The following is a 72,089-nucleotide window of genomic DNA, read 5'->3' as shown; positions in this document are numbered from 1 at the left end:
TTTCCAGAAATGCTAGAGTATTTCATGACCTCACATTTGGGCCAGATGTATGAAGAAACCACTTTGCGATTCTCTAATAGCGATTTTTAAGAAATCGCTGTTTCTGATTCGCAAAAAGGTATGTATCATATTTGCGATTCGGTAATAGCGATTTCTTAAAAATCGTAAATGCTATTACCGAATCGCAAATAGCGATTCTGAACCCATTTGCACCTATGGGCCTGTTGGTCCATATTTGTGAATTTTATGCATTTCCGAAATTGCGAATTCCTAACTGTAATTCGCAATTTAGGAAATGTAAAACCCGAGAGTGCTGGGGGCCTAACGCCCCTTCTGCTTCACCCCAAAAAATGTTTCAGGACATGTAAGGCTCACACATGCCAAAGGGGCATGTGGGCATTACATGTCAATTTTTAAAATGCATTTTTAATGCATTTTTTAAATTTGCACATGGGTGCCACCAAGCTTTACTTGGTAGTAATTGTGATTCCTTAATGCCCAATTCACATTAAGGAAAAGCTTGATACATGTGCTTAAGAAATCGCAAATAAGGATTCCTTATTTGCGATCTCTTATTTAGAGAATCACAATTTGTGTTCGCAATTTTGAGGAATTGCTATGTTAGCGTTTTCTTAAAATTGCATAGCGAATGCCTTTCATATATAATGGAAGGCATTTTTGCATTCGCAAACGGCCATCCGCACCGTTTGCGAATGCAAAAATGCTTGATACATCTGGCCCTTAGTTATCTGTAAGTCTAAAACTTTTGGGTCCGTATTTATACTTTTTTTGCACGGCATTTGCGTCATTTTATGATGCAAAAGCGGTCAAACTTGTAAAATACAATTGTATTTTGTAAGTTTGCGCAGTTTTTGTGTCAAAAAGAGGCACAAATGCGGCGCTAAAAAAGTATAAATATGGGCCTTCGTTTAAGCCAATCTTTTTTAAATTTGTGCTGTAAAATGCACTTCTTTTCCCCATTTTTTGAAATCTCCTAAGGGTGGGAGGAGAGAGGAATGCTCCAAAGCATTGCGTGGGGGAAAAAGAACATGTACATGTAATTTGCAAGGGGACTCGTATAGGTCGATGAACCTTTTGAATCGCATTGAGTATCCTAATCATACAGTGATTACTGAACCAATAATCATCATCAATAGATCAACATTAACACTTAAGGAATCAAAAGAAAAAACATGTTAATCAGAAACAACCATCACTCATGGGAAAAGTTAATAATTTTTATTCCCTATTGATTACAATTCTAATCAAATGATAATTTTGCCTTTATTAATCAATCTTTATTAATTCATCAAAGAAAAAAATGTTCTCCAAATAAATCATAAGCAACAATGCAAATCATAAGTCAGTGATTATCAGCATAAATGGAGTAATTCAGCAATTCAATTCGTAAGTCTTTTGTCTCCGTCAACGTCTCCCCTGTCAGCCTTCCTAACCAAGATTAGCATAAGCATGTGGGTCTTCATGTGAAAACAATTTAGGTAAAACATTAGTTTGGAAAAATCTATCTAAAGAGAGAAAATCTATTCAGGAACAGCGCAGTTGACAACTAGAAGAAAAGGCACAATATTGTCAGTCACATTTTTATAGCTACCTATCCAGGATGGATCAGCAACGAGCCAGTTCCACTAACTGCTAATTGGTCTGTCTGTCAGAAGTTATGACTCTATCCTATAGTTTTCGTTTACCAAATCTGTATTTTTGCATTGGCTTCATGTCCCATAAAAGTGATTGGTCCTTCTTGTGATGGGAACATAATCTGGCTCTTCAGGTAACACAATTGCTGCATACAAGTCTTTAGTCAGTGCCTTTATTGTTCAAGTCCTGGGAAATAACATTTAGCCTACACTACACATAATTGTAGCATATTGTCTTCATCATCTCCTGTCTGCTGCTACATTGCAGAATGTTCTAGCTGAGCCGTCTGAACTCTAAACAGTTCAATGTCCCTTCTTCCAGTTACCAGTCCTCACAAAGCTTTTCAGAGTCTCCACGTTATGAGCAAGCAAGGCCTAGTGAAACCAGGCCTTTAGTCTGGCTAATTTAAGAATATGAATTAACATAAAACATAGGTTATACACCTAGTTATGATATTATTAATACGTTTCATATTGTTTTTTCCATTGATTAGCATCTGTTAATACACATGGTGACCACTCTCCGTGGGCACATTTTCGATTATATACATTATTTTCTAATATTAATTTCTCTATGCATTTTTCCGAAGACACTGATAATATAACTTGGAGCTACTGACAGAGTGCTTCAAAGCTTTATCAATTGCAAAGAATGCTAGACAAATACATCAGAATATAGAGTAAGATAACATTGTCTGAAAAGCAGGACTTAAATAATAGCCAATACCTGTGGTTTATGCTTGCCAAACAATTGCAAAGCCCAGCCATCTACGTCTTGATGGTTCTCTCTAGCAAAAATGTAAGTTCAATTCATAGATCTCATATGGCTTTTGTGGCTAGTTAAAACTATGACAAGTCACTGGAAGCATTGCACAAGACGACTAAATGTAAGTGACAGAACCAGTTCTAAAGGCAACTCCACAAAAAAACTAAGCCATATTGGAATTCAAGAAAAAAGAAAATCATATTTGTTCTTGAAACAATTATTTCTCCTATCACACTGATCTGGCCCCCTTCAAACCAGCTATACATTTTACTTAAATTGTGCTGTTGCTTGGCTCATGACTATTCCATTGCACATACAAAAAGATTTGAATCAGTTCTTCTGTATGGAATTGTAGGTCTAGTTCTTACATTTGATAATGAAGTTGGAGAGTTTAGATATTACACAATAGCTATGCGCATTCTCATGCTTCTACAATACAGTCCAAACAGGCTAGCTCAATGAATATTAAATTAGGGATTTAGTGCAGTGGCCTCTGTGCTTTTCATTGATTAAGTGCAATATATGATTAATATTTGCCAGGTTCTCATTGTTGACTTAACATTGGATTCCTACATTTGTTTCTCAAACACAATTTTATGTAAAATGCAGTAAATCGTTTACCTGAAACTTCAGCTGCAATCAACAAAAACAGACTAGAAAAATTGCATTATATGGATTGGAACAAATTGCTTGAAAGAAGCAAAGGATTCTTTCAACTATCCAAATCCTTCAATCTGTCCATCTGTATGTCACATCCACAGATTCATAAATTCATTGGGGAAGTGTCTAATTATCAGGCCACTGCCCACATAGTACATTGTCTCTGCAATTTGTGTGGCGGCCAGAAAAATAGTACATAATCCTTGCTGTTTAGCTGGCCATACACTAAATCATAGAGAGGATGTACAATTTGACTGGTGGCCAGACAAATAGTGTAATGAAGGTCTTTAATTTAGCTAGCCAATTTAGAAAAATGGGCATCAGGAAATGGTGTGGTGGTGGCTATCTTGTAATGGGAAAGCAACATGTGTTAGGCATTTTAATGTAAATGCATGTACAAATATACAATTGTTAGTACAAAAATAAGTGCATGTATTACAGCTAAAAAAAATTATGTTATTTTAATATTCAAATAGGAAATGTAGAAATCAAACTTGATTTCATTTAATTGTAATCTTTATTTTGGCTACATGCCATAAAAGTACAATAAAACAAAATTAAATTGTTAAAATATTAAGATCATACTGACATACACAAAAGAAAAACCCAATAAAACCTATATAAAACGAGCACCATAAAAAATAATAGATAAAACAATGTAGCAAAAGCATTTCATAAGCCAAATGAATAAGGTCCAAGATTACAAAAATACAAAATTGGAACAAGTTCTCAAATTGCTGATGCATATGGGAGAACATGGTAGCCAGGGGCACCCTGTGCTTTTGTGGTTAACAGACACAGACTTAAACCACAACCTTTTGCTTTTGTGGTGTCAGATCCCGCAGTGAGTTTGAACAACCTGTGCCTAGTCCTCACCATAATCAAGAGATATCAAGAGACAGCAAAGACAATGCTTTGTCTCATGTCATATCTCAGAATACGAAGGGCCTCAACATGTTTCCTCACCTCCTAAAGTCCAGCATATTGGCAGTATCCATTTTTTCCTCCCCTCACATAAGCGGGACAGAAGAACAGTGCATGCTCAACAGTTTCCTTATTATCACCACAAAAAGGGCATTCCCACCTGCACCGTTCATGTGATCGACCCCAAACTGAGGTGAAGGAAAGCAAGGGAAGGGAGCCATAACTGAACTGAAGGTACAGTTTTGTAGCTGTTGGAGGTTCAATTTCATCAAGGAACCGCCCAACATTAAGTTTGTCCTTTGCCACAAGAAAAGCGTCGGATAGGGGCCCAAAGGTAGATTGTGACTGCATTAGATTAGTTATACTGGCCATAATTGGCTTTGATGGTGTTCTTACTAATGGTCCCATGGTGTCATTGAGTCATCCCACAAAATCCCATTCCCCGTCTTTCCAGGCACCTCTTTGATATACTTTATCCACAGGATTTTACCAGAGACTGGCAGACCCAAACTTTCTTCCACTCCCTGGTGCTATGTTATAAGTTTGTGGGTAGCCCAGAGCCTCCTCCAATAAAGGATAGGTCTCAGCCCTATTTCTTCTGTGATTGACCAAAAACCCATGTGAAACCAGAGTGAAAGCAAAGGGGTCCTAACCGGAAGGCTTGTCAGGTGGCACAGGAATAAGTTTTCCACTATAGCAAGGACTGTTGCAGCGTTGTGACCCCAAAGCTCCACCCCATAGAGCAGTGGACTCCAAACCTTTTAATGCTGCACCGCCCCCAGTTGAAAAATAAAAATCATTCAGCCCCCCTCAGAATTATTCACAATTATTTTATAAAGATAGTAATGCTTAAATATATCTATAGACCTATTTAAACATTGCAGGTAAGTATTGTTACCTTTTTAAAAATGCAATAACATGACTGCTTAAAAAAAAGCCCTGTTATCTGTATAATGCTTCTTTTAGTCAGAGCCTGGCACCCTTGGGATAACTTGAGGCTCTCCCTAGGGGTTCCACCCCCCCAGTTTGAAGACCTCTGCTATAAATGAAAGGCCCCATTGCCTGTTATTTATAAATTTGAAACACCAGTAAAATTGGGTGAAATTTGGAGCCACTCTGCACTTTTATCAACCCCGACGTATATTGCTCAAGTTTAAGTCTACACCTGTCAATATTACGATGTCAGCCAAACCACTCAGTGAGGATCAATCCTAGATACTCAAAAGAATGTGCGTGCTCCAGTAAGAAGCCTTTAAGCTGCAAATTGTGTCTAGAGGTGTGACAAGGGCCTCCTTATGCCAGGGAGGCTTCGGGGATTTCCCTCACTACCATTCAAGTGGTCAATCAAATCATTAAATAAGTTGTAAAGACAGTGGGGGCTACTCATCTAACCCCTCTTGTATCAGGGAAGTAGTCCACATCTCACCTGGGCCTATGTGTGCTCATGAAGTCTTATGATGTTGGCCAATAAATATTTAGGAACACCCAAATCAGCCAATACCTACCAAAGCATATGCCTTGGGACCAGGTCAAACGCAGAGCAGCGATCTACAAGCACTACATACAACCTCCCACCTCCCAAATCCACTGTCTTCCAAAAAAGTATTTGGAGGCAGAAGACCTCATTCAGTGTAATGGTGCTATTCCTAAAACCAGTCTGCAGAGATGTAAGCACTTCATCAAAAGCTAGCCATTCTTCTAGAATTATTCTAAGGAATAGCTTCTGGGAGCATTCAATGAGGCTAATGGGCCTATAATTAGATAGAAGTGATGGACATCCTTTTTTGTGAAATAGGATAATTTCTGCCCCAACCAGGTGGGTGGGATGGAAGCCCTGTTCATTCCAACATTAAAATAAGCTGTAAAGTATGAGCCCCAAACATCCATCTCACTACAATAAAGGTCACCCAGGAGTTTATCAGGACCTGGGGCCAAATGTATGAAGCATTGCAGAATTGCAATGCTTTTTTTCTATGTACCAAAGCAAAACGTGACTCGGTTTGTTTACCGAAGCGCATATTGATTTTGCAATTCGTTATTAGGAAGGGGCGTTTTAAGGGAATCCTTTCCTAATACCAAATCACACTGGCATGTAGGAATGTTTTGCGATAGTGAATGAGGTCACAAAACAGTTTCAGTTACCATCCACGTCAAGTTAGTGGTAATCCATTCACAAACTGGAAGAGGTCCCATGGGTCCTCTTCCCCTTTGAGAGAGGAAACAAAAACATTTTTTTATAAGCAAGCACTGTGTACTCTTAAAAAATTAAAAGAAAACTTAAAATTTTTCTTTTTTAAATGTATCTCATTTTTCTTTAGGTAAAATGGGTTGCATTTAAAAAAAAAAAGATTGCTTTATTTAAAAGCAATCAGCATGGTGGTCTGCTGCCCTCAGCAGGCCACCATCCTTGTGATTGTGACCATTCCCAAAAGGGTCACAAACTGCGACCTGCCTCATGAATATTAATGAGGCAGGTCTCTTGCGACACATTTGGGAATAGCAAGCAGTGTTAAACACACTGTTGTATATCTCATTTTGTGATTTCCTAATAGCGAATCACAAGGATTTGTTATTAAGAAATCGCAAACCATTTTTTTTATACATCTGGTCACATGTCTCCCAGAATAAGCAGAGGTCATTCAAGTCAGTAAACTGGACCAAATCAGAGCAATCCATTAGAAGCAAGCCGGACAATATTCCAGGAGAGTAGTTCAAAAGTTTAAAAGAGGGGACGGTACTAGGTAAGACTAATACATCAGCTGTGCTAGGCCCTTCCTCCCACCTCTGTCCATGGAGGGACTAGTGCAGGTAGTTACACTAGAAAATGGGTCTGGCTTACACTGACACAATTGGTCATAGATTGAGACAATGGCATTTTGGCTCTGGGAGGGTAATTAGATCAGTCCCCTGGGGGTTTGGGTGGCTCAATAGTTGACTCTTGCTTGGACAGGGCCCTCTGCCTGTGACATTTTAATAATACAGGAGATCTCATGACTGGAGAATCACCACGTACAGACATCTTAAGTAGCCCAGTCATAGTAAAGTTGAGAAATCTGCTCCCTAGTATGGAAGTATCACTCCAGGGCGGTCTAGAAAAGCCCATCGGTGCATTCACAATGTCCATACTCCTCACATTTATTGTCTCATATGAAATATAAATGTGAGAGCCAACTATGAGCCATTGGAGATCCAAACAATGTGGGGTTGCTTTCATGTGTAGGTTAGGTAAGGGGGCTTGTACAAATGGCCCAATAGAAGCAAGTCAGTACTTGAGGAGCCCACCCGTCTGCTGAGATGACCCAATAATAAACATTCAACCAGATGAGGAGACCTAAAATTGATGACCACATATTCTCCCAAATGGTCAGACATGCCAGGACCCAACCACCTCACCCTACGGGTTAGGGAAAGGGGAACGTTTCTGTGTCTCACCAGTCAATCCAATACTTTACTAGTAAGCTCACCCAAGGCCTTCCTCTGTCCCTTACACAACTATGTAACTCCTACAAGAACCACTATATAGGGGCAGGAGGCTGGTGGTCCATCAATCACTGGATGACTCTGAAATGGGGTACGGGCTGTAGCCAAGGGAGATTGAGAATTAAGCACATTACACTTGCTACCCATGGTAAGCTCTTGGGGCCCAAGTTCCTGCTTAAACTAGGGGAGGTAAAGAAGCTGCAGGCTGTAAGTTATATGTGGAAGAATGGACAGATAGGGAACTATTCACTGTCGCACTTTTGATGCAACAAGAGCCACAGGGGCTACAGAAGTGGACTGGCCAGACACAGCCCCCCTGGTTGTCCCTAGGGACAGTGCTAGAGGCCTGAGAGGCATGAGGGTGACCTAACTTAAGATTCCTCAACCCTTTTTCAATCGCTAGCAATCAATGAAAACTGGGAGAAAGTTCAGCCATAAGTACATTTTTAAACTCTGTAATACAGTCCTTTTTTAATTGAAAAATGCGGAGAGTGGGACAGTGGCTAAACCTTCAACTGCAGGGGAATTTCCAGGCTGCTTCTAGGCAGCTGTAGGACCTGGAATAGGTCAGAGTGCCCCATTGTTAGTAGATGGCAAATGATGACACTTGACTTGCCTCCTCCGGTGTTTAGCTGCTACAAAAGGGTGGGGACTTGCTTCAGTGAACCCTTCATAGAACAAATGGGTGAAGATGGATTAGGAAGAGGAGTCCCTCTTAAAATGATCCAGAGGTACAACCAGATTGTCAGCTGTGGATGCATTACTGTTGGAAAGGGAAGAAGATTTCACATCCTGCACCAAAGCTTGTGAGGGTCCAGATCCCAAAGACAATCTCTTCTCAGGAAGTGCTATTTCCATGGAGATAACTCCCTTGCACGCTGCAACATCCTGTCAATAGTGGTAAACTTAGGAGAGAGATTGATTGTAGGGACACCCCCACGGCTTTCCTTTTGCCCATCGTTTGCAGTGTTCAAAGTCAAGAGTGAAATTAATAACTTAAGACTCAAAGCAGGAACCAAAAGTGTGACAACCAGTAAAACTCTGTCAGCTCAGAAAGTGGAAAAAGTCACTTGAATGTCCAAAGCTGTAAAGTCAATGAAGGTACAAACAACAGAGGGGAATTCAGCCACACAGCCAAACTTTGCAGGAATATAAGTGCAAACCCCCAGAGCCAGGAATTAGAGGGGTGGACTGGCCATGCCAAGTCTGCCCACAGACGGGCGCAGATGGGCCCGGTCTTGGCTTGGATGCAAGCCCAGGCACAGACTGCACTGCAGGATCAGACAACATGCTTTATGGTGCTATGGCCACCTCAGGTGGGGGACATTAACAGGGCCACCTCCTTGGGCCCATGCTCACTGGTACTTGTAGTCCTCCCTTTGACCTTGGCACATCAGTACAGCAACCGATGATGCAGGATCAATTGACACGCTTAATAACAATGTGGCAACCCCAGGTGGGGGAGATTCACAGGACTGCCCCCTTGGGCCCCATGCTCACTGGTACTTGTAGTCCTCCCCTTGGCTGTGGCACAGCAGTACAGCAACCCATGTTACAGGATTGAACAACATGCTTTATAGAGGTAGGTCAATCTCAGGTGGGGGAGATTAACAGGGTCATCTCCTGGGGCCCATGCTCGCTGGTAATTGTAGTCCTTCCCTTGGCCATGGCAGGCAGTACAGAAACCCTTCCTGCAGGATTGGATGTCATGCTTTATAGTGCTATGGTGACCTCAGATGGGAGAGATTAAGAGGGCTGCCTCTTGGGTCCCTGTGCTCGCTGGTACTCGTAGTCCTCCCTTTTTCTGTGGCAAAACGGTACAGCAACCCACTATTCTAAATCAGGAGGCTCAGGATATGGCACACAGATATTTTTCACTGCAGTCCAGGAGTATTTGACCGTCTGCAAAGAATAATGAGTATGGTTTTAAAGCATGCTACCTAAATGTTTTATTTACTCACAAGAATACATTGATTTTTTAATATTCATGATCCTCCTTTTGATTGTTTTTGAGCGATGGGATCTTTTCAGGCTTCCTACGGGCGGCCTTGTGCTATAATTAGGCTTCTTTTTAAGATGGGTTGTCCTTTCTTAGTATTTCAAACCGGGCAATCTAGCAGCAGCCAACAAGCAGCAGCAAACAGGGAATGCAGGCTGATAATGGGTGCCTTGGCCCCAGAGAAAGGAACACGTACAACAGGCAATTATTGCTTGGGGAGTAGTGCTTTGGGTCAGTTGCAGGAGGTAAATTGAGTAATGAGGATTCTGTGGATTGATGCGGTGAAAGCAAGAGACAGAAAAATAGTAATGTATCTGGATAATTCACTGGAGCAGTTCACTCTGCTGCCTGTGAATGAACATACTTTTTTAAAGTATTCACCAAGCAGAGTGGATTACAGGCATAGCTGCTTATTGGCCCCCACTCTTGATTGGCCCATTCAGCTATGCTGATATTTTAGTCACCTGCACAATGTATCTTGGGAATGGTAGTTTTGATTTTTAACATGATAAGCAGTGATTAAAGTGGGTAAGGGCCGTTCTCTACTGAACCCTCATTTCTGTTTTTGTGATCTCAACCAAAGAAATCTTTAAGCCCAAAAAAAAAAAGTCTGAATGTCCAGATTGGAAGCTTTAACTAACTAAAACCTTAGTGGAGGGGATCATGAAAATGAAGGAGGCAGACCAGTAGGACTAGGATGATGACAAGTAGGAGAATAAGGCAGAAGGTGGACAACCAGGAGGGTTAAAATCACCAGAGCCACAGGACCTAGACAAAAACACGTAGGCCCATGGATACCTAATCTACGAGGACATATGTTACCAATCCCAGAGGGGGCCAGGAACAAATAGACAATAATGAACAGGACAATGAAAAACAGGACTAGGGTGAGAAGGATCCGCAGGGCCAAGAGAATTTGGAACAGGGATCTCAAGCTGGTGGATGAGGACCCAAAGGAATTGAAACACCAATGTTAGAAGGATTAGAAGGCCAGGGATCATAATTTAGAGGAGGGCTAGGAGGGTCGGGGAGCACCAACCATGACCAGTTAAATGAGGATGACCAGGGCCAGGAGCAGCAGCCCCTGGTAGACAGACCAAAGAGGACCAGTACCAGGAGACAAATAAAAAGAGGGACCAGAGACAGGAGGGCCTATGCCACAAGGACCAAATCAAGGAGGACCAAGGGGCCAGAAGCCAATGGACTAGTATCAGGAAAACTATGACTAGAATGGACCTGGCTCGCAGGACCTGGAGGCCCTGGATTAGAAAGTCTTGGCCAGTGGAACCAGGATCAGAAGGTCCATGGTGGTTTGACTCAGGGAGATCCTGTACAAGGATGACAAAAACTACATGTAGCAGGGTGACCAGGGTCAGATTGTCTATAACAAGGTGGAACAGGCAACCAGGACAGCAGGAGGACTAGGATGGGGCAGGAAAACTGGGGGACTGAGAGAAATGGGGAATCCTAGGTGAGCTGGAACAGCACCAGAAGTCCTGATACATGTGGAACAGATAAAGGAGTACCAGAACTAAGACCAAGACTATATGAACTATGAGAACTAGAAGCAGAATGAGTAGTAACATGCAAACCAGGGAACTATATGAACCAGGGAAGCAGAACCAGTTGGACTGACGAATGAAAATTAGGGAGGGAGGGGTGAAAAGTCCAGTATTGGGAGCCTCTGAAATAGAACACATGGGATACAAAGGACCAGATGCAGGAGTGAATGGGAAGGATGACCAGACAAACCAGGAAGTACTGTTATAATGAATATATCTTCCAGTGCAGAAAAACCTTTTCATTTCAGTTTGAAGACATTTTTTTTTTTTAATGTAACAAGTGATCACTTGCTATTACATCCAATGTGCATTTCTGGCATGTGCTTTTATTCTGAAAATGTACAAGATCAATCAAAAACACATTCAGTGATAATTTAATGACTATTTAGATTAGAAATTAATCCAGGAATGTCATACATGTTATGAATGTTTCCCTTCATAATTCTCTTATTTTTATCTATTTATTCACTTGTTTTAGGCTTCCTTTTTTAGTTTTAGGTTCCTAAACACATACAAGACATGTTATATTTTAGCTAGAGTCTCCATTTTAGTTAACCTGCCCAGCATGTTTACCTTTGTCCTAGATACTTCATGTCATTATGATGTAAAGACTCTAAGGCCCAACTCTATTTTAAGTAAGCTGAAGCTCAATTTTTCTGTATTTCGGCAGAAATACAATATGTCTGCCTTTGACGCAGGTGTCTGCGCCTATTTTTCCAAGAATGGTGAGTGTCTAGTCATTTAGGTATGGACATCAACAAATCCCTCAGTGCAGCATCAGTCTGGAATAGGTGCCTTTTTCGAGGTCAAATAACCACCATAATCCAAACAATGTAGTCTGTATTGACATATTTTTACACCCACTGATATACATGATTATGTCAGAACATTCCGAAGGTAACTGTGCAAATTCCATCTTGGATTAGATAAAGATATAAGGACTGCAAGTTGACCACTTAGTTAGGTGGTGAAACTTCACCCAGGTCACAGATGCTGAACCCAGATCCAGGGGGCACCAGATTTCATCTCAACTGAAAAAAGCCTCCAGCAAGACTTTCTGAGGCTCTGTGAAGCATTCCATTCTACCTTCAAAGACTTGTGTCAGAATTTTGCTTTCACACAGACTCAATCTACTAGCTCTTGGCATTGTGCTAAAAATAGATGACAAGCTATTCCAAATAGACAACAAACCCACGGACCCAGTCTCTTAAGCTCTTGGCCTTGTGTTTGAAATAGCTGACAGACTATTTCAAACAGACAACATCTCAGTTGTCCATGTTTATGCAGCACCTCCAAAATGTATGCCTATTATTTATTCATCCGCTAGAACTAGCACAATGCTTAGAGGTAACACAATTGGGTGTTAAGGGCTATAAATTGTGATGTTATGATTTTTCCTTGTTTCAACTGTCATTGAAAAAGTTAGCTTCTTCCAACTTCCACCTGGAGAATAACAACGATACCAACACCACAAACCTAATCGCCAACCTCGCCAACCTCGGCCTCAAGCAACTCGTCACTTCACCGACCCACTCTGCAGGCTACACACTCGATACCATCTTCTCAACCAGCAACCACGTCTCCTTCAGCCACATCACCGAACTCTACTGGACAGACCACCGATGCATCCATTTCTCCTACCAGAAACCAGTTACTCACCACCACCGCACACAACCTCCCCGACGCAACTGGAGCAAAATATCCACGGACGAACTGATTTCCACCCTCACCCAGACCCCCCCGGGACCTCAGACCCCAACAAAGCCGCCACCAACCTGCACCACTGGATAGAAGACTGCGCCAACACCTTCGTACCACTCAAAAAACACCCAAACGCCCCGCACATGATCAAGGCCAGGTGGTTCACCCCAGATCTACAGGAATCCATATGACGATGCCCAGAATGGAAAAACGCTGGCGCCGTGACCCTACCATTTCCAATCGCATCGCCTTCAAGGAGGCCCTACGCAGACATCTCCAAATGATCTGCACCGCGAAAAGGACCCACTTCAAAAACCTCATTGACACCAACGCTCACAACAGCAAAGAACTCTTCTGCATCATCAAAGAGCTCTCCACCCCCAGGGCCTGCTCCAGTGAACCCCCGCCATCACAGGAGCTCTGCAACTCACTCGCATCCAACTTCTGTCAAAAGATAGAAGAAATCCACAACAGATACCAAAGGCAGACCCTGACGACCCCAAGAACTACCGACCAATCTCCCTCCCCCCATTCCCAGCCAAGGTCATCGAAAAAATTGTGAACAATCAACTATCCAGGTTCTTGGAAGACAGCAAGGCACTTGACACCTCCCAATCCGGATTCCGCAAAAACCACAGCACTGAGACTGCACTCATTGCTGCCACAGACGACATCAGGACCATGCTCGACAAAGGAGATACAGCAGCACTAATCCTCCTGGACCTCTCCGTAGCTTTCGACACAGTATGTAATCACACTCTCCTCACACGCCTCCAAAATGCTGGAATCCGCGACAAAGCCCTGGACTGGATCTTGTCATTTCTCACGGACAGGACCCAGACAGTCCGCCTCCCACCGTTCCTATCAGAAGCCTCCGGAATCACCTGTGACGTCCCTCAAGGATCTTCGCTCAGCCTCACACTTTTCAACATGTACATGGCCCCCCTCGGCAACATCGCACAAACATAGCACATCAACATAGTCTCCTGCGCTGACGACACTGAGATCATTATCTCCCTCACGAAAGACCCCACTACTGCATAGGACAACCTCCACAATGGACTCCCCGCCATCGCCAGCTGGATCGAATCAAGCCACCTCAGGTTAAATGCAGACAAGGCAGAATTACTCATCTTCGGCACCAACCCCTCAGCTTGGAAGGACTCCTGGTGGCCCACCTCTCTATGGTCTGCACCCTCACCCACCACCCATGCACGCAGCTTGGGCTTCATCTTGGATTCCACTCTCAGCATGACTCAGCAGGTCAATGCCATCTCCTCTTCCTACTACAACACCCTCTGCCTGCTCCGCAAAATCTTCAAATGGATTCCCATCAAAACCATGAAAACCGTCACCCACGCCTTGGTCAGTAGCTGATTGGATAACGGAAACACCCTATATGCAGGAATAACAAACAAACTCCAAACAAAGCTGCAAAGAATCCAGAACGCATCCGCCCACATCATTCTGGACATCCAACACTGCGACCACATCTCACCCCACCTCAGAGACTTACACTGGCTACCAGTATCAAAAAGGATCACTTTCAAAATCCTCATCCATGCACACAAGGCCCCCCACAACACAGGTCCGCCTACCTCAACGTCAGACTCACCTTTCACACCCCCACCCGCAACCTTCGCTCCGCCAACCTTGCCCTCGCCTACGTTCCTCGCATCCATCGCACGACTGCCGGAGGAAGATCCTTCTCTCACCTTGCCGCAAAGACCTGGAACTCCATACCACTCCACCTCTGCCTGACCCAAGACCTTCTATCATTCAGGAAACACCTCAAGACTTGGCTTTTCGACTAGTAGCTCTTCCCCCCTAGCGCCTTGAGACCTTACCGGGGGAGTACTGCGCACTATAAATCCCTGATTGATTGATTTTTATCTTCTGTGACTACCAATATTATATGCACTAGATCCTGGCATATTAAAATAACTATTTAACATAAATATGCTGCAGTACATATTCCACTGTGAATGGTGAAACATTCTTAGATAACCCCTGCTTATCCCTTTGGTAGCTTGACACAAGCAGTCAGGCTTATCACAGGAGCAATGTGTAAAGTATTTGTACCAAACACACAGTAATACAGTGAAAACACTACAAAATGGACACCACAACTTCTTAGAAAAATATTGAATATTTATCTAAATCAAACAAGACCAAAACTGTAGTGTACCTAGCTTGGATCAAAAATAAAGACACACTGGCGAGCGTGCATTGGAAAAGTCAGCGTTGCATCAATTCTTTACTCACAAGGATGTGCATCATTTCTTCTCCGGTACGGTAGGTAATGCGTTGTTTTTCTCCCTTGCAAGAGAGAGATGTGTCGATTTCCAGACAGGGCACCTCAGATTTGCATCGATTCACAATGACTTTGATGCTCAGGGATGATGCGTGAGAAATACTGTCACACGGTGTTAGAAAACTGCACTGCTTGGGGTTTGCATTGTTATCAGCAGCCGTAGGTGGGTGTTGCCTCGTTTCTCCAGCTGCAATGCATTGATCTCCCTGCCACATTGCAGGTAGAGCATCGATTGTAGCCACAAAGCGGGTGGTGTGTCATTTTTCAGCTGTGTTGCAGGTGGTGCTTTGAAAATTTCCCCACACGGTGTTCTGTGCGTGGATTTCAAACCTGGGTTTGCCATCTTCACTTTTCAAGGGCCCAGGGATTGGATGGGGGCACCACTTGGCAAGGCAGGAGTCTCAGCAGAGAGTCCAGGTGCTGGCAGAGGAAGTCTTTGATGGCCCTGAGACTTCAAACCAGAAGGCAAGCTCAGTCCAAGCCCTTGGAGGTTCTTCTTAAGCAGGAATGCACAACAAAGTCCAGTCTTTGTACCCTTTCATAGGCAGAAGCAGCAACTGCAGAATAGCCCAACAAAGCACAGGCAACACCTTTCCTCAGCTCTTCAGCTCATTTCCGTGGCAGAGGTTCTTCTTGGTTCCAGAAGTGATCTAATGTCTGGGGTTTGGGTCCAATACTTATACCCCTTTCTGCCTTTGAAATAGGCACACTTCAAAGGGGAGTCTCTGTTATTGATAGGATCCTGCCTTGCCCAGACCAGGCCTCAGACACACACCAGGGGGTTGGAGAATGCATTGTGTGAGGACAGGCATAGCCCACTCAGGTGTAAGTGACCACTCCTCCCTCCACTCTAGCCCTGATGGCTCATCAGGATATGCAGACTACACCCCAGCTCCATTTGTGTCACTGTCTAGAGGAGATTCACAAACAGCCCAACTGTCAGTCTGTCCCAGACATGGAATCCACAAACAGGCAGAGTCACGGAATGGTTAAAGCAATGAAATGCCCACTTTTCAAAAGTGGCATTTTTAAACTAAGGCCCTTATTTATACTTTTTTAGCGCCGCATTTGCACCGCGTTTTGACGCAAAAACAGCGCAAACTTACAAAATACAATTGTATTTTGTAAGTTTGCGCCACTTTTGTGTCAACAAATGACGCAAATGTGGCGCTAAAATAGTATAAATATGGGCCTAACAATCTAAAAACAACTTCACTAAAATATGTATTTTAAAATTGTGCGTTCAGAGACCCCGAACTCCAGATTTCTAACTGCACATTAATGATGTTGAAAGGCAGCCCCCATTTTAACCTATGAGAGATCTAGGCCTTGCAACAGTGAAAAACAGATTTGGCAGTATTTTGCTGTTAAGAGATGTAAAACACATCAGTACAGGTACCACTTTTAACATACACTGCACCCTGCCCATGGTTCTACCTAGGGCCTACCTTAGAGGTGTCTTACCTGTATAAAAAGGGAAGGTTTAGGCCTGGCAAGTGGGTACACTTGCCAAGTCAAATTGGCAGTTTAAAACTGCACACACAGACACTGCAGTGACAGGTCTGAGTCATGTTTACAGGACTACTCATGTGGGTGGCACAACCCGTGCTGCAGTTCCACTAGTAGTATTTGATGTACAGTCCCTGGGCACCTCTAGTGCACTTTACTAGGGACTTACTAGTAAATCAAATATGTCAATCAAGGAAAAGCCAATTACACATGCCCTTTACACACACTTTAGCATTGTTCAGTAGTGGTAAAGTGCCCAGAGTACCAAAATCAGCAAATACAGAGTCTAGCACACAGTAAAAAATTGGGAAGCAGAGGCAAAAAAGACAGGGGAGACCACACCAAGGATGCCAGGTCTCACAGATGTGTAGCTGGACATGGGCCAAAATGAGAAGGTTCTGAAGGACCCAAACAAAGAGAATAAGGACCAAGAGGGTGCAGACCATTGGGTGCAGTGAGGACAATGAGGACAAGGCTCAGGGCCAAGAGGACAAGCAAGATCTAAACCAGGAAGACAAGTGCTCAGACGGCAAGGCCTTGCAGGGCCAGGAAACCGAAGACCGGGTAGATCAAGGAGTCCAACAGGAAAAGGTACTGAAATGATAGGAATCAGGCAAACCAGACCTGAAGTGAAGAAGACTAGGAGAACAGGACATGAAGATTGAAGAGAAGATGGTTGGGTACTCAGAGCCAGCAGAGAAGAGGCCCAGGGCAAGGAGGACCAGTGGGACCACAAACGAGGCAAAAAGGAAGCCCAAGTCACAGCCGTTCAAGGGTACTAGGACCTTCCATACTAGGACAAACAGGATGAGGATGAGGAAGAAAAGGAGGATCATAAGAAGGGATGCCAGGATAACAGGAGCCACAATGACCAAGCCAGATGGCTAAGAACAGGATTACCTGAAATAGAAGGATCAGGACAAGTTAGTCCAAGATGACAAGGATCAGGAGGATCAGAGTAAAGAGTATTATGACAAGTTGTAGGAAGAGCTAGAGTTCTAGTCATGCCAGGGGCTGATGGACTAGGGCTAGTAACACCAGAGACCAGATGGGGAGGATTAGGTGGATTAGAAGAATCAGGCCAGGAATAGGGCTAGGTGGACTAGAGAGGTTAGAACCAAGGACACCAGAACCTGAAGTTCATTGTGGGGCAGGGGGATTAGGATCTGGGGTATTAGGACCAGGTTGGCTAGGATCAGGGGAACCAGGAAATCCAGAGCCACAACTACCAATGGGACTAGACCAGGTATAAAATGAGAGGACCTGGCCAAGAGGACCTACTACAGAGGACCAGAACGTAGTCTGTATTGACATATTTTTACACCCACTGATATACATGATTATGTCAGAACATTCCGAAGGTAACTGTGCAAAATCCATCTTGGATTAGATAAAGATATAAGGACTGCAAGTTGACCACTTAGTTAGGTGGTGAAACTTCACCCAGGTCACAGATGCTGAACCCAGATCCAGGGGGCACCAGATTTCATCTCAACTGAAAAAAGCCTCCAGCAAGACTTTCTGAGGCTCTGTGAAGCATTCCATTCTACCTTCAAAGACTTGTGTCAGAATTTTGCTCTCACACAGACTCAATCTACTAGCTCTTGGCATTGTGCTAAAAATAGATGACAAGCTATTCCAAATAGACAACAAACCCACGGACCCAGTCTCTTAAGCTCTTGGCCTTGTGTTTGAAATAGCTGACAGACTATTTCAAACAGACAACATCTCAGTTGTCCATGTTTATGCAGCACCTCCAAAATGTATGCCTATTATTTATTCATCCGCTAGAACTAGCACAATGCTTAGAGGTAACACAATTGGGTGTTAAGGGCTATAAATTGTGATGTTATGATTTTTCCTTGTTTCAACTGTCATTGAAAAAGTTAGCTTCTTCCAACTTCCACCTGGAGAATAACAACGATACCAACACCACAAACCTAATCGCCAACCTCGCCAACCTCGGCCTCAAGCAACTCGTCACTTCACCGACCCACTCTGCAGGCTACACACTCGATACCATCTTCTCAACCAGCAACCACGTCTCCTTCAGCCACATCACCGAACTCTACTGGACAGACCACCGATGCATCCATTTCTCCTACCAGAAACCAGTTACTCACCACCACCGCACACAACCTCCCCGACGCAACTGGAGCAAAATATCCACGGACGAACTGATTTCCACCCTCACCCAGACCCCCCCGGGACCTCAGACCCCAACAAAGCCGCCACCAACCTGCACCACTGGATAGAAGACTGCGCCAACACCTTCGTACCACTCAAAAAACACCCAAACGCCCCGCACATGATCAAGGCCAGGTGGTTCACCCCAGATCTACAGGAATCCATATGACGATGCCCAGAATGGAAAAACGCTGGCGCCGTGACCCTACCATTTCCAATCGCATCGCCTTCAAGGAGGCCCTACGCAGACATCTCCAAATGATCTGCACCGCGAAAAGGACCCACTTCAAAAACCTCATTGACACCAACGCTCACAACAGCAAAGAACTCTTCTGCATCATCAAAGAGCTCTCCACCCCCAGGGCCTGCTCCAGTGAACCCCCGCAATCACAGGAGCTCTGCAACTCACTCGCATCCAACTTCTGTCAAAAGATAGAAGAAATCCACAACAGATACCAAAGGCAGACCCTGACGACCCCAAGAACTACCGACCAATCTCCCTCACCCCATTCCCAGCCAAGGTCATCGAAAAAATTGTGAACAATCAACTATCCAGGTTCTTGGAAGACAGCAAGGCACTTGACACCTCCCAATCCGGATTCCGCAAAAACCACAGCCCTGAGACTGCACTCATTGCTGCCACAGACGACATCAGGACCATGCTCGACAAAGGAGATACAGCAGCACTAATCCTCCTGGACCTCTCCGTAGCTTTCGACACAGTATGTAATCACACTCTCCTCACACGCCTCCAAAATGCTGGAATCCGCGACAAAGCCCTGGACTGGATCTTGTCATTTCTCACGGACAGGACCCAGACAGTCCGCCTCCCACCGTTCCTATCAGAAGCCTCCGGAATCACCTGTGACGTCCCTCAAGGATCTTCGCTCAGCCTCACACTTTTCAACATGTACATGGCCCCCCTCGGCAACATCGCACAAACATAGCACATCAACATAGTCTCCTGCGCTGACGACACTGAGATCATTATCTCCCTCACGAAAGACCCCACTACTGCATAGGACAACCTCCACAATGGACTCCCCGCCATCGCCAGCTGGATCGAATCAAGCCACCTCAGGTTAAATGCAGACAAGGCAGAATTACTCATCTTCGGCACCAACCCCTCAGCTTGGAAGGACTCCTGGTGGCCCACCTCTCTATGGTCTGCACCCTCACCCACCACCCATGCACGCAGCTTGGGCTTCATCTTGGATTCCACTCTCAGCATGACTCAGCAGGTCAATGCCATCTCCTCTTCCTACTACAACACCCTCCGCCTGCTCCGCAAAATCTTCAAATGGATTCCCATCAAAACCATGAAAACCGTCACCCACGCCTTGGTCAGTGGCTGATTGGATAACGGAAACACCCTATATGCAGGAATAACAAACAAACTCCAAACAAAGCTGCAAAGAATCCAGAACGCATCCGCCCACATCATTCTGGACATCCGACACTGCGACCACATCTCACCCCACCTCAGAGACTTACACTGGCTACCAGTATCAAAAAGGATCACTTTCAAAATCCTCATCCATGCACACAAGGCCCCCCACAACACAGGTCCGCCTACCTCAACGTCAGACTCACCTTTCACACCCCCACCCGCAACCTTCGCTCTGCCAACCTTGCCCTCGCCTACGTTCCTCGCATCCATCGCACGATTGCCGGAGGAAGATCCTTCTCTCACCTTGCCGCAAAGACCTGGAACTCCATACCACTCCACCTCTGCCTGACCCAAGACCTTCTATCATTCAGGAAACACCTCAAGACTTGGCTTTTCGACTAGTAGCTCTTCCCCCCTAGCGCCTTGAGACCTTACCGGGGGAGTACTGCGCACTATAAATCCCTGATTGATTGATTTTTATCTTCTGTGACTACCAATATTATATGCACTAGATCCTGGCATATTAAAATAACTATTTAACATAAATATGCTGCAGTACATATTCCACTGTGAATGGTGAAACATTCTTAGATAACCCCTGCTTATCCCTTTGGTAGCTTGACACAAGCAGTCAGGCTTATCACAGGAGCAATGTGTAAAGTATTTGTACCAAACACACAGTAATACAGTGAAAACACTACAAAATGGACACCACAACTTCTTAGAAAAATATTGAATATTTATCTAAATCAAACAAGACCAAAACTGTAGTGTACCTAGCTTGGATCAAAAATAAAGACACACTGGCGAGCGTGCATTGGAAAAGTCAGCGTTGCATCAATTCTTTACTCACAAGGATGTGCATCATTTCTTCTCTGGTACGGTAGGTAATGCGTTGTTTTTCTCCCTTGCAAGAGAGAGATGTGTCGATTTCCAGACAGGGCACCTCAGATTTGCATCGATTCACAATGACTTTGATGCTCAGGGATGATGCGTGAGAAATACTGTCACACGGTGTTAGAAAACTGCACTGCTTGGGGTTTGCATTGTTATCAGCAGCCGTAGGTGGGTGTTGCCTCGTTTCTCCAGCTGCAATGCATTGATCTCCCTGCCACATTGCAGGTAGAGCATCGATTGTAGCCACAAAGCGGGTGGTGTGTCATTTTTCAGCTGTGTTGCAGGTGGTGCTTTGAAAATTTCCCCACACGGTGTTCTGTGCGTGGATTTCAAACCTGGGTTTGCCATCTTCACTTTTCAAGGGCCCAGGGATTGGATGGGGGCACCACTTGGCAAGGCAGGAGTCTCAGCAGAGAGTCCAGGTGCTGGCAGAGGAAGTCTTTGATGGCCCTGAGACTTCAAACCAGAAGGCAAGCTCAGTCCAAGCCCTTGGAGGTTCTTCTTAAGCAGGAATGCACAACAAAGTCCAGTCTTTGTACCCTTTCATAGGCAGAAGCAGCAACTGCAGAATAGCCCAACAAAGCACAGGCAACACCTTTCCTCAGCTCTTCAGCTCATTTCCGTGGCAGAGGTTCTTCTTGGTTCCAGAAGTGATCTAATGTCTGGGGTTTGGGTCCAATACTTATACCCCTTTCTGCCATTGAAATAGGCACACTTCAAAGGGGAGTCTCTGTTATTGATAGGATCCTGCCTTGCCCAGACCAGGCCTCAGACACACACCAGGGGGTTGGAGAATGCATTGTGTGAGGACAGGCATAGCCCACTCAGGTGTAAGTGACCACTCCTCCCTCCACTCTAGCCCTGATGGCTCATCAGGATATGCAGACTACACCCCAGCTCCATTTGTGTCACTGTCTAGAGGAGATTCACAAACAGCCCAACTGTCAGTCTGTCCCAGACATGGAATCCACAAACAGGCAGAGTCACGGAATGGTTAAAGCAATGAAATGCCCACTTTTCAAAAGTGGCATTTTTAAACTAAGGCCCTTATTTATACTTTTTTAGCGCCGCATTTGCACCGCGTTTTGACGCAAAAACAGCGCAAACTTACAAAATACAATTGTATTTTGTAAGTTTGCGCCACTTTTGTGTCAACAAATGACGCAAATGTGGCGCTAAAATAGTATAAATATGGGCCTAACAATCTAAAAACAACTTCACTAAAATATGTATTTTAAAATTGTGCGTTCAGAGACCCCGAACTCCAGATTTCTAACTGCACATTAATGATGTTGAAAGGCAGCCCCCATTTTAACCTATGAGAGATCTAGGCCTTGCAACAGTGAAAAACAGATTTGGCAGTATTTTGCTGTTAAGAGATGTAAAACACATCAGTACAGGTACCACTTTTAACATACACTGCACCCTGCCCATGGTTCTACCTAGGGCCTACCTTAGAGGTGTCTTACCTGTATAAAAAGGGAAGGTTTAGGCCTGGCAAGTGGGTACACTTGCCAAGTCAAATTGGCAGTTTAAAACTGCACACACAGACACTGCAGTGACAGGTCTGAGTCATGTTTACAGGACTACTCATGTGGGTGGCACAACCCGTGCTGCAGTTCCACTAGTAGTATTTGATGTACAGTCCCTGGGCACCTCTAGTGCACTTTACTAGGGACTTACTAGTAAATCAAATATGTCAATCAAGGAAAAGCCAATTACACATGCCCTTTACACACACTTTAGCATTGTTCAGTAGTGGTAAAGTGCCCAGAGTACCAAAATCAGCAAATACAGAGTCTAGCACACAGTAAAAAATTGGGAAGCAGAGGCAAAAAAGACAGGGGAGACCACACCAAGGATGCCAGGTCTCACAGATGTGTAGCTGGACATGGGCCAAAATGAGAAGGTTCTGAAGGACCCAAACAAAGAGAATAAGGACCAAGAGGGTGCAGACCATTGGGTGCAGTGAGGACAATGAGGACAAGGCTCAGGGCCAAGAGGACAAGCAAGATCTAAACCAGGAAGACAAGTGCTCAGACGGCAAGGCCTTGCAGGGCCAGGAAACCGAAGACCGGGTAGATCAAGGAGTCCAACAGGAAAAGGTACTGAAATGATAGGAATCAGGCAAACCAGACCTGAAGTGAAGAAGACTAGGAGAACAGGACATGAAGATTGAAGAGAAGATGGTTGGGTACTCAGAGCCAGCAGAGAAGAGGCCCAGGGCAAGGAGGACCAGTGGGACCACAAACGAGGCAAAAAGGAAGCCCAAGTCACAGCCGTTCAAGGGTACTAGGACCTTCCATACTAGGACAAACAGGATGAGGATGAGGAAGAAAAGGAGGATCATAAGAAGGGATGCCAGGATAACAGGAGCCACAATGACCAAGCCAGATGGCTAAGAACAGGATTACCTGAAATAGAAGGATCAGGACAAGTTAGTCCAAGATGACAAGGATCAGGAGGATCAGAGTAAAGAGTATTATGACAAGTTGTAGGAAGAGCTAGAGTTCTAGTCATGCCAGGGGCTGATGGACTAGGGCTAGTAACACCAGAGACCAGATGGGGAGGATTAGGTGGATTAGAAGAATCAGGCCAGGAATAGGGCTAGGTGGACTAGAGAGGTTAGAACCAAGGACACCAGAACCTGAAGTTCATTGTGGGGCAGGGGGATTAGGATCTGGGGTATTAGGACCAGGTTGGCTAGGATCAGGGGAACCAGGAAATCCAGAGCCACAACTACCAATGGGACTAGACCAGGTATAAAATGAGAGGACCTGGCCAAGAGGACCTACTACAGAGGACCAGAACCAATGGATGCAGAACCAGGTAGACCACAAGAACCAGGACAAGAAGAATCAAAATGAGTGCCAGTCCTATAAGAATCAGGACAACAGAACTAGGAAGATAAGCCTCAGCAAACCAGCAGGATCAGGTTGAGGATCAGTGGTAAAGGATCAGGAAATCCAGAAAGGGATGATACACGGATGAGCCAGGATCAGGGCCAGGATGACCAGGGTCAGCAAGGACTACAAGGAGGAGAATCAGATTCAGGAAAACAGTGCCAAGGTGACAAGCACTAGTTAGGCCAGGATGAGGATCAGGTTGACTAAAACAGCCCAGAAAAGGAGGTCTTGGAATAGGATTAGGAGGAGGATCAATGCCTAAATTCACAGAAAGACCTGGAAGAGAAAGAATTAAACCAACATAAATATTATACCTTTGTGAGTCTAAGCCACATCTTTTAGGATATCCCTCTTGTAAATTGTTCTTATTAATGCTTCTTATGCTGTCCACCCTGAAAGCTCCTCCCTCTTCAGCCCACAAATAGAACTGATAGGTATTTGCTGAAAAATCAGAGCATTGAAAGTGAATAAAATGCCTGAACTGTTACACTCTGACTGCAGAGTGATAGAAGATGCTGTCTCACGCCTGCATAGTAGTCTGAGAGTGGATCTGAGGGCATAAGTACTGAAACTTGGCAGAAGAGTTTAAGGTCTGTGAAGGGGGACAGAAAGGTTTTGAGAAGTTCATATGGCTCATATCAGGAAAATGGTTAATGGCTCACAAAGGGATCAAAGGCTGTAGCAGTCAGCAAAGGGGAGTTCAGGATCATAAGAGTGCTATGATGAGCAGAAGAGGGGATGATGGAGGTTCCAGGTAAATCATCTCAAATGGCCAAAGAAGGATTTTGTCTAATCTCCAGATCGTTGTGCTAACATTCCATGTGTGGATATGTGTGGTGGGTATGTAGAAAGTGTGTAGTAGTAAGACTCCCTGTATGATGAAAGTCTAAGTGCATGGGCCAGTAGGATGCACTTTACATGATGTGATGGTGAGTACTAACAGCTTATCATCACAGTGGGCCTTATTGACTGCATCCCTGTGAATGAAGGGCTGATACCCACAATTTAAATTAGGGAAAATGGAGAAAAGGCTACCCAAAGAGATTTTGTGAGGGCCTTTTCAGCAAATTGCTGCTAATTAGCTCTTCCTGAGTGATGATATAGGATAGATCGTAGTGGTAAAAAGTGGATCATGAGTTGCTCTTGTTAAAGGTGTCAAAGCTTCTAAGTAGGTGCTTCCCTTTTGTCTGTGTCTGATGACTGTTTGGAAATGCTGATGACAGTCAGGTGTTGAGATCTCATACTACATTGTGTCATTGTTTTCAATAATTTTGCTTGGAGCTAGAACTATTGCTTCTGCTTTGAGAGCCATCAGAACACCTAGGCTGTGTCTGAGCTTCCTCTGATGGCCTGACAGAGCCAGGGCTGTCAAAGCAAGGACTTAATGCTGTCTACCCAATTTAGAGTAAAACCAAGCTGTTAGTAAAGTTCTCAGTGTTTGGGACCATTAGCTTTTTAATTTTTCAAAAACAAATTCCAGCTTTATGAGTTTGTTTTAAAAAACAAAAAATGTTTTGAAAAGTTTGCTGGTGGGCCATCATGTCTGATAGTACTTTTCTTCAAACATTTTGTACACATACAGGAACCACTATAACAGCAGTTCTTGTCAATGTAGTGAGTGGTCCACAGGACCAGCAGACAACTATAAATTTAATGGGCAGAGGTCGCTCAGGATGGCGGAGATATTGTCCTCTGCTATCCATCCTCAAAACTTAAAATTAGGCCCATAGTTCTCTTCCTTCTTTCATGAGATTAAAATAAAACCTCTCAATTATATTCAGTTTGTCACTTCATAAAGAGCCCTGTGCAATTGCTTTCCTATTTTGATTCAGGTATTTTAATCTGGTTCATTTAATTGAACTGGACCAGAGTTAATACTTCCAGAATGCACTGATTTGCTCCAAAAAAAGAGGTGTTCAGATAACATGGAGCCTTTTTGTAATCCTATATCTGGCCATGGTGCATTCCCATAGCTTTGTAAAAGTGAATACTTAGCTTTAGAAGATTGAACAGCTTTAACTAGTCTTTCAAAAGTTCTATTCAACTTTATCATTAGTCACCTCTGCATTTTTTTGAGTCACCTCTTCAGGTTAACATGTGGAGCACAAGACAGCTCCATAAAGGGCCACGCAAGTCCCTATGTCTTAGTCTGTGGTGTAATGAAGTGACAATCTGATTCAGTTCTGTCAAAAAGGTTTGGAAATGTGCAAACATGTGGGACCTAATGACCGATATGTTAGTACATGCATCTAGCCCAGTTTTAACACAGGGTCTCATGTCACAAAATGCCTGGGTTTGGGACTGCAAACGTGCTTATCATCATGTGTAAAACCCTTTTTAATAGTTAGAAATTCTTTTGATTAGTATGAGTACTTTTGCAATCATTTCTGAATTGCAAGTAAGGAGGTTTATGAAAGGGATTTTCTCCCTTCCAATCCCAAATAAGAAATGAATTTATTGATTACTTGTAACTCGAATTGCTCTTGCAAACCATTGACGAGTTAACAACCCATCAGTTGGGGTGATAAGTAGTTTGCAAAGGGAAAGGGATCTCCTTAGGACCTCTTTCCCTTTGGGAATCATAGTGGCAGTCTCACGGGGAGCACTTTACCAAAACCAAAAACCTTTTTTTTTTAAATCAGCACTGGGTCCTTTCAGGAACACGGCTGCTGTGAAAATAAAAAATCAATTTCCATTTTGAAATGCAGTCATGGAAATGATGATAAGCTGTCCTTTGCAGGACAGCATCTCTCTGATTATAGACAATCACAGAGGGTAGAAAATTGGCACCTGCCTAATGAATATTAATTAGGAAGGTCATTCTACAACCCCCAGTGAATTTAGTATTTTGTGAAAGGACCAAACAGTACAAAGGTAAATTTGCACAAACTATTTTATTCGCAAAATGTATGTGCGAAAAACGCTATGACTTTTTGAAAATTATGTAATAATACATAAGGACCCTAATTTTTATAGGACAATGGGGAAAATTGTGTTCATTCCTTGCTTGCAGTTCTACCTGATGTACCTGTTGAAATCTGCATGAGGCATAAAAAAAAAAATGTGTCCTGCTTAGACAGCAGCCTGTCAAGATGTCAGGCTTCCCTTCTACTTGCAAGCTACTTGCCATGTTGTGCACACCATCCACTATTTAGCTAGTGATGTAGCAGAAATGTTATTGCTACTTTTGACATAACAGTAATCATTATATGTGACAGAGTTTGCATTTTTTTATTTGAAGTCTTAGTAGATTAACTGTAAAGTGGTGCACTAAAAGCCTATGTTGATATGCATTCACTGTCGAACAGAGATTTTAAAGTGACGTGGTATAGCCCTAAAACGTCATGTATAACCAATCATTTGTTTTCATGTGGTATTTTATGATGTTAATTAATAGCCTGCACTAAAACAATTATGATTTTCCGAAATGTTTTTTATTAAATGTTACATGCAAATGTCTGCACTATAAGTAATAAAATGTATTAAAAGACGTATGTTTTTTAAAATCCACTGTAACATGAACACTGATAAGGTTTATTATTGATGAATTAATATTTTTAATGTTTTATGTGTCTTGCTCAAAATAAATAAATGTGCTATTTTCATTCACTTTAGTTAGCCTCAGTAAGGCCTACAAAGCCCTGTTTCCTGACTGTGTGAAAAAATGTTTACACAATCACACAAAAAGTGAGGCAGGATCCTATTCCACATCAGACATCTCTTCTATTATTGCTTTAAAACATGTACCTACTCCTAAAAGCAAGTATATCCTATTTATGGATGGAAAGGCCTCACCCACTTATTAGTGGCATGCTTCATCATAGGTCAGTCCACCCCACCAAGTTGAGATGTTACTAGCTCGGCAGTCTTAAAGTTAGCCCCAAAGGAGAACTAACTCCTTTCTGGGATAGAACAATCGGAATAAAGTATCATTCTGTTCAGTAGGGAACCAGTGTTAGTAAAAGAGTCAACTGAAACTACCTCTGTATCTATCCAAATACACTACTTTTTCCAGATAGTGTTGGGTAGGATTAAAAACAAATCTCTAGTCACTCCTCAACTACAAAAAGATGACTGTTTGGTGTTCCAATTATCTGTAATGGGTCTATACACCTTACCAAATGCCAAATTGTTTCAGCCATTATTAAGGTACTTGTCTGGATAATATTGTCTCAGAACTGGTGTCCTCCGGCCTTCATCAGGGCAAACTCATCATTCATGTCCCTACTGTCGGTCACATGTCTGAATTTCATACATGCGACGAGGTAAGACTAATTGTTACCTGGTCCTCTGTATCTCCTAGAAATGTAAGTCACAAAAGAGAATCATTACAGTGACATGGCATATTGTAATAGTAAGCAGTTTTTGTGCAACTGGAACAAACACCATTAGTGATTCACACATAAGTGTACAGAAAACATAACACAGCACACAGTGTACAAAAGAATGGTCTACCTATTACTTGAGAATCCGTGCTAACATTTTCAAGTGTTAGCTCCGTGACCAACTTCTTGCATGCATCCATACCTGCACACTTACACTGCGACTGTCAGGAAAAGGCCCCATCAGTCACTGGAAGGTGGAGTCTCACTTTGGATCAAAACATATATTTTTTAAATGTACTATTAATATTCTAAGCCTATACTCATGAGGGATAGGCCTAACCTCACAAGGTGAAATGGATCAAAGCACCATCCTTGTGATACGTATATTAGTCAATGCACAGCACTCCCCAGTGTTTCACTGTCACACAAGCTGGCTGTGCCATTGTATCCCAGGATGATCTGTAAATTGGTCATGTCTTTAAAGAGTAACTCTATAGGAGATAACATCATGTGTTAAGTTATTCATGTCTGAGAGGGAGATTGTTAAGTTGAGGTCAAAGGATTTGTTTAAGTTGGTACGGAATCCTGCTACTGCTTCAATTACCTGCACAGCCATTTCGAGGGCCTTCAACGAGGACCTTGGAGATGTCAAGGTTAACAACACATTGGCCCTCATCATGACATTGGTGGTAAATGCCGCCTACAGCCATGCTGACGGCCGCCAACATACCGCTGCGGTGGCGAATATCCTTTCACCATATCATGACACACACACACCAATCTGACAGAATACAGCCACATACACAAAAAGACAGACCAAAGGTCAGTGATAAAGTGGCAGTCCCAAAACCCATACCGTCACGCCAATAAAACAACGCCCACCACATTATGACCCACAAAGCATCACGTCGGACATGCAACGGTAATAAACCATTGGCGGTACATACCACCGTGCTCTGAATGGACACCCACATACAAAACAACACCACATTGGCCAATACCAAAAACACACACCTGACACCCTTGGTGACACCACACCTGCACACCCACACCACTATAAAACACACACCTACATTACCCACAACCCTTTACGATTACAAATCATAGCCACCAGACTGACAACAAGACCACTTAGACAACTAGACACACACCACTTTTAGCCATACATCCCTCACACACCCCACATTCAACACACCCCAACACATTACTAAACACACTCTCACCAACACACACCACACAACACCCATTGGACCACAAAGGCACCCCCATTTCACTGAGGAGGAGTTAAGGGTCATGGTGGAGGAAATTGTCAGGGTAGAGCCACAGCTATTTGGAGCACAGGTACAGCGGATATCCATTGCAAGGAAGATGGATCTGTGGTAGAGAATCGTGGACAGGGTGAACGCCGTGGGACTGCACCCAAGAAAAAGGGACGACTTCAGGAAGCGGTGGAACGACCTACAGGAGAAGGTACATTCCATTGCAGCAAGGCACCAGCTCGCCATACAGAGTACTGGCAGTGGACCCCCAACCTCCTCCCCCATAGCTAACAGCATGGGAGGACAAGTACTGGCAATACTACATCCTGAGGGACTCTCTGGAGTAGCCAGAGGACTGGACACTGGTAAGTCAATATTTACTACTTATCACCCCCAAACCTGCATGCCATCTCACACCCTCACCCTCACTCCCATCACTCCACTTCCTTCCATACACTGCACCTACACATATGACTAACCACAATGCCAAGCCCTGCATGCTATATAAATGCATGGACACCCCCGCCAGCCCTGCATGGACACCCATCACTAAAGCATGCACAGCATGGGGGAAACTAACATTCCCACAATACATCTCCATATACAAGCAAAAGGTGGCAGGGAAAAACCAAGGATAGTGGGGAAGCCAGAGATGTGCAAATGTCACATACGTAAAGCAAAATCATCACTTAACTTTTTGTCAGTGGAGAGGAGGTGCCATGACTATCCAGTCCCCCAACAGAAGATGCCCCCAATGATGACAATAACTCTGGACTTCTGGATCTGGATGACTTACCTGGACCATCGGGGACCACTGGACAGCCAGTTACCTGAGTCCACACACACCACCACAGAGCCTCCCCCATCAGAATCCAACACCACAGCACCCACCCAGCGTATCCACACCTCTGTCTCCAGGACATGTCAATTAGCAGTGTGCCCACCTATACAGGGACCCTAGGCCACACCTCACCCCCAAGACAATCAGGGACCTGGGGTCAGTGGTAGTGTGCACACAGTTAAGGGGACAGAGGCACAGTTCAGCAGGGACAATGAGAGGACTGCTGTGCCCCGGGGGGGGACAGGACCAGGGAATTGACCCTGCAGGAGGCACTGTCCAAGATCCTGGGAGCCTACCAACAGTCCCTGGACACAATGGGCCAGATCCTTGATAATGTGCAGAAGAACAGGCGGCTGCAGGAGGGTCAGTATCAGGGGACCAGGAAGGACTTGCAGGCCATGAACACCACCCTGATCTCCATAGCAGGGGTGATGGCAGACATGGCCAACATCATGAGGGAGGCAACAATACACCAGTGAACCGCTACCACTAGCCAGTCCATTGACCAGCCCTCCACTTCCGCTGCCGCTAGTGGGCAGGAGGCTCTGCTACAGGAACCACAGGCCACCACCACCCCTCCCCCTGCAGAAGGTGAACCACCCTGCAAATGTTCCCTGTGACACAGACAGAAGTCAGAGACACCTGCCAAGACCACTGCCAGGAAATGAGATTCACCTGATTGTCGTCCTCATGTCCCACTCAGTCACCTTGTCCATCTTGAGCTAATGTTGCTCCCCTTTTCTATGAACCCTTGGACACTGCACCTGTACTGCAAACAGAATGGAACAATACCCTGCACATTCCTCTATCATCACTCCTAAAATAAGCACCCTTGAACACAACTCGAATATTTGAAAGTCATGTCTTGAAAAAGTGTATTTATGGAAACAGTTACATCCATTGCAAATGAACTGTACATTGTGAGAGCAAAGAAATAATGACATGTACCTGGCTGTAGTCAGCACATCAGTACACAGTTGTCAAGTCACCAACATCTGTAAAATGATAAACCATAGGTGACAGTTAGTAGAAGTAAAAGGTAGTTATTGCCATCATGCCACAGCCACACAGAATACACCAATAGTCACAGAAATGTGAAGTTGCACTTTCTCACCGTTGTGTCATTGGAAGTACTGACGGATAACTGATGTTCTTTTGTCCTCATCCACAGCCTCTTCATCCTCACTGTCATCAAGGTCTACTGCAGCCACAGGGGCATCTCCTGTCTCCTCCTCCTGCAGAAAAGGTACATGGCGCTTAAGGGCCAGGTTGTGCAACATCCCCTTCTCGGGTGAGTATGACAGGGATCCACCTGTCAGGTGGAGGCACCTGAACCTGGCCTTCAGGAGGCCGAATGTTCTTTTGATGATCCATCTTATTCACCCATGTGCCTCATTATAACGTTCTTCAGTCCTTGTCCTGGCATTTCTCACAGGGGTCAGCAGCCTCGATAGGTTTGGGTAGCTAGAGTCACCTGCAGGTATTGAGGGACAACATTTAGCCACACACTATCCTATGAGGTTAACACCAGAGGCATACACTAACATACAGTGGGTGGGGTCCCAGGATCACCTATTAGCCACACCCTGTGCCTCTGTAGTTGGGTCACCACATTTGGGATGCTGCTATTCCTCAGGACAAAGGCATCATGCACTGACCCAGGAACCTTAGCATTGACGTGGGAAATGTACTCGTCCACCAGGCACACCATCTGCACATTCATGGAGTGGAAACTCTCATGATTCCTGTTCCCCTATTCATTCTGGCAGGGGGACAAAGGCAATATGTGTCCCGTCAATCGCCCCAATAATATTGAGGATATGTCCCATTGCATAGAATCAAGCCTTCACAGTGGCCAAATCTTCCACCGGGGGAAAGCTATGTAGCTGCACATGTGTTTTACAAGGGCAGACAACACTCTTGCCAGCACAATTGAGAACATTGGCTGTGACATTCCTGCTGCCAAGCCCACTGCCCCTAGGAAAGAACCTGTCACCAGGAAATGGAGCAGGGATCCCAGTCGTATACCAGATAGATGAGATTAGGTCTGGCTCAAAGTGGGCACACAGGTCTGTGATTGTGGCCCTGTCCAGTCTATAGGTGAGTATAATGTGCCTGTCCTCCAGTGTAGCTAAGTCCACCAGGGGTCTGTACACGGGGTATGTCTCCACCTCCTATTCATCCACAGAGGTAGGCATCTAAGGGACACAAGAGTGAGTAGGCTGTCACAATTTGAACAAAAAAAACACAACAGCAGTCCACATGGTGCACTTATTTATTGGGACAGTGTTAATGGCAAAGTATGTGCCAATCTAATCTGTGACGCAGCAATTGTCGATATGTCTGCCCCCCCCCCCCCGAAATGGCAATCACCAGTCCTGTATATAGGGACAGGTCTAAGTGAGCTAACTACGTCGACATTGGGCATTGTGGCGGAAGGCAGTCTTGCACCGCTGTGCAATTCCTCATTGGATAATATGGGGCTCTATGGAGCACAGTGGCCAATGGGGATCTACACCAGCGGTGACGGTGTAGACACAGGTATGGTGGGCCATTTGTGTGACTGGCTAGACTGTTTGTTTAATGGTGTTCTCCTGTCTGTAGTGCCTCTGCAGGTCAGCACCCATCAAAAGAAGGGGTTATGGTGTGCCATCGCCAAAGACATGTGGACCCTGGGGGTCTATGGAAGGCAGAGCACCCACTGTCGGAAACGGTGGGAGGACCTGAGACGCTGGGCATGGAAGATCGCAGAGAACCAGCTGAGGATGGCCTCCCAGCAAGGAAGGAGTACCCGTCGGACCCTGACTCCCCTGATAGCCGGTATACTGGTGGTGGCCAACCCTGAGCTGGATGGGAGCTTGAGGGCATCACAGTATCCACAAGGGGTGAGTACAGTAGGTATCAATACACATTTTGGCTGGTGGGGTGGTATCTGGGTGGTGGATTTGTGTTAGTGGATGCCCCTAATGGCAGGCCCGACATTGCAGTGTGGGTCAACTGAAGGTTAATGGGTGTATGGCAAATACAGCTGACCTAGCTTGTTAGCAGTCCATTTCAGGCAGAGCATTGTGGGTCCCAGGAGTGCTGCAGTTGGCGGGGTGTGGTCCTCATCTTGCCTTAGTGACTAGCCATATTCCTGGTAGTGCAATGCATAGTGCTTTAGCCTGTTCCCTGTGTGTGACTGTGATGTGTATGCCAACTGTGATGTTGGTGCAGTCACTGACCCAGTGTATTCTTTGTCTCTCTCCCTCCTTTCTTGTTTTGTCATCCTGTCCTTGTCTGCAAAAGCATCATCTGACAGAGGAGCAGGGGCACTGGCAACAGAGGGAGCTGAATCCCACATGACCCAGGAGGCAGAATCCACCGACGCGGAGGGAATCAGTGGGATGGAGGGCGAGGGGAGCACCACAGCGGAGACTGGAGGAGACAACACAGACTCAGATACCTCCTTCGATGTGAGCTCCCTGGTGGTGGCGGACACCTCTGTGACCACCCCAGCTGCAGGTATAACTGCCAGCCCCGTACCAGAACCACCCTCGGAGCAGCCCCCGGGCGAGTTGACCATGCCCGCTCACCCAGGAGGGTGGGCATCTCCTTCGTCGCAGGCACCTCAGGCCCTGCCCCAGTGAGCCTTGCTGCCCTAAATGAGGAGGCTATTGCCCTCCTGAGATCCATCTCTGTAGGGCAGTCAACCATTCTGAATGCCATCTAGGGGCTGGCATCCCAGATGCAGTAATGCAATGCATTCCTGGAGGGCATTTACAGTGGAATGGGGGCCCAACAGAGATCGATTCAGGCTCTGGCCTCCTCTCTGATGTCAGTCGTTGTCCATGTTTCTATCGTCCCCTCCTCCAACTCCCACTTCCCAGTCCCGTTCTCCTCAACCCCAACCTATACCAGGAACACATACAGATGAGCCTGCACACAAGACAACACCCAAGAGTGGCACAAGCAAATACAGGCACCACACTTCATCCCACAACCACTCACGCAGACACCATACAGTTGTAGACATGACAACATCCACTGTCTCCACTGTCTCTCCCTTCTCCTCCTCCACCACCTCCCATCCAGTCACATCCACACTCACACCTGCATGTACTACATCAACATCCACTATCAGCATCACCATGCCATGCAGAACACACGCCTCGCTGGCAGACACCTCCACAACAGCCATGCACATGTCCCCTCTGTCCTCTCCCACCATCTGTCCCCCCCTCCTAAAGGACACTAACGCAAGCACTTACACACCCAACATCCAACCGCCTCACATCAGCATACATCCAATGCACCTTCACCCAAGTGCAGTAGACCTCCAACAACCACTTCCTCAACCTCCACTCCCAGTAATCCTTCCTCCTCCCACCCCAATGTCCCTAAAAAGCTTTTCCTTTCCAAACTTGATCTCTTCCCTATCCCTCCCCCCGTCCTGCCCGTATCAGCAGGATACCAAGGACACAGACAAGCACCTCAGCCAAACAGTCCACGGGGACAGTGGATGCACCACCTACGCGTGGTTTTAAGGATACCACACCTCCATCAATGAAGGGGAAGGAGCCAGCACCACCAGGCAAGAACTGGAAGGAGCCTGCACCACCAGGAAAGACGGGGAAGGAGCTTGCACCACCAAGATAGAAGGGGAAGGAACCTGCACCACCAGGCAGGAAGGGGAATAGCCCATCCACCCCTGCCAGGAAGGGTAAGGGATCTACGCCCCATGTACTGGAGGAGAAGAAGCCCTCTACTCCAGCAGAGACTGTCAGGGTGACACCACCACCAGCTGTCACGGGGCCCCCACCGCCAGCTGATAAATTGCAGCCATCAGGAAGTTCAGAAGCTGCCCAGGAGGGTCCTCCATCCACCACCACACTGCAGTCATCAGAAAGTGCAGAGGCTGCCCAGAAGGCTCCTCCATCTACCACCACACTGCAGCCGTCTGAAAGTGCAGAGGCGGCCCAGGAGGCTTCTCCATCCACCAACCCACTGCAGCCGTCACTGCCAGCGGACGCCATGTAGGCCACACTCCATGGGCTGCTGTGCGAGTTGTCTCCTCCAGAACCAGTGGGGTAGTCACCAACCCGAGAGACTATGGCCTTGCACTCTCCAGGACAGTGCAATGGGCATGGAGCCCCCTGCAGAACCAGTGGGCTTGTTCCCGCATCCGGCTGAGGTGCCCCCACTTCCCCTGAGGTGCCTGCCTATTTGCAAACTGATGCCCCTGCAGTGTACTATCCAGATGTGGTCAGGATTCGAGTTGGGCCTTAGACTGTGCCCTGTGGTCATGTGGGCACTTTGAACATTGGACTGAGTATTGTCCCTTTGTGTACATGTGTACATATCTGTTTCATTGACATTTCAAATTATTAATTTTGATTTTGATCTGATTACAATCACTTTAGTCCATTCCTGTTGTCTTTGCGTTATTCTGCCATTTTTCAGGGACAAATTATTTTTCTTGTGCAGCTGGTTTGTGTGTATGGTGTGTTTATGTGTTGGATGTGTGTCTTGCGTGTATGTGTCACTCTTGTTTTCCTCCCACCTTCCCTTGTGTGCTAGGCGGCTGTACTCACCATCGTCGTCTTCGTCAGCGTTGGTGTTCTAGCTGGAGCATAATGTAGAAGATCATCGGAAAAACTTGCAGTTCGGGTCTCATGGTGAGCGTTGTTCTTCCCTTTATCTCCGATGGTGAGTCCTTTCTCTTCAGTGATGCATTTGCGCCAGGCTTTAGGTGGCATTGGTACTGCCCCAGAAAAGGTAGCAGAGTGATGTATCTTAATATGGTGGGCGGGATCTTCCGTCTGGCTGTTGTTGACTACCGCCATGGTGAGTGTTGTTTCCGCCCTGCTGGTTGGTGTGGTACATTGGCTGCCTATGGGTGTTATCACCGCCATGGTCATAATTTGGCGTTACTTACCGCCAGCCTGTTGGTGGTATTACCGCCACTTTATCACTCACCGCCAGGGTCATAATGAGGGCCATTGTCTATAAAGAGGGAGATTTTTTGGCTCTGTGAGCCGAATGGCAGGCCTTGGATAGTAAGCATAATGGTGGTCATTACAACCCTGGCGGACGGTGCAAAAGGTGCGGTAATACCGCAAACAGGCAGACGGACAAAAAAAGGGAATTATGACCCTGGCAGAAACCACCAACAAAGACAGCCACTTTAACACACCGCCCGCCACGGCGGTACAGACAAGCAGCGCGGCGGTTACCGCCAACAGACAGGCGGAAGACAATGTACCGCCCACACTATTACAACCCGCCAATCCGCCACCTTTTCCGGGGCGGATTCACCGTGGATAAAAACACGGCGGAAACAGTTTCTGCAATGGGAAAACGCTCACCTGAACACATCCCACGAGGAACGAGGACTCCATGGACCCGGAACTCCAAATACTCCCTGCCCTTGTCTTTCTGCTCCTTTACGACCAACAGCTATGTAGGCGCAGAAGATACCGGTGAGTACTGCATCTATGACACGGGGGAGGTGGAAGGCAAAAGTTAGGGGGACACCCACCAAACACCCCCACCCTCGCATATTACAACATACACATCAATGCAGTCACAAAAATCACATTAACAACCCACAATCCCCCCGGAAGAATGCAAAGACAATGTGAATTTCGGCCAAACATTGTAATGTGCCAATATACATGTCATACAAAAATATACAGATATATATCTATAAATCACTCTTATTTACACATACAATCCGAGAAGTAGTGCAGATATGTACACACCAATGTCCATGCACCAACAGTCCAAAAAAGCATGGGCGAGGCCCACAATAGATACCTGACCAAAATCCGAGAGAACACTGCCGGGGCATCAGATAGAAACACTACAGGCACCTCAGGGGGAAGAGAAGGGGGGGCACCTCAGCCACATGAATGCGGAGCCAGATACACGACGGGGCTCCATGCCCATTGATGTATCCTGAGGAGTGCAAAGCCACAGTCTCACAAGTCTTTACAGTGGGGGGTTTGCCCCGAAACCGGTCCCAGGATGCTTGTTTCCGGTCCAGTGAGGACCTGGCTTGGCAGTTCGGTCTGGACTGTTCCCATGAGGAACAGGATCAAGAGTGATTTGTATATGACTGGGTCTAAACTGGGGTGGCATGGTGAGCAAAAGAACAATGGATTAAACCCAGATCTATGACTGGGGGTGAGTGTTTGACAATGTTCAGCATTCCGTCCATCACTTGTTGTTTTTGCTTTGTCGCCCTAAGTGGGAAGGGTATGCCCAGACGTGGGTCCCGTGCTTCCCATGCCACTGGATTCAAGCTAGCCTGGCTGATGAGGGGTGAAACCCTGAAACCTGTCCCAGGATGCTTGTTTCCGGTCCAGTGAGGACCTGGCTTGGCAGTTCGGTCTGGACTGTTCCCATGAGGAACAGGATCTAGACTGATTTGCATATGACTGGGTCCAAACTGGGGTGGCATGGTGAGCAAAAGAACGATGGATTAAACCCAGATCTATGACTGGGGGTGAGTGTTTGACAATGTTCAGCATTCCGTCCATCACTTGTTGTTTTTGCTTTGTTACCCTAAGTGGGAAGGGTATGCCCAGACGTGGGTCCCGTGCTTCCCATGCCACTGGATTCAAGCTAGCCTGGCTGATGAGGGGTGAAACCCCGAAACGGGTCCCAGGATGCTTGTTTCCGGTCCAGTGAGGACCTGGCTTGGCAGTTCGGTCTGGACTTTTCCCATGAGGAACAGGATCAAGACTGATTTGCATATGACTGGGTCTAAACTGGGGTGGCATGGTGAGCAAAAGAACGATGGATTAAACCCAGATCTATGACTGGGGGTGAGTGTTTGACAATGTTCAGCATTCTGTCCATCACTTGCTGTTTTTGCTTTGTCGCCCTAAGTGGGAAGGGTATGCCCAGACGTGGGTCCCGTGCTTCTCATGCCACTGGATTCAAGCTAGCCTGGCTGATGAGGGGTGAAACCCTGAAACCGGTCCCAGGGTGCTTGTTTCCGGTCCAGTGAGGACCTGGCTTGGCAGTTCGGTCTGGACGGTTCCCATGAGGAACAGGATCAAGACTGATTTCCATATGACTGGGTCCAAACTGGGGTGGCATGGCTGGGTCCAAACTGGGGTGGCATGGTGAGCAAAAGAACGGTGGATTAAACCCAGATCTATGACTGGGGGTGAGTGTTTGACAATGTTCAGCATTCCGTCCATCACTTGTTGTTTTTGGTTTGCCCACTGTGCCATCCTGGGGAGTGCAAAGCCACAGTCTCACAAGTCTTTACAGTGGGTGGTTTGCCCACTGTGCCATCCTGGGGAGTGCAAAGCCACAGTCTCTCAAGTCTTTACAGTGGGTGGTTTGCCCACTGTACCATCCTGGGGAGTGCAAAGCCACAATCTCTCAAGTCTTTACAGTGGGTGGTTTCCCACTGTACCATCGTGGGGAGTGCAAAGCCACAGTCTCTCAAGTCTTTACTGTGGGTGGTTTGCCCACTGTACCATCCTGGGGAGTGCAAAGCCACAGTCTCTCAAGTAGATGCAGGTCTCCACTGGTTCTGGAGGGGGACAGGTGCCCAGACTGGATGAGTCTCCCCGTGAAAGTTCCTGTCCTGTCACTGTCCCAGCTGCACATGGGATAAGGATGCCTGATGTGGCGGTCCATTCATTCCTACACGGTGCATGCCCTGTTCAGCTGTGCTTTGCCATGGCGGTCTTTGCCCTGTTCAGCGGTGCTTTGACATGGCGGTCTTTGCCCTGTTCAGCGGTGCTTTGCCATGGCGGTTCAGGACTGTTCAGCGGTGCTTTGCCATGGCGGTCTTTGCCCTGTTCAGCGGTGCTTTGCCATGGCGGTCTTTGCCCTGTTCAGTGGTGCTTTGACATGGCGGTTCTGGACTGTTCAGCAGTGCTTTGCCATGGCGGTCTTTGCCCTGTTCAGTGGTGCTTTGCCATGGCGACATTGGTGTGTGGCATGACGATCTCCACACTGGACATTGGTGTGTGGCATGACGATCTCCATATTGGACATTGGTGTGTGGCATGACGATCTCCACACTGGACATTGGTGTGTGGCATGACGATCTCCATACTGGACATTGGTGTGTGGCATGACGATCTCCACACTGGACATTGGTGTGTGGCATGACGATCTCCATATTGGACATTGGTGTGTGGCATGACGATCTCCACACTGGACATTGGTGTGTGGCATGACGATCTCCATACTGGACATTGGTGTGTGGCATGACGATCTCCACACTGGACATTGGTGTGTGGCATGACGATCTCCACACTGGACATTGGTGTGTGGCATGACGTTCCATCATTGGCCAGCGGGGCTGTGGCATCCTGTCCCCTCCTGGGCTGTGACTCCGGCGGTGGTTTCTGGACCAGTAACAATACTTGTGCTCTCCTGGGCTGTGACTCCGGCGGTGGTCTCCTGACCAGTAACGATACTTGTGCCCTCCTGGGCTGTGACTCCGGCGGTGGTTTCTGGACCAGTAACGATACTTGTGCCCTCCTGGGCTGTGACTCCGGCGGTGGTCTCCTGACCAGTAACGATACTTGTGCCCTCCTTGGCTGTGACTCCGGCGGTGGTCTCCTGACCAGTAACAATACTTGGGCCCTCCTGGGCTGTGACTCCGGCAGTGGTCTCCTGACCAGTAACAATACTTGGGCCCTCCTGAGCTGTGACTCTGGCGGTGGTCTCTGGACCAGTGACGACGGTGCTGGCGGTTGTGTATGGACCCCCGGAAATGATTGCGCACTTCTCCACCGTGACACTCACAACAGGCTGGGCAGACTTCCTCTGTACCTTCCCCACCTTTGTTGGAGTTACAGCTGACTCACCAATCGCCTTCGATCCCATTTCACTTGTTGTCCCACCAGGAGTCTTGACACGGTCCTGTCACCCACTTTCCAATTTCAGAGCCTTTACAGGGGGTGGGCTGCCAGTGCCTTGGCTCCGGGTCCTACTGCCTGCCCTGGTGGACGGTGCACTCCAAAAACCTGGAACACGCACCACTGGTACTGGAGGCATTTTTGGCTGAGGCGCTACGACGGGACTGATGAATTGGAGGGGGGGTGCAAAAAGGCCGATTTGACATAGGGACAGTTTCTGACGGACACTGCGATGGGTAGCCGGAGGGGGTCTGGGAGTGGAGGAAGAGGAGGTGGTTGTAGGAGGTGTCACTTTAGCTGTTTTGGGTGCAGGTGCAGGTACTGGAGGCTGTTGTGAAGTGGATGGATGTTGGGTGAGTGATTGCCGGCGTTTGGGTACTTTTGGAGGGGGCGTCACAGACACACTGGGAGAGGACACAGGGGACGTGTAAATGGCAGTGGAGGTGGTGAGTGCAGGTGAGCGGCTTGTGGTGCTGGGTGTCCTGGTGCGAGTCCTAGTGCCTGTAGATGTGGTGCATGCAGGTGTGTGTGTAGATGAGACTGGGAGGGAGGAGGGAGAAGAGGAGGAGGGGGATACAGTGGAGACAGTGGATGTTGCTGTGTCTGTATGGGTGTGATGCTTGTGTGAGTGCCTCTGGTGTGTGTGGTGACTATGTTTGCTTGAGCTACTTGTGTGTGTTGACTTGTGTGCATGCTGGTCTGTAGGTGTGCTTGGGATGGGCTGGGGTACAGGGGATTGGGTCTGGGTGGAGGAAGTTGGAGGGGGGAGGCTAGACACAGGGACAATGGCTGCCATCAGTGCTGAGGCCAGAGATTGCAGGGTTCGCTGAAGGGCAGCCTGACCAGAATGAATGCCCTCCAGGAATGCATTACCATGTTGCAACTGTCGTTCTACACCCTGGATGGCATTCACAATGGTAGACTGCCCAACAGTGAGTGACCTGAGGAGGTCAATGGCCTCCTCACTGAGGGCAGCAAGGGTGACTGGGGCAGGGCCTGAGGTGCCTGGGGCAAAGGTGATGCCCACCCTCCTGGGTGAGCGGGCACGGGGCGTATGCTGAGGGGCTGCTGGGAGGGCGGTGCTGGTAGGGGAGGTGGCGGCTGTACCTATAGAAGTGGGGCGCACAGATGGTGCCGCCACCACAGGGGAGCTCCCATCGGTGGACGAGTCCGTGTCGCTGGTTGGTGATCCAGTGGCCGACGTGAAGCTCCCCTCGCCCTCCGTCCCACTGGTGCATTCAGAGTCTGTGGTGTGGCCCTCCATAGCCATGTGGGATGCAGCTCCCTCGTGCTCCGGTGCCACTGTACCTCCCCCTGATGATGCTGATGTACAAAAGCACAGGGAGAGCAGGAAAAGGGGGGGGAGACAGAAGAAATAGAGTTTTAGTGCATGGCATACCGCTACCGTTGGCGGACAAGACAGACGCAGCAGCCCCATGCATAACGCCGTGCTCCTGGCCTCTGCACATGCAATTTCTGGGATATGGCCTACATGGCAATGGTGGACATCTGCGCACATGGATGCCACAGGGGCAACTATACCTCAACTTGGCACTCTGCTGAGGTGTGGTAGAGTGCCACATGGCCTAAATTACAGAGGGGCCTTGCCTACCAAAATCGCCCTGGCCTAGGGACACCCACAGCCCACCTCCCCCACCCAGACCCCTCCACTGCACGCAAAGTCCACAGAATGAGGTTGTACTCACCCCCTTGTGTCTGCTGTGATGTCCTTAAGCGCCCATCCAACTCCGGGTAGGCCACCGCCAGGATCCGGAACATCAGGGGGGTCATGGTGCGACGGGCACCCCTCCCACGTTGGGAGGCCATCCCCAGCTGAGCCTCCGCCGTCTTCTTGCTGCAGCGGCGAATGTCCTCCCATCTCTTCCGGCAGTGGGTGCCTCGTCTCTGGTGGGCCCACAGGGTCCGGACCTCCTTGGCGATGGCATGCCAAATGTCCATCTTCTTGTGGGTGTTGACCTACATGACATGCACAAGGGAAGAGGAACAGTCATTACCAACTGCACCGTCAATGTGAGTGGCCCCCTCCCTACTCTGACCATGTGGCCCATTTATTCCCATGCTTTACTGTAGTATGAACTCTGGACCCTTCCACCCAGCCCTCTCCACCCAGGCCTAGCCCATACAACGTGCTCCCTCTGTACTAACTTGTTGGTCTGGAGGACCGTAGAGTAGCATGTACTGGGGGAGGACCCCATCCACAGGTTTCTCCAACTCCTGTGCAGTGAATGCAGGGGCCCTTTCCCCAGACGCAGCAGCCATTGTCGCTTCCAGACCGAGGTCACAGCAGCACTAGCAGTGTAGGTCCTCTCCTGTTGAAGGTCAGGTATCTAGTGATTCAACAGATAGAAAATGGCGGTGACGTCCGCGGCAGTGCGCATCATCACCGCCGGCGCACCTGTTCATTGGCTCCTGGGAACCATAGGGTCCAATGTTAACCAATGCAGCATTGCGCCGCAGTCTACGACCGCCTACCGCGACAGTGTGCAACGCCAGCGCAGTTACCTCACAATCCCATTGTCCCAGTTTAGAGGTCAGGCAGCCGCCATTTCAGGGGCCTACATGGCTTTATTTACTACTGCGTCACACATAGCTAGGCCTATACTCAACACACATACAGGAAGGGTTTATTGTCTGGTGTAGTCTTGTGTGTAACTGTGGGTACATACCTGGAGGAATAGTGACTGTTTCTTCGCTGTTGTCCTTCTTAGGCACCGTCAGATGGGACATATGAGAAGATGGCAGAATCCTCCGGTGTACCGACCGCTGGTGGACCTGTTGACAATGGAAGAGAGACATTCAATCGTCACCTACAGGTTTGGCCGTGCCACAATCCAGGAACTATGTGCCCAGTTGGAGCCAGACCTGATGTCACCAATCCGCCATCCGACTGGAATACCCCCTGACGTGCAGGTGCTGTCAGTGCTCCATTTCCTTGCAAGTGGGTCTTTTCAGACAACTGTGGCCATGGCATCAGGGATGTCCCAGCCTATGTTTTCCAACGTCTTGTCCAGAGTGTTGTTTGCCCTGCTGAAACACGTAAGGAGATACATCATTTTCCCTCCGGTGGAGGATTTGCCTACTGTGAAAGGTGACTTCTATGCCCTTGGACATATCCCCAACGTCATAGGTGCCATTGATGGAACCCATGTAGCTCTGGCCCCCCCCTCGCAGGAGTGAACAGGTGTACAGGAACAGGAAGAGTTATCATTCGATGAATGTCCAGATGGTCTGTTTGGCAGACCAGTACATCTCGCAGGTAAATGCAATGTTCCCTGGCTCTGTGCATGACGCCTACATCCTGCGCAATAGCAGCATCCCTGATATGATGGGTCAACTCCAGAGGCACCGTGTATGGCTATTGGGGGACTCTGGTTACCCCAACCTTTCCTGGCTATTGACCCCAGTGAGGAATCCCAGGACCAGGGCAGAGGAACGGTACAATGAGGCCCGTGGGCGGACTCGGAGGGTAATCGAGCGGACCTTCGGCCTTCTTAAGGCCAGGTTCAGGTGCCTCCATATGACAGGTGGATCCCTATTCTACTCACCGAAGAAGGGGTGCGACATCATCATTGCCTGCTCCATGCTCCTTAATTAGGCATTGCGACACCAGGTGCCTTTTCTGCAGGAGGATGATCCAGATGACGGTGTTGTAGCAGCTGTGGAGCCTGTGGAGCGAGTGGACAGTGATGAGGATGAAGCTGAGGAAGAAGAAAACGACAACAGGGAGTCAGTCATACAGCAATATTTCCAGTGAAACACAGGTGAGTACGTTTTCAGGTTTAACATTACATTAACTTTCACACGTCTACCTCTATCCTGTATCAACATTTCACTCACTATTTGTTAACTAAGTTGTCCCCTTCCATTTCAGTTTCACAAATGTGGTAACCTACGTGTCAACTGCTTGAATCCTTGAAGGGCTTGTGATGTGTGACATTGGTATGTCAGCTTTCCAATGGGTAACCCATTATGACACTGTAATTGATAATACCAACTTCCAATACATAGACTGACTCCAGTTTTTTTAGTGTTTCAAGGGTGTTTATTTAAGTGCTAAAAAATGAAGGGGGGTTGTAAAATGGGGATGGGTGATGGTGGAGGTACATTGCACATCTGGCCATTGGAAGTGGAGCTGGGGCAGTTTTGATTTGGACAGGGTAACAAAGAGGGACAGTGGGGGGACAATCAGGGTGGTCTTATTTCCTGGCGGGGGTCTTGCCATCTTGCTCTGTCCTGTTCCTGGATCTCAGGGACCGCTTGCGTGGTGGTTGTCCGTCTGCAGGGGATGGGGTGCTGGTGTGGTGGTCCTGTGACGGGGCGTCCTGTCCACTAGCGCCGGTGGAGGTGGTGGGCAGTTCATCGTCGTGGCTAGTGTCAGGGGCCCCTTGGAGTGCCACAGTGTCCCTCAAGGTCTTTTGAATGTCCGTCAGCACCCCTACGATGGTGCCCAGGGCAGAGCCGATGGTCCTGAGCTCCTCCCTGAACCCCATGGTGGTATACTCCCATGATGGAGGAGAGGGCCTTGTGGAGAGTAGGTTCCTTTGGCCTGTCCTCCCTCTGTCGCACAGCAGCCCTCCCAGTTCCCCTATGTTCCTGTGCCTCTGTCCCCTGGACTGTGTGCCCACTACCACTGCCCCCAGGTCCCTGTTGTTGTTGGTGTGGGGGGTTACCCTGGGTGCCCTGTAGCGGTGGACACACCGCTGATTGACCTGTCCTGGGTAGGGAGGTTTGGGCCCGCTGGGTGGGTGCTGTGCTGGTGTTACCAGAGGGTGGAAGTTCGGTGTTGGGCTGTGGCTGGGCAAGGGGAACCGAATGTCCTGAGGCCCACGATGGTCCGGGCTGGTCATCAAGATCCAGTGGGTCAGAGCTGCTGTCGTCACTGTGGGCCTCTTCTGGGGGTGGAGTGGTGTTGTCTGGACCCTCCGGTGTGGTGACGTTCCTTCGGGTTCCTGCGGGGGTATAAGAACATTATTATTTCATGTGTGTGTTTCATGGTGTGCAATGGTTGGGTGTGCGTGAACCCCAGTGCAGGCATTCATGTGTGGGGGCTTGTATGCTGATGATTGGGGGGGTGTTCTGGGTATGTGCAGTGGGCATGCTTTAGTGATGGGTGTCCATGCTTAGTTGTGTCATGCAGGTCTTGGGGTTGGTATGGGTGGTTGGTGTCATGGGTAGATTAGTGAGGAGTTTGGGTGATAGGGGAGGGTGTGAGGGTGGGGGTGTGTGATAGCATGCAGGTAGGGTGGGGGATGTGATAGTTAAGATTTGACTTACCAGTGTCTGTTCCTCCAATGACTCCTCCGAGGCCCTCAGGAGGCAAGATGGTCAAGACTTGCTCCTCCCATGTTGTTAGTTGTGGGGGAGGAGGTGGGGGTCCGCCGCCAGTCCGCTGCACCGCGATGTGGTGCCTGGAGACCATGGAACGCACCTTCCCCCGTAGGTCGTTCCACCTCTTCCTGATGTCCTCCCTATTTCTTGGGTGCTGTCCCACTGCGTTCACCCTGTCCACTATTCTTTGCCATAGCTCCATCTCCACCTGTGAGCCAAATAGCTGTGGCTCTACCCAGAGGATTTCCTCCACCATGACCCTGAGCTCCTCCTCGGAGAAGCGGGGGTGTCTTTGGCGTACCATGGGGTGGTGTGTGTGATGTGTGGGGTAGTGTATGTGGTGATGAGTGTGGTGAGTGTAGTGGTATGTGGTGTTTTGTGCTTGGATGTTGTGTGGGTGATGGTGTTGTGTGCCTCTGTGTGATGGGGTTGTCTATTCTGTGCTCTCTCTCTCGCCTTCTCTCAGAATTTCAGGTTGTAGGGGTTTGTGGGTGATGTGGGTGTGTGTTTTATATTGTATTGGATGTGTGGGAGTGGTGTGTGTATGTGTATCAGGTGTGTGTATTTGTAATTGTCCAATGTGGCGGTGTATTGTAAATGTGTGTGTATTTTGAGTGCGGCGGTGTGTACCGCCAATGGAATACCGCGGTTGTAAGACCGCCACGTGGTTCGTGGGTCGTAATGGCATGGGCGTGTTTCTGTTGGCGTGGAGGTGGAGGATTTGTTTCCGCCAGTTTATCGCTGACCTTTGGTGTGGCGGTATTGTGTGGGTGTCTGAATTTCGGCGGATTCCGTGATGTGTGTCATAATAGCTGTGGCGGTCTACCACGGCTGCGGCGGTGTATTGGCGGTCTTCTGCACGGCGGTAAGTGCCTTTTACCGCCAATGTTGTAATGAGGGCCAATGTGTAATGTGGCTGCCAGGAGTTCTGTACTAAGAGCAAATACTAACAGGGAGAAGGGGCACCACTGGCCTGTTCCCTGCTGGAGCTGAAAAACTCTTGAGCGTGGAGAAGCATAGTTGGCCTGGAGCATTGGGATCAATTGATTGCAGAATCCAAATGAAACAGGGTGTGGAATAGGAAGGTCCAATCCACTTGGTCAGAATCTTTCTCTGCATCAAGGGCACACAATATAGCCGGTATCTTTTTCTTTGTTGCTTTTTGTCATGCGCCTGTCAACCTTAAATAAAGCCCGATTGATATTGCTGAATTAACTCATAAGGTCCTCTAATCTGTAGACCAGAATATTGGTATATAGTTTAGCATCTAAGTGAAGCAGCCCTATAGGGAGATATAAGCCACAGGAATGGGGTCCTTCCCAAATTTGTGGATAACTGAGATAAGGGCCTTGCTCATCAGGGTTGTGGGGCATGCAATTAAAGAGAGAAACCAGTTATGGTGTGAGGTCAGAGCTAAACATTCTATAACAAAGGGCTGTATAGCCGTCTGGCCCAGATGAATTATGGAGCTTAAAGGCCCTAATAGCTTCCCTAACTTCCTCATGGCTAATTGGTTCAATCAGGAGCTCATTTTGTGCTTCTGTCACATGAGAGGTTCACTTTTTCCAAATAGCTCTTTTAAGTCTGTTCAACCGTGGAGGTAGCAGTGTATAGCTGTTCATAAAATGTGCTAAAAGTACAGGTCTTCTTTGAGTCAGAGGTCACCAATTCTCCATCTTCTTTCAATATCTTCCGAATTTATTCTTTCTTCCGTTTGAGTCTAAATTGTCACACTAATCAGGGTCACACTTGCTACCTTACTCATAGGAAGAGCGTTTAAGATATAAGAAGGTGAATTCTGCCCTGTTGGTAGATATCACATTTAGGGCCATATTTATACTTTTTGACGCAAAACTGCACTAACGCAGTTTTGCGTCAAAAAAATTAGCGCCGGCTAACGCCATTCTGAAGCGCCATGCGGGAGCCGTATTTAATCAATGACGTTAGGCGGCGTTAGCCGCCGGCGCTGCCTGGTGTGCGTGGAAAAAAACGACGTACACCAGGCAGCGCTGGCGTAGGGGGATATGGAGCTTGGGCGTCAAAAAATGGGGCAAGTCAGGCCGAGGCAAATTTTTCGCCTCAACCCGATTTGCGCCATTTTTTTCGACTCCCAACCCCCATAGAAATGACTCCTGTCTTAGCAAAGACAGGAGTCATGCCCCCTTGCCCAATGGCTATGCCCAGGGGACTTCTATCCCCTGGGCATGGTCATTGGGCATAGCGGCATGTAGGGGGGCACAAATCAGGCCCCCCTATGCCACAAAAAAAAAAATAATACTTACCGGAACTTACCTTAATGTCCCTGGGATGGGTCCCTCCAGCCTTGGATGTCCTCCTGGGGTGGGCAAGGGTGACAGGGGGTGTCCCTGGGGGCATGGGAGGGCACCTCTGGGCTCCTTCCGAGCCCACAGGTCCCTTAACGCCTGCCTTGTCCAGGCGCTAAAAAACGGCGCAAAAGCAGCCGTACGTAATTTTTTGGGACCCGCCCACTCCCGGGCGTGAATTTTGCCCAAGAGTGTAAATACGGTGCACATGCCTCGGAGTCAATTTTTTAGACGGGAACGCCTACCTTGCATATCATTAACGCAAAGTAGGTGTCCACGCTAAAAAATGACGCAAACTCCATGGACTTTGGCGCTAGACGCGTCTAATGCCAAAGTATAAATATGGAGTTAGTTTTGCGTCGGAATTGCGTAAAAAAAAACGACGCAATTCCGGCGCAAACAGAGTATAAATATGCCCCTTAGTTTCCCCCAAATGCTGTGACTTTCTACTGTAATGGTAGTGTTGGTTGTTGTTTGTGAGCTTCCTCGGCCTTACTGAGTTCTGCCTCAAGTGTCAATCTTTCGTTTGTTCTTTGTTAAGTGTCAAGACTAGATCAATGTATGTACCCCTAATGGATGCTTTGAATGTATCCCAAGTGGTGCAGGGGTTAGTGTCCTCTGGGGATACAATTTGAAAAAATCCCTGATAGCTTTGCGTAGGTCATCTCTGAGGTGGCAGAAAAAAAAATAGCTGTGTAGTTTAGGTGGTGGTGGGCCCCATTCCATGACTAAATGCAGTGGAGCATGATGGGAAATGGTGACTGGGTAAAAGAAGGCTGTGGTTATGGATGGTGTAAGCGATTGGCTGAGGAAGCCATAGTCTAATCTAGAGTACATGCGATGAGTGTGGGAGAAGAATGAGTAATCTTTATTGGTGCAGTATATTGCTCTCCAGGCATCAATGAGCCTTATTGTCAGTATTTCTTGTTTAGAGCTTTGTGAATGCTCCCTATGGAGGACCTGTGAGAGTGGGTACTATCCATATCTGGGATCCATGTGAGTTTAAAATCTCTCGGCATAATGATGTCACCTTCTGTAAATTCTCCCAGAAGTGCTGGAAGTGTATGAATAAAGGAGACCTGGTTTATATTGGGGACGTAGACTGAGGAAAAGGTACACAACTGTTCCTCCAGCTGCCACTTCACCATGATAAGTCTTCCCTCTTTGTCAGATTTGTAGTCTTCTTGAGAGAAGCCTAAGGAAGGGTGAAAAAAAAGGCCACCTCTTTATATTTCTTGGCCGCTGCTGATGTATACATGATAGCGTAAGCCTTATGGTGCAACCTATGGTCTTCTACCCGTTTGAGGTGTCCATCCCATAGGGTTACAATGCCATGTTGTTAATCTAACAGATATTTTCATAATTTAGGATGTTTGCCTGGTGAACTAAGGACTTTCATATTCCATGGTAGTGTAGTGATCACTTTGGGGATTCAGTTTGCGCGTGACCTGTTACTTGACTCTGCAGCTTAGTGTCCAGCACACTGGGTGTATCTCTCTCCCCACCCCCCAATTCAGTATGGGCCACTGTGAATTTGCCTGACTCCCTCCCACCTCCCCAGAGCTCTTGATGGAGCGGTACATCCAACATATCGTAGTACCTAATAACAATAAACTTAAGAAGGATAATTATAAAACTGGTGGGACAACATGTCACCAAATGCAGAGGTTCATGGTAAGTAAATATTGCATGACAAGCATGTGGTCAAGAGCCACTAATGCAAACGGTTATAAGATGTTTGTGGTTGAGGTGTGTGTAGGCATCCTGTATGCACTTCAGTGCCAGATTCCTACCCTTTTATGGCCAAGTGGGATATACCTAGGGCCAGTTTGAAGAAAAGTGGGGCTGCACCAAGTGCACACCTTAGCGCCCCACCTAACGCCACCATGTGTGCACTGTATCTGAGATACAGCGCACCATGGCAGTAGTTAGGGAACTATGGGCAAAGTTTTTGATGCTAGTATGGAGCTTTGCAGGATTAGCGTCATTCATTTTGACACTAATCCTGCAAAGACCTTTGAGGCCCCTTGTAAACAATTGTGTTCTTCCTTTTAAAGCCTGCTTTAAGCAGACGTTAAAAGTGCCAAAAAATATGACACAAAAAAATCTTTTAGATTTCTTTGTGGAATTGTTTTTGGCTCCCCTAATGGGAGCAACATCCCCATTTCATACATTATGCCTGGAGCAGGCATAATGTAGCACAAAGGATTACAAAGTGGTGCAATGCATGCATTGCACCACTTTGTAAATGTGGCACGATTATTTTGGTCTTGTTGGGCCCAATTAGTGTAAAAGTAATTATGCTAATGTGGCACAAGGATGTGCTAGGAGACTCCTAAATCTGCCCCTCAGTTTGCTGTGTCTCCCTTCAGAGGAGAGAGAAGCAGACTGCAGCTGTACGCGGTGCAAGATTCATTGATGAGACAAGTCCCTAGGCTATGCCAGTGTGCCATGCTCTCTCAGTGTATATATGCTCCTTGGTGGAAGGGCCTGCCCAGATTTGAAAGGATATAAGTCTTTACACTTTCAACATTTCCTCTGGGATTTAGCCTGTCTCTGTGATTGCCACTGAGTCCCCTCAGCATTGTCTGATTGATTTGTGAGGGGGGTACTTGTGATTTCCCCTGTCATTGATCATTTGGGAGCAGTACATCTAGGATCATTGCCACTGCTTGTAGATTGGTTACATTGTGAGTTTTGTTATTATAATATTCATATGCCAAGCCGAATGGGTATGTCCACCTGTATCTGATGAGTTCCTGCCTCAGTTTGTCAGATACAGGCCTTAGTTGTTGCCTACGAGCCAATGCTTCTTGGGCTATATCTTGGAAAAGAGAGCATAAGGCGCCTTGGAATGTAATGTTGTTTTTCATCCATGCTGCTCAAAGGATTGTCTCCTTCATCTTGAAGGAGTGGAGTTTAATGAGGACATTTTAGGGGAGGCTGCTTCCTCATATTTTGGGGCACCAACTTGGTGGACTATTTTGATTTTCAAGTCGGATCCGCAAATAGCCCCACTACATAGACCTCTAGATCTGAGCATTCTTCTCCCTCCTCAAGACTACGGGTGCATATGTTATCGCATCACAACCAGTTTTCTAGGTCTTTGTATTACACTCAAATGGAATCAGCTGTCTCTTCAGTCCTGTCCATGCACCTCTCTACCTCCTGGATCTTGGTCTCAAGATCTGGTGCTCGGGAACCTACAGAGACAATATCTTGTTGGAGCGCAGTAAACCTAATTTTAATGTCAGATTTGAGTTGTTTAAAGGAAGCGTTATGATTCACCTTCAGTTCCTTTCAAAATTCCTTCTTAAATTCTTGAAGTGAGGTGAGGAGGTCCTCATTCGTAAGTGCCATGGCGAGGGCTGCAACCGTACCTCTACTGGTGAAAAATAGATAGACCCTGTTTGTTTGAGACATTTTTGGAGGCATAAAGGCTGCAGTCACTTGTGTGGGGCGAGAGCCACCCCCAAGGCCTCCAGTGCCTGCCCTCAGTCTAGCTCCACTGAGGTTGCCCCATGGTAGAGCCCTTTCAATCTAGTTTCGAGGGGGCTATGCCAGAGTCTGGGCCCCTCAATTGTACTGCTCCCCAATCACTGTACCATATCTAATCCGCTCCATGCAAAGAAGGAGTCTCCAGATGTGTTCCCCATGTTGATTCACCCCTTTCTGCCTGTGGGCATTATAAGCACAACCCACTGCAGTGGAGCCGACATCTCCCCACTGAGCCCCACATCTAGGTGGCAGCAGTTAGCAACAGGTTTTTAATTCATCATGTGGCGCGGTGAGCCTGTGAGTGCTATTGCTGTCTGTAGGAAATTGGCTCTATATATACTACTTCAAAGTAAGAAATAGTGTGCACAGAGTCCAAGGGATCCACTTAGAGGTAAAATAGTGGCAAAAATAGATAATTCTAATGCTCTATTTTGTGGTAGTGTGGTCGAGCAGTAGGCTTATCAGAGGGCAGTGTTAAGCATTTGTTGTACACACACAGGCAATAAATGAGGAACACACACTCAAAGACTTACTCCAGGCCAATAGGTTTTTTATATAGAAAAATATATTTTCTTAGTTTATTTTAAGAACCACAGGTTCAAGATTTACAAGTAATACTTTAAATGAAAGGTATTCACTTAGGAACTCTAGGAACTTTGAATAATCACACTAGCATGTACAGTTTTGGCAAAAATTGCAATAAGCTATTTTAAAAGTGGACACTGCAAAAATCAACAGTTCCTGGGGGAGGTAAGTAGAAGTTAAGTTCACAGGTAAGTAAAACACTTACAGGGTTCAAAGTTGGGTCCAAGGTAGCCCACCGTTGGGGGTTCAAGGCAACCCCAAATTTACCACACCAGCAGCTTAGGGCCGGTCAGATGCAGAGGTCAAAGAGGTGCCCAAAACACATAGGGGCATATTTATACTCTGCGCCGGATTTGCGTCGTTTATTTTTTACGCAAATCCGACGCAAAACTAACTCCATATTTATACTTTGGCGTTAGACCCGTCTAGCGCCAAAGATCTAGGAGTTTGCGTCTTGCGTTAATGATATGCAAGGTAGGCGTTCCAATCAAAAAAATGACTCCGAGGCATGTGCGCCGTATTTACACTCCCGGGCAAAAATGACGCCCGGGAGTGGGCGGGTAAAAAAAAATGACGTCCAGCCGCTTTAGTGTCATTTTTTAACGCCTGGTCAGGGCAGGCTTTAAGGGACCTGTGGGCTCGGAAGGAGCCCAGAGGTGCCCTCCCATGCCCCCAGGGACACCCCCTGCCACCCTTGCCCACCCCAGGAGGACGCCCAAGGATGGAGGGACCCATCCCAGGGAACTTAAGGTAAGTTCAGGTAAGTATTTTCTTTTTATTTTTGGGTGGCATAGGGGGGCCTGATTTGTGCCCCCCTACATGCCACTATGTCCAATGACCATGCCCAGAGGACATAAGTCCCCTGGGCATGGCCATTGGGCAAGGGGGCATGACTTCTGTCTTTGCTAAGACAGGAGTCATTTAAATGGGGGTTGGGAGTCAAAAAAAATGGCGCTAATCGGGTTGAGGCGAAAATTTTGCCTCAGCCTGACTTGCCCCATTTTTTGGCGCCCAAGCTCCATTTTCCCCTACACCGGCGCTGCCTGGAGTAAGTCATTTTTTTTTACGCACACCAGGCAGCTCCGCCGGCTAACGTCATTCCATAAATAAGGCGCCCGCATGGCGCTTTGGAATGGCGTTAGCCGGCGTTAAATTTTTTGACGCACAACTGCGTTAGCGCAGTTGTGCGCCAAAAAGTATAAATACGGCTCATAGGCTTTAAAGGTGAACAGGGGTGCCCCGGTTCCAGTCTGCCAGCAGGTAAGTACCCATGTGCTCGGGGGGCAGACCAGGGGGGTTTTGTAGGGCACCGGGGGGGCACAAACAGGCACAGAAAGTACACCCTCAGGGGGACAGGGGCGGCCGGGTGCAGAGTGCAAACAGGCGTCGGGTTTTGTATAGGAAGTAATGGGGAGACCCAGGGGTCTCTTCAACGATGCAGGCGGGCACGGGGGGGGCTCCTCGGGGTAGCCACCATCTGGGCTAGGCAGAGAGTCACCTGGGGGTCGCCCCTGCACTGGAGTTCGGTTCCTTCAGGTCCTGGAGGCTGCGGGTGCAGTGTTGGTTCCAGGTGTCAGGTCCCTTGTTACAGGCAGTCACGGACAGGGGGAGCCTCTGGATTTCCTCTGCAGGGATCGCTGTGGGGCTCAGGGGGATCGTCTCTGGCTATTCACGGGCTCGCAGTAGCCGGGGAGTCCTCCCTGTAGTGTTAGTTTTCCGCAGGTCGAGCCGGGGGCGTCAGGTGCAGAGTAGAAAGTCTCGCGTTTCCGGCTGGAAACGTGAAGTCCTTAAAGTTGTTTCTTTGGTGCAAGAAAGTTGCAGATTGTTGAACAGGGCCACTGTCAGGGGAGTTTCTTGGTCCTTGGTTGCAAGGCAGTCCTCTGAAGCTTCAGAGGTTGCTGGTCCCTGTTGGATGTGTCGCTGTTGCAGTTTTCTTTGAAGTTGAGAGACAGGCCGGTAGGGCTGGGGCCAAAGCAGTTGTCTTCTCTGTCTTCACTGCAGGGCTTCAGGTCAGCAGTCCATCTTCTGGTTAAGGTTGCAGGAATCTGATTTCCTGGGTTCTGGGGTGCCCCTAAATGCTGAATTTAGGGTGTGTTTAGGTCTGGGAGGGCAGTAGCCAATGGCTACTGTCCTTGAGGGTGGCTACACCCTCCTTGTGCCTCCTCCCTGAGGGGTGGGGGGCACATCCCTCTTCCTATTGGGGGAATCCTCCAAAATCAAGATGGAGGATTTCTAAAGGCAGGGGTCACCTCAGCTCAGGACACCTTAGGGGCTGTCCTGACTGGTGGGTGACTCCTCCTTGTTTTTCTCATTATCTCCCTTGGACTTGCGGCCAAAAGTGGGGGCTGTGTCCATGGAGCGGGCATCTCCACTAGCTGGAGTGCCCTGGGGCATTGTAACATGAAGCTTGAGCCTTTGAGTCTCACTGCTAGGTGTTACAGTTCCTGCAGGGGGGAGTTGTTTAAGCATCTCTACCCAGTTCAGGCTTTGTTTCTGGCCTCAGAGAGCACAAAGGTTCTCACCCCAGGGGGTCAGAAACTCACCTCTCAGCAGCAGGTTGGCACAGACCAGTCAGTCCTGCACTGGAGGATTGGGTAAAATACAGGGGGCAGATCTAAGATGCCCTCTGTGTGCATTTTTTAATAAATCCAACACTGGCATCAGTGTGGGTTTATTAGTCTGAGAAGTTTGATACCGAACTTCTCAGTATTCAGTATAGCCATTATGGAGCTGTGGAGTTCGTTTTTGACAAACTCCCAGACCATATACTTAATATGGCCACACTGTACTTACAATGTCTAAGAATAGACTTAGACACTGTAGGGGCATATTGCTCATGCAGCTATGCCCTCACCTGTGGTATAGTGCACTCTGCCTTAGGGCTGTAAGGCCTGTTAGAGGGGTGACTTACCTATGCCACAGGCAGCATTTTGTCTGCATGGCATCCTGAGGGGGATACCATGTCGACTTTGCCTTTTTCTCCCCACCAACACACACAATCTGCAATGGCAGTGTGCATGTGTTAGGTGAGGGGTCCCTTAGGGTGGCACAGCTTATGCTGCAGCCCATAGGTACCTTCCCTTGTCACAGGGCCCTTGGTACCACTGGTACCTTTTACAAGGGACTTATCTGTGTGCCAGGGGTGTGCCAATTGTGGGAACAATGGTACATATTAGGTAAAAGAACACTGGTGCTGGGGCCTGGTTAGCAGGGTCCCAGCACACTTCTCAGTTAACTCAGCATCAGTATCAGGCATAAAGTGAGGGGTAACTGCAACAGGGAGCCATTTCCTTACACAAGCCCCTCCCCCCCCAGCCCACAGGCCCGGAGACTCAGCAAAAGCTGGGAGAGTCTTCCTAGTTTGTTAGGCGAGGAAGAGTACGGGAAATAGGCTGGTTTGTTGCAGGGCCTACTCTACCTTACATCCTCCTGTTCAGGTCATTCCCTCTTTGGGAACTGACCCACTTCCACAGTGATAGGGCCTAGTCTGAATTGCCTCTTGTCTGTGCTTTTAATGTCATGGGTTAGAGGTATCCACCTCTGCTAATCTTATCTTAGCTAGGGTCACCTCTAGCTTACCCAAGAGGTTACCCAGAGCTGGAGTAACCCCACTATGACCAACAGGGTCAGGGGGCCTAACTTGTTATTTGGCATGGGGTCAGACCACCATGCCAAGGATAGTGCAGCCATAAAGGCTAACACCCAGCCTAGGCCACTGACAGCTGTCAGTGCCCAGAACCACACCTTTAGCTCTTCACCTGCAAGGGAAGGAGCTAAGTTACAGCCTTCTTTGAGTTCAGGGTGCCTGTCTGCTGTGTAGGAGTGGGGGGTTACTACATCTTGTAGTAAACACCCTTCTTCCACTCTTTCTTCTGTTAACTGAGGAGCCACCCACTCAGGTTTACCAATTGCTTGACCAGCCAAGACTTCTTGTGGGTCAGGTTGGACTTTACCAGTGCCACTTTTGGGGTTCTCCCCTACTGGAGCAGAATCTCCTTGGCTTGCTGGAACCTTGGCTAAAGGTTGTCCACCTTTCCTACACTGTTTTCTTTTCTTTTTCTTCTGGGGCATACTTGCAGTAACTGCAGGGGTAGCACCTCCAGAATCCTTGGGAGAGGACTGGCACAGGACCGGTTCCTCTCTTGGGCTCTGACTAACCTCTGGGTAGTCATTTCCAAGGAGACAATCAAGGGGGAGGTCTGTACTGACTACCACCCTTCTCCAGCTAAAAGTCCCACCCACTTCTATGGGGACAAAAGCCACACGTTTATCAGTGACCCTGTCTGGGCTAACTCTTACTCTGGCAGTCTCACCTGGGATGTACAGGTTGGAGAACACCAGCCTGTCATGCACAATAGTGTGACTGGCACAAGTGTCTCTCAGGGCAGTGGCTGGGATTCCATTCACCAGTAGGTGGTGGAAGTGTCTACATCCCTCTCGAATCTCCAACTCACCTGTTGGGCCCTTTTTCCACTTGAAGGCTATGAAGACCTCCCCATCTGAGGAGTCATCTCCAATGGCTGCACTGGTCACCCCTGGGATTTTGCTAGGGGGTTTGTTTTTGGGATAAGAAGTGTCCTTGGTGTGGTGCCATGTCTGTCTACAGTTTTGGCACCATGCCTTAGTGGCATCCCAGCTCTTACCCTGGTACCCACCTTTGTTTTGGGTTGTGTCTTGGGGCCCACCCACCTGGTCTGGTTTTTGAAGGCCTACTGAGGACTCTTTTTCTTTATTTCTAGTATCACCCATTTTCGCCTGGGGAGGCTTTGTAACCCCTTTCTTTTGGTCACCCCACTGGAAGTTTTGGTTACCCTAGTCTTGACCCAGTGGTCTGCCTTCTTTCCCAATTCTTGGGGAGAAATTAGACCTAGGTCTACCAGATACTGATGCAACTTTTCATTGAAGCAGTTACTTAAAATGTGTTCTTTCATAAAAAAATTGTAAAGCCCAACATAGTCATGCACTTCATTTACAGTTACCCAACCATCCAGTGTTTTTACTGAGTAGTCTACAAAATCAACCCAGGTCTGGCTCGAGGATTTTTGAGCCCCACTGAACCTAATCCTGTACTCCTCAGTGGAGAATCCAAAGCCCTCAATCAGGGTAGCCTTCTTGAGGTCATAGGATTCTGCATCTTTACCAGAGAGGGTGAGGAGTCTATCCCTACACTTTCCAGTGAACATTTCCCAAAGGAGAGCTCCCCAGTGAGATCTGTTTACTTTTCTAGTTGCACAAGCCCTCTCAAAAGCTGTGAACCATTTGGTGATGTCATCTTCATCTTCATATTTTGTTACAATCCCTTTGGGGATTTTTAAGATGTCAGTATTCTGTCTGACCCTATTTAAATTGCTGCCACCAAGGATGGGAGCTAAACCCATCTCTTTTGTTTCCCTTTCTATGGCTAGGAGCTGTTTCTCCAAAGCCAATCATTTGGCCATCCTGGCTAACAGGAGGTCCTCTTCATTTAGGCTGCCCTTAATGTTTTCAGAGGTACTGGTCTCTCCTATGGAAGAACCAGTCTCTCTGACTAGGATTTGAGGAGTCAGGGTTTGAGGGACCCTGTTCTCCCTATTTAGGACAGGAGGGGGGAATTCATCCTCCTGTTCACTAATATCCCCATCTGAAAGATTATCCTCAGAGAGGTGGTCCCTTTTGAACTCTGTCAAAAGCTCCTGGAGCTGTACTTTGGTAGGGTTGGACCCAGTTTTTATCTTTTTTAGTTTACAGAGAGTCCTTAACTCTGACATCCTTAGATGCAGGTAAGGAGTGAGGTTGAGTTCCACCACCATCTCATCTGTGCTAGACATTATGGGGGTTATTACTACCTCGGCGGTCTTTTTGCAAGACCGCCGAGAGACCGCCGTGCGGAACACCGCCTGTGCAGGCGGTTTGCCACTCGCCGTATTATGACTGTTGGCTGCTCTCCGTCATTATTCAGATGGAGAGCCGCCAACAGTCATACTTTCGGGCGGCGGGGAAGTGGAGGTTGCTCCACCTCCACTGCCACGCCAACAGAACACCGCCCAGCGAATCACGTCCTGAGATTCGCTGTGGCGGTGTTCTGTTGGCGTGGTGGTGTCGGCGGAGCTGCCCCCATGGCTCCCATCCCCTCCGGAGGATCGACGGAACAGGTAAGTCCATCGTCCATTAGGGGAGGGAGGTGGGGGGGTGTTGTGTGCGTGCATGGGGGTGTGCGTGTGTGCATGTAGAGGGGGTGTGTGAGTGCGTGTATGCTTGCGAGGGTGTTGTGTGTATGGGAATTAATGCGTGTATGGCTGTGGGTATGCCTGTATGGATGGGTGCGTGTATGTTTGAATGTGGGTGTGCTTGCCCAAAAGTGTGTGTGGCTGTGGGCATGTATGTCGGGGTGTGTGCGTGTGTGTGTTGGTGGAGCCTGCATGCGTGTCGGGTGTGTGTCAGTAATGTTATGTTGGGGGTTGGGGTGGGGAGGGGGGCCCTGCCACCTTTGGGGGGGTGGCAGGGGTGGTGGGGGGTATAGGGGAGGGAGTCAGGGTGGGGGTGGGGGATGGGGGAGACCCCTATTAGTGCTAAGGAAGGAATTCGCTGGCACTGATAGTGCTTACCGCCATGGATTTCATGGCGGTTCACACCGCTGGAAATCCACGGCGGTAAGCCGGGTCCAAATACCGCCGGCGGTATACTGACGGCCGCAGGGCTGGAGATCCAGGTCTCCAGCCCGGCGGTCATTTCCGCCCTGGCGGGCGGGAAGGAGAACCAGCGGATGACCATGGCGGTGACCGCCATGATCATAATTCACCTAGGTAAGACCGCCAGCCTGTTGGCGGTCTTACAGACGGTTCTCCGCCATCCGCCAGAGTTGTAATGACCCCCTATTTCTCTAAAAGTTGGGATTACTTTTTAAGCATCTAAAAACGACTTCTAGAACTTAATCCAAACTTTTACAAACTTTTAAACTGTAAAAGAAATGCTAACAGGGACTTACACAAGGCCTTAGCAAAACTTTTAAAAATTTGGCAAAATAGTTCAAATTTCAAAAATCTGTTTCTAATGACAATTTGGGGAATTTAGTTGTGTGATCGGGTATTGGCTGAGTAGTCCAGCAAATGCAAAGTCTTAGACCCCACCGCTGATCCACCAATGTTGGAAGTTGGCTCTGTGTATACTATTTCAAAGTAAGAAATAGTGTGCACAGAGTCCAAGGGTTCCCCTTAGAGGTGAGATAGTGGCAAAAAGAGATAATTCTAATGCTCTATTTTGTGGTAGTGTGGTCGAGCAGTAGGCTTATCAGAGGGTAGTGTTAAGCATTTGATGTACACACACAGGCAATAAAAATAAATGAGGAACACACACTCAAAGACTTACTCCAGGCCAATAGGTTTTTATATGGAAAAATATATTTTCTCAGTTTATTTGAAGAACCACAGGTTCAAGATTTACAAGTAATACTTGAATTGAAAGGTATTTCACTTAGGAACCCTAGGAGCTTTGAGTAATCACAATAGCATGTACAGTTTTGGCAAAAATGGCAATAAGCTATTTTAAAAGTGGACACTGCAAAAATCAACAGTTCCTGGGGGAGGTAAGTAGAGGTTAAGTTCACAGGTAAGTAAAACACTTACAGGGTTCAAAGTTGGGTCCAAGGTAGCCCACCGTTGGGGGTTCAAGGCAACCCAAAAGTTACCACACCAGCAGCTCGGGCCGGTCAGGTGCAGAGGTCAAAGCGGTGCCCAAAACACATAGGCTCCAATGGAGAACAGGGGTGCCCCGGTTCCAGTCTGCCAGCAGGTAAGTACCTGCGTCCTCAGGGGGCAGACCAGGGGGTTTTTGTAGGGCACTGGGGGACACACAAGAAGGCACAGAAAGTACTCCCGCAGCTGCACAGGGGTGGCCGGGTGCAGAGTGCAAACAGGAGTTGGGTTTTGTAGAGGAAGTAATGGGATGACCCGGGGTTCTCTTCAACGATGCAGGCAGGCACAGGGGGGCTCCTCGGGGTAGCCACCACCTGGGCTAGACAGAGGGTCGCCTGGGGGTTGCCCCTGCACTGGAGTTTGGTTCCTTCAGGTCCTGGGGGCTGTGGGTGCAGTATTGGTTCCAGGCGTTAGGTCCCTTGTGACAGGCAGTCGCGGTCAGGTGGAACCTCTGGATTTCCTCTGCATGCGTCCTGTGGGGGGACAGGGGGGTCATCTCTGGCTACTCACGGGCTCGCAGTTGCTGGGGAGACCTCCCTATAGTGTTAGTTTTCCTCAGGTTGAGCTGGGGGTATCAGGTGCAGAGTGGAAAGTCTCACGCTTCCGGCGGGAAACGTGAAGTCCTTAAAGTTGCTTCTTTGTTGCAAGAAAGTTGCAGATTCTTGAACAGGGCTGCTGTTCACTGGAGTTTCTTTGTCCTTGGTTGCAGGGCAGTACTCTGAGGCTTCAGAGGCTGGTCCCTGTTGGATGCGTCGCTGTTGCAGTTTTCTTCAAAGTTGGGAGACAGGCCGGTAGGGCTGGGGCCAAAGCAATTGTCGTCTCCGTCTTCACTGCAGGGCTTCAGGTCAGCAGTCCTTCTTCTGGTTAAGGTTGCAGGAATCTGATCTCCTGGGTTCTGGGGTGCCCCTAAATACTGAATTTGGGGGTGTTTTTAGGTCTGGGAGGGCAGTAGCCAATGGCTACTGTCCTTGAGGGTGGCTACACCCTCCTAGTGTCTCCTCCCTGAGGGGTGGGGGGCACATCCTTAATCTTATTGTGGGAATCCTCCAAAATCAATATGGAGGATTTCTAAAGGCAGGGGTCACCTCAGCTCAGGACACCTTAGGGGATGTCCTGACTGTTGGGTGACTCCTCCTTGTTTTTCTCATTATCTCCCCTGGACTTGCCGCCAAAAGTGGGAGCTGTGTCCAGGGGGTGGGAATCTCCACTAGCTGGAGTGCCCTGGGGCATTGTAACATGAAGCTTGAGCCTTTGAGGCTCACTGCTAGGTGTTACAGTTCCTGCAGGGGGGAGGTGTTAAGCATCTCCACCCAGTGCAGGCTTTGTTTCCGGCCTCAGAGAGCAAAAAGGTTCTCACCCCAGGGGGTCAGAAACTCATCTCTCAGCAGCAGGCAGGCACTGACCAGTCAGTCCTGCACTGAAGGATTGGGTAAAATACAGGGGTCAGCTCTAACATGCCCTCTGTGTGCATTTTTTAATAAATCCAACACTGGCATCAGTGTGGGTTTATTAGTCTGAGAAGTTTGATACCAAACTTCCCAGTATTCAGTGTAGCCATTATAGAGCTGTGGAGTTCATTTTTGACAAACTCCCAGACCATATACTTAATATGGCCACACTGTACTTACAATGTCTAAGAATAGACTTAGACACTGTAGGGGCATATTGCTCTTGCAGCTATGCCCTCACCTGTGGTATAGTGCACCCTGCCTTAGGGCTGTAAGGCCTGCTAGAGGGGTGACTTACCTATGCCACAGGTAGCATTTTGTATGCATGGCATCCTGAGGGGGATGTCATGTCGACTTTGCCTTTTTCTCCCACCAACACACACAATCTGGAATGGCGGTGTGCATGTGTTAGGTGAGGGGTCCCTTAGGGTGGCACAACATATGCTGCAGCCCTTAGGGACCTTCCCTGGTCACAGGGCCATTGGTACCACTGGTACCTTTTATGAGGGACTTATCTGTGTTCCAGGGGTGTGCCAATTGTGGGAACAATGGTACATTTTAGGTAAAAGAACACTGGTGCTGGGGCCTGGTTAGCAGGGTCCCAGCACACTTCTCAGTTAACTCAGCATCAGTATCAGGCAAAAAGTGAGGGGTAACTACAACAGGGAGCCATTTCCCACCCCCCCCCCCAGCCCACAGGCCAGGAGACTCAGCAAAAGCTGGGAGAGTCTTCCTAGTCTGTTAGGCGAGGAAGAGTATGGGAAATAGGCTGTTTTGTTGCAGGGCCTACTCTACCTTACATCCTCCTGTTCAGGTCATTCCCTCTGGGGAACTGACCCTCTTCCACAGTGATAGGGCCTAGTCTATTTCCTTACACTGTCCCTGTGCTGTTCCTCATACATCCTTGTCACTCTAGGTGTGCCCAATCTTAAAGTCAGGCAATCACTGTGGAGGGTCAGGGTTCACTCTCTCCATAGTACACAGTGACGGGGTGCACACACGTCAGATGTAGGACTATCGCAGAGAGTCATCTGTATGCCTGGACCCAGGTGCCTCCATCTTAGAAGCAGGCATTTGGTACTTTACATTTCATAAAAGAAGTTAGGAACAGATTGTGCTTAATTTATTTTTCTTCTTCCTCCGCCAGAGGATCGATGAGGTGTGGGACTGTCTGGCAGGAGCGTTAGGTAGAGTTTTCAAGACTCCTCACTAGTCACCCCACCAATCTAGTGCCTCTGCTGCTGTGTTGTCAAACTACTCATAGGTGCAGCCGGGTAGATGTGGTTGATGCTCCCCACCTTCTTGCGGTTATCTAATCACTCCCCTGTAGGGCGGCTTACCTCTTATATCAGTGTCACAACAGGGTTTCCAACAGGCAGCTATGGCCTCAAAATCATAGTTCTGAGATATTGGGCCAGCCTGTGATGGGCCCTTGGCTGTTTTCTTTGTATTGTATTGTATTGTAATAGTATTGATATAGCACTTACTACCCCTGATGAGGCGTCAAAGCACTTTTTGGCGAGTAGCACACTACTCCGGAACTCAAAAGGAATTAGTGGTGGATTAGTATAGGGAAATATGAGTACAGTTTTAGTATTATAAAGAGTTAATTTGAGCTGCGGATATGTGAATTTGTTAGTTGGATTGACTGGAGTAATGGAGGTGTGGAAGAGGGAAGAATCCAGAAGTGTTAATTGGGAGTTTATAGTAATAGGATTTAGGCTTGGGATGAGTGAAGGAGGGATGGAGGAGGGACGAGTCTGTGGAAAGGGTTAGGAAGATCATAGTTGTAGGGTGAGATAAATGAGGGAGAATTTAGTAGGGTTGTGTGAGAGATCATGGTAGTAAAGTGAGGTTTTTGGTGAGTTAGATGTGGAAGAGGAGGGAAAAGTTTAGGCAGGGTTATTTAGGAGATGAAAGTAGTAGAATGGATTTGGGATGAGTCAGAGTGGGATTGGAGGATAGATTGATAGTGACATGATATATGGTGATGGGTAGGCAAAGTATTATATAAAATGAGAGCAGGGATTCATAAGTATCTAATATAACAACTTATCTAGGAGTTATTCAATGACCTACGAACATGTTAAGCATAGAATAACATACACATGCACATATATATATATATATATATATTTATATATATATATATATATATATATATATATATATATATATATATATATATTAAATCACCACAGATTCTTGTAACCACAAGAAAAGGTCAGGACACTTCCAGATGGATGTAAAAGGTTTTACTGACACACAAACTCAGACTTGTGGTTACAAGAATCTGTGGTGATTTAATTTTTATGGGTATTCCCGAATCCATGGTCGGACTGCCACTATCTTTAGAGCCTTAGTATTTCGGTATTTGTTTTTGGATATATATATATATATATATATATATATATATATATATACATACACACACACACGCATATACACATACATATTTAAACCATGAGTAAATATGCATTAGTTAAACAGGTTTAAAGAGCATGTGTGTAGTTTATTGTCATGACATAGTAGCGATAGATATTTTCTAAAGAACTATATATAACTAGTGTTAGAAATGGGTTTTTTCGTTGGCAGTCAGGCTACCCTCTGTCCCAGCAAGAACCCTCACTCTAGTCAGGGTAAGTCACACACAATCCAAATTATCCTGTGTCCACCCTCTGGTAGGTTGGCATGAGCAGTCAGGCTTAACTTGGAAGGCAATGTGTAAAGTATTTGAGCAATAAATCATACAATAACACCGTATAGCACCACAAAAATACACCACACAGTGTTTAGAAAAATATAGAATATTTATCTGTCTATCCCAGGATTTGTCGGGTCCTGTCCATTCAACATAAATGTCCATTGACTCTTAAACAAAAACACATGTCTACATTCAAATGTTCCCACAAACAAAGTATCAGCATGTGATTTAGGCCTATGTATACAAAGTTTCCCTTAGTGTTGCGCATCTAGAGCTAATTTCCCTTATGTTTTAATTGCACTATAAGCATAATCCTTCTTGTAAGTCCTTTTCTTTAAGCCTTTTTCTAAATTCTCCTTCAACGTCTTTCTCCTGTCCTCTGTGTTATCTAAAAAGCTTTTCTCTAAAGGTGTAAGCATGCATGTCAGATTATTGCGGTGTGCATAAGCTGTGCCAAACGTTGGTGTATGTTCAAAGAAACCTCTAATTAATACTATGTCATTAACCTTAGCTACCCTACTAAAATACCTAATTATAGAGACAAATGAAAACACCATATAATAACTGGAGTAGAAATACTGAATGTACTCTTGGTTATAAAATCTTGTTAGTAGCAGACTACAACGCATTCCATATGTTAGAGGGAGACTAGGGTGAGTAACTTCTTCCTCCACTGATGAAGGAATCTGCGTACACACATAACAATTCCTTGCATCCATTGTCTCAATACACTCATTCAGCAAGCAATAGAATACATTAGAAGAATGGTCTCCTTGCACATTAGTACCCTCATGCAAATACTTCTCATCTAACCTAATCTTTTCTATTGTTGTTAGTACAGTAGTCGTCTCAAAAGCAGAAGTATGGTTGGCTTCACCCTTATCAAGAACAGACATACCCACAGTCAATACCACAAACAATATCCCACATACAATCGCCAAACCAATACTCATATATTTATAGTGCCTATTATTCCTACCCTGCTGGGTAATGTTTCTCATGATCTTTAAAGAATCAGAAAGCAGAAGAGAAATTTAGAAAAACTGCAGCAAAATCAAAAACAAAATCTTCTTTCAGCAGTTATTTACAGATTTCAGTCTCACTTCTAGGATTCCTTGTCAAAATTGGTAAGCAGCTTGTCAAAATCAGTTTTCAAAAGTCAAATCAGGTTATCAAAAGTATTTTCCGGTTACTTTCAACAGTCTCTTTCTCAAAGATTTTTCTCAGTTTGCTTCAACAGTTCAGTTCACCAGCTTCCTTCAAGTGCCAAAATACTGACCCAGAATGTCTATCAAAACAAAAGGACAACAATTGTTGCTGCCATTCACTTGTAGTTTCATACGTCCATTCAGGAGCTGCGTATCTTCGACTTGCTATTTTCTTTCTTTTCAATATCCGATCTCCATTCATTCTCCTTCACTTAGATCTTCTCTCCTTGTTGTATCCACTTCTTCTTTGATTGTTGTTTAGACAACCACTTCCTTTCTCTTTCCCTGTGACTCTGGCCACTTATCTTGTTTCAGTGGACCCTTAGTCAGTGCTCTCTTCAATGTTGTACTTGTGACTTCTTCTTGCTCTTTTGTGTTTTCTCTTGATGGACCTGCTACTGGTTCAGGAGGACTCAGATCACAGTGACTTTGATCCACCTCAACTCCTTCTCCCTCAGGGTCTGGCAATTGCTCTGTTTGTCTCCCAAAGTCATCTGCTTTGTTCTCTTTCCGGCCCTGAGACTGGTCCTATCGTTGTTGGTACTCTCAACAACTAATTTTCATTGTCTGGAGGACATGCCACTTTTTTGTGTTGCTGGTGTGGATCTAGTTTGGAACTCCAGCACACTTGACAGCTGTGCTAGTTGTCAGAACTACCTGGAAAGGTTCTTTCCAATGAGGCTCCAGACACGTTTTCCTCATGTGTTTCTGGACCACAACCCAGTTGCCGGCTCTCAGGTTGTGCCCTGGGTCATGGATCAGTGGCAGTGTGGTGGCTTCCACCTGCTGAGAGAAAGAGCAAATCACATCAGCCAGACCCTTGCAGTAGTCCAACACCTTATCTTCTGTAATGTTGACGAGTGCATTTGCAGGGACCTCTGGCAACCTCATGGCTCGGCCATAAAGATCTCATGCGGCGCATTTCTGTTGGATGTATTTCTCACTGTCATCTAAACTAAATGCAGTGCGTCAGGCCATTTCAGATTTGTGGACACACACATCATTGCAACTCTGGACTTCGCAGTACCATTCATTTGATTAATTTGTTCCACTAGTCCTAATGCTTCAGGGCGTTAACTACGATGCAACTTCTGTTCAATGTTCAATGCTGCACACAGTAATTTACTTACTTCATTCTTGAAGTGACTTCCCCTATCTGATTCTAAAGAGATCGGAAACCTGAAACGGGGTATCAGTTCCCTCAGCAGTAGTTTCACTGCTGTGAGACTGTAATTTCTCCATGTAGAATAAGCTTCAATCCAGTGACTGACGATGCAAACAATCACCAACACATATCTGAAACCTCCACACACAGGCATCTGAATAAAATCCATCTGCATTCTGCTGAATGGTCTTCCTGCTCTTCCAATGTGGCTCAAATTTACCACTGCCCCTTTCCCCGCGTTCATTTGCTGGCAAATGACACAACATTGCAAACTGCTTTAGCAGCCTGTCTAAACCAAGGGTTGAACCAATCATGTTCAAACAACCAAATCATGGCATCCCTCCCAACATGTGCTTAACCATGATAATACCTAGCCATTTGAAACAATAGACTATTAGGCAAAACCAATTGACCCTCTTATGAAACCCACAATTCATCTTGTCTTTGCACTCATTTCACTTTACTCCATGAACATTTTTCCTCCCTGTCAGCCATATTCTGCAAACTTTTCCAATTCCTCCAAGGTATCAATTACTTCCAATGCAAAACTTGAACATGTTTCATCTTCTTCAGGTAATAGTTCCTACTTATCTTTGAACAATACACAGTTCAATGCGCAAAACCTTGCGAATTGATCCACATGTCCATTTCCCAATGACACAAAGTCCTATAACTTTAGATGTGCACTGCATTTCACTACGGTAATCTTTTCAGGCATTTGGAATGCATGTAACACTTTTTTAATCCTTTTGCCATTTCTAACTGGTGAACTAGAAGAGGTGATGAAACATCTCTGTGACCATAACTGGCCAAAATCATGCACTATTCCAAATCCATGGAGGCTATCTGTATAGATAGCAACTTTCAGTTGAGCAGAAACATGGCACGCTCTAGTAAGGGCTACCAGTTCCCCTACTTGGGCAGAATACACTCCTTGAAGCGAAGAAGCTTCCAGGATACCAGTAATTGTGCACACGGCACATCCTGCTCTCAATGTCCCTGCATTGCCTCTCAGGCAACAACCATCAACAAAGCTAATTTGGTGATTATCTTCAAATCGAGTATCTCTAATGTCAGGTCTCGGTTTTGTGCACAAGTCAGTTACTTCAAGACAATCATGCTCAATGTCTTCCAACTTTTCAATTTTAACATTTTCATTTGAAAGTAAGGTAGCCGGGTTCAGCATGGTACACACATTTGGTGACCTAGAATGCTGGTTTCATATCTGGTCAATCTTGCACCAGTCAAATATTGGGTTTTAGTCCTTGTAAGTAGAATCTCAATAGGGTGAGAGACTAGTATAGTCAAAGGATATCCCATCACAATGCCCTCACACTGTGTAAGGCTTTGATCAACCACTGCAACTGCATGCAAACAACCTGGTAAGACTGTTGCAACTGGGTCCAAAGTAGCTGAAAAATATGCTACTGGGTGGTTTACACCTCCACAGACCTGTGTCAAGACAGACAAAGAACATGCATCACACTCATGACAAAATGATGTGAATGGTTTTGTGTAGTCAGGCATACACAAAGTAGGAGCCTTGCACAGACTCTATCTCAATTCAGTGAACTCTTTCATTCCAGCCTGGTCTAACACAATGTGATCAGTGACTTCCTTACGAGTCAGCTTCTGCAATGGTCTCAAAGTGACTGAAAAATGTGGGATCCACTGACATCTCTTTGTGTAGTCGGAGGATCCATCTGCAATATGGTTGTAACCCTTTTTCGGAATATTTCTCGATCCCTTCTCAATCTGGTGACCCAAGTATTTCACTTCTTTTGGCAGTTTTGCAATTTAAGTGGGGACACTTTATGACAATTTTTTCCCTAAATGGTTCAGCAAGGCAATTGTTTCATACTTTCACTCATCCCTTGTTTTGGATGCAATCAGCAAATCATCAATGTACTGTACCTAGGTTGATTTGAAAGGTAATTCCAACAATTCTAAATTATTTTTCAACATCTGATTGAATATGGAAAATGACTCTGAAAACCCTGAGGAATTCTGCACCAACAATAAACTTGGTCCAAAAATTTGAAACTTAAGAGAAATTGACTGTCCTCATGAAGAGGCACAGAAAAGAAAGTTTGTGACAAATCAATGACAGTGAACCATTCAGCATCACATGAATCTGAAACATTGTCACAGCTGTATTGGGTACCACCGGACAACAGTTGATCACAATCTCATTTATTTTTCCCAAATCCTGTACAATTCAAACTTTCCCACAGGGCTTTTTGCAAACCCATTATCAGTGAATTACATGGGCTGCTCAATAGTTCCTTCAAAACCCCTTGTTTCACAATTGCAATTATTTGGGCGACCTTATGAGAGCATCTTGTGGCATGTGGTACTGGGGAATTTGAGGAAAAACTGCATTTGGCTTTACAGTAACTTTAACTGGCTCAACACCCTTTATCAGACCAATCTCTTTTCCTGTCAGATCCCACATCTTCTCCTTAACCATTCCCTGCAAATCAGGATGAAGCTCCTTCACTGTGACCATTGGGGAAAATTAAATTAGAGGGTATTCCTCATTTGTTGTCTCACATTCGGTCTCTTGGGCTTGATCGTCTTCATCCTCACTATTCCTCTGAATTTCAATTCCATCATTTGAACAAGAAATCGAGCATTTTGTCTTACACACAGCAAGTCTCTTCTCAGTAGGGATACTGTACTTGAATCACAGACTACGAATTTGTGCAATCCCTGAAAGTTGTTAACTTTAACCTCAACTGGGTCTGTAATCTGGTTGGTCAAGTACTGATTCGCTGCCCCCACAATCTGAACTGTTTTACCTGAAAGGGGAAAGTTTGGAACTTCTTCACTTCTCACTGTAGAGTGTGTAGCTCCTGTGTCAACCAAGAATGAAACTCTGTGATCCATTACTTTTTCCTTCACATGGGGGCCTGTCTGGTCTACTTCTAAGGAGGTTGCAAGCACACATGGCTCCTCATCTCAACTATTGCTCACCCAATCATAGTTTATTCCATATGTACTGAGTTATTACTTTGGTTAAGCTTTGGACCTGTGACCTATTGAGAAAGCATCATTTGCTGCTGCTCCATTGGGGCTTGAGGTATTTGAATTTGCTGTCTAGGTACCATGGGAACCTGCAGCTGCATTGGCTGCAACTGTGTCATTTGTACACATGGCATTTGCACCTTCTGCATGGGTTGGAAACCTTTCATTTGATTTGCATTATTTTGAAAACTTGGACTAGGACCTCTCATTCTCGGTCCTCTCATGTTCTGGAGTGAATTGATCTCATTACTTTGCTGAACAACACATTCCTGCACCATCATCGGATAATCCCGTTTCCAATGTCCAACTGCTCAGCAAACATGACAAGTCAATAATTTCTTCATTACCTGCACATCATTCTGAATCAATACAGTACCTAAATCTGGACTATGAGTGACATTACCTCTGCATCCTGTTCCTCCAAGCTGGGGAAGAAGCATCATGTTTCCCTACTGCTGCTGTGGTAGCTGTTGTGGAAAATTCCCTTGCATGCTTATCTGAGCAGCTTTAATCTGCATCACCATTGCCTTTTCCTTCAGCTTTCACTGCTTCAACTCAAATTAATCACTACAGTACTTTGCATACTGCAACACCTCATCAATCGGCTTTGCTTGCCAGAAAATCAAATGACCCTTAATCATTTGGCATAGTTGAGGTCTCAATCCTTCCACAAATCTGAACCATGAATCTGAAAATGAATCATGTCCTTCGCCTCAATTGTCTCTGTACCATTGTAATGCCTGAACTCCTGTAACAATCTCTCATAATACGCATGTATCGACCCCTTTGCTTCCTGAGCTGTCCTGTCAATTCTCTGCCAATCAATATTTTTGGGCGAAATTCTTGTTTTCAAAAATTCAATCACCTTGTAGTAATATTGAATTACTTCAGGAGATGGTGCACCTGTATTTTTTTCTCTGTCTGGTTCGCTTGTGGGCCAATCTACTCTCCTCTTGATTTCTATCCACATATCAGCTGGGACTACTATCTTTAGTAATGTGTTCAAGTTTTTCAACAGGCATTTTGCACATTTCACAAACCTGTCTGTCTGCTGGTACCACTCTACTGGCTTCTTTCTTAATTTTCCAAAATCATTTGTAAATGATAGACTATCACTTCTGCTCCAAGGGACATGAACAAAATTCCCTCCTTGAATCTCTCTCATTGGTAAGATTTTCACTGGTTCTTGGTCCTGCTGCACATTTGCAGTCAGCTCCCCAGAATCCCTTTTCCTTTTGTATCTTTTTTTTTTAATCATCTGCCTTCCCACTTGTCTAATGCTCCCCAGGTCTGGGCACTTAGAAGCAATTCCTTAAGGTGTGCCTTCATTCTGGCCGATCTCATGTGTTCAATATCTTTAGTCTCAAAATCTAATCTGTAACTCCTTTTCAAATGCTTTGTGTTCTCTATTTCTATGCAGTTCTTCTCTGCCAGGTCTGCTAGCTTCCGATGCACATTACTCACTTCCCTTGTAATCTTCGAGCATAGGTGTCTCAATTCTGCTTCTGTGCAGGATTCTAACCTATTCACGCCCATAGTTCCTGCAATGAGCTCACCTGCTTACATGCTTAGCCTACCATAGTTCGAACAATCCTCTTCCTTAGATGCACTCAGCAGGGTATTCAGCTTGTCTCACCATTCAGTCAACTGCTTAGCCGTCAAACCATGCGATGAGGTGTTACTGGCTTGGACCTGTGGCACCTGCTGTGCAACTGCATTCGGGGTCTGCGATGTCAATAATTTCAAACTCTGGCTAATGTTTGACCCTACCATAGTATCTGGAAGTACTCCGAATGGACTAAGGTCTAACAGTGATCTTGATCCGTCAAAAGTCTGTCCCACATGACAGACTACTCAAACGTTTTTGTCATGTTTTCCTCCCATTGCATTCTGTGTCATGACACCCTGTTCACCTATACTAGGGTTATTTTGTGCAAATAGTGGTACGGCTGGATCAACAGTAATAGGTAAAGATATAGTATCTGGGGTTGATCTGGTACTTAAGTTTTGTGAGACAGTAACTCCTATGTTCTGATTCATCATTGGAAACATATCTGACTGTGTCCCTGTTACTGGAGTGAATCTCGGCATGACTTGTGGCTGCACTTGGGGCAGTAAAAGTGGAGTTGGTTCCGTTCAAACCAACATCGGTTTCGGGTAAACCTGTTCCATGGGCACCATTAAGTTCAAAGTAGTTTCCATAATGGGCGCATCAGGGTATATTCTCTGAACCTGTGATGGTTGTACCTGATTTTGTACTACAGGAGTTGTAGGCACATTAAGACTACCTTGCATCATATTCTTTATCAGGCTAGTATTAACCTGCACCGAACTCACTGTCCCATTAACCTGTATTGGAGCTGTGGGATCAGCACTGGTGCTCGGATCACTCTCATGTGCTACATATGGTGGTGTGCGATTTCTCAATAACTGTAAAATGAACTCATCAACATCTGATTCTTCCTCTACTGTTGAAGACTTTCTAGCCTCCCTGCTTTCAGATGGGCCTCTGTTAGAGTTTCTAGCAGCTTTCCTTCCTTCCTTTTCATTGTCCTGCGTAATTGCTGGAAAGAAATTAATTCCGTGCAAAGTCTCCATCCTCCAAACCCTCTGAGCACTTTCCCACCTAGCCTCTGTTAATGTTTTTTTCTGCCTTTCTCATTCTCGTCTCAAATTTCTGTTGCTGTTGCTGTCTGACTACGAGCTGCCAAATTGCTAATGCCTCAAACTGTGCTAGTCTTGGGCGGCCCAACCCTGCTTAGCGCTTCTGAGATCGTGTGCAAGTAAGTATGAGCATACTTACCTTCACCAACTGCCCATAGCTCACTTGTTCTTTAGCTCTCCCTGCTGGCCTTTGCACT

The sequence above is a fragment of the Pleurodeles waltl genome, chromosome 2_2, assembly GCF_031143425.1.
Source record: "Pleurodeles waltl isolate 20211129_DDA chromosome 2_2, aPleWal1.hap1.20221129, whole genome shotgun sequence".
NCBI lineage: Eukaryota > Metazoa > Chordata > Amphibia > Caudata > Salamandridae > Pleurodeles > Pleurodeles waltl.
This window is presented reverse-complemented; position numbering follows the sequence as displayed.